Source organism: Hordeum vulgare, chromosome 3H, assembly GCF_904849725.1.
Source record: "Hordeum vulgare subsp. vulgare chromosome 3H, MorexV3_pseudomolecules_assembly, whole genome shotgun sequence".
NCBI classification, from domain to species: Eukaryota; Viridiplantae; Streptophyta; class Magnoliopsida; order Poales; family Poaceae; genus Hordeum; species Hordeum vulgare.
Genome location: NC_058520.1, coordinates 241,340,613 through 241,412,701, shown reverse-complemented (window position 1 = coordinate 241,412,701; position 72,089 = coordinate 241,340,613). Strand labels below are relative to the sequence as shown.

The 72,089-nt window shown below is 45.8% G+C and overlaps 1 protein-coding gene across 10 annotated transcripts; it reads left to right on the top strand.

Moving 5' to 3' along the window:
* Positions 1–27,871: 27,871 nt before the first annotated feature.
* Positions 27,872–65,551, top strand: LOC123443599 (protein LNK2-like). 10 transcript variants are annotated; one of them, XM_045120050.1, is made up of 10 exons: positions 27,873–28,120; positions 33,342–33,489; positions 47,499–47,868; positions 47,984–48,101; positions 48,196–48,301; positions 48,398–48,493; positions 49,546–50,253; positions 50,375–50,556; positions 64,990–65,152; positions 65,233–65,551. In XM_045120050.1, the coding sequence occupies exons 2-10, from the start codon at positions 33,460–33,462 to the stop codon at positions 65,359–65,361; spliced, it is 1,902 nt and encodes a 633-aa protein (XP_044975985.1). In that variant the 5' UTR covers positions 27,873–28,120; positions 33,342–33,459; the 3' UTR covers positions 65,362–65,551. The 10 variants fall into 10 exon arrangements, with proteins under 10 accessions (XP_044975992.1, XP_044975993.1, XP_044975985.1 ...); XM_045120052.1 differs by lacking the exon at positions 33,342–33,489 and having other exon boundaries at positions 48,241–48,301; XM_045120051.1 differs by lacking the exon at positions 33,342–33,489 and having other exon boundaries at positions 50,375–50,532.
* Positions 65,552–72,089: the final 6,538 nt, after the last annotated feature.

The following is a 72,089-nucleotide window of genomic DNA, read 5'->3' as shown; positions in this document are numbered from 1 at the left end:
ACCTTGGTCCTCAAACTGGGGGAAATACTTATTGCTCCTGTGCTGCATCACCCTTTCCTCTTCAAGGGAAAAACCAACGCAAGAAAGTCTCCGTCAACGTGTCAAATTCTGGCGCTGTTGTTTGAGAAGTTGCAGAAGGATTTCTCGCACCGTTGCCGGGGAGGATCAAGTCAAGAACTCATCCAAGTAAGTGTCGCAAACTCATTTCTGGCATTTACTTTTTTTGCCTCTCGTTTTCCTCTCCCCCACTTATGAAAAACAAAATTTTACAAAAAAATCTTTGCCTTTTTCGTTTGTCTTTTTCGTTCGCCCTTTTCTCTCGCTTGCTTTCTATTCGTTTGTGTGGGATAGTCTACCTGTCCTCATGGCTAGATCCACCACTTCGAACGATACTCCCGAGAACGAAGTTCTCAATTTCACACAAATTGAGGAAAAAAACTTAAAGGACGCTTGGTATAGGATTTGCAATGCTAAGAGTAGATCTACTCATAAGCAATCTACTACTGTCCTGCTTCGCAGTTTTTATGTGGGTGTTTCTCCTTGGAATAGGTATATTCTTGACACCATCGTAGGTGGAAATTCCTTGGGTAGCCATACCGTTGATTCTTACGGAGCTGTAATAAATTTGGTAGGCTCACCCCCATTCATGGTTAATGGAACTACCTTAACTCTGGAACGTATGATGTGTAGGCTAGACGTCATTGAAAATAAAGTTGCTATGATCGAAATCATTGAGAATTTGGATAAAAAGATCCACAACCAAATCTCTCAGTACGGATCCAAGGTGGGAATGGTTTTGAAAACTCTAAAGGAAAAGGAACCCACAATTAGCGAAAAACTAGGTCATGATTCCACTAGGATTGGCAAACTAGAGGATGTTATAACCAACTTGGGTTCCGCTTTTCCCGCTGTGCAGAATACTCCAAATTTTGCCCACAATAAAATCACCAAGTCTGTTTTTGTTCCCAAAAATAGTGGTGATTCATCTAGCAAGAAAGATGAAAACCTTAAGATGATAAGTGATCACGCTACTTATGGTTTGAGCACCAAAGACGGCGATACGTGATTCTATCGCCTTATGCCTAGCTAAGGGCGTTAAACAATAGCGCTTGTTGGGAGGCAACCCAATGAATTTATTTATTTTTCTTTTTTTTGTTGCGTCCACACCATCATAATTATGTTATGATTGTGTCTTTTGTGTTTCTTTTTGTGTTTGAGCCAAGCAAAATCTTAATGACTAGTCTTGGTGATGGTTGTTTGATCTTGCTGGAAAAAGACAGAAACTTTTCGCTCACAAGATGATTTTTCATTTTTATTCAGAAAGATATTTCGAGTTGATTCTTTTTTGCTGCTGGTTGATATGCCTTTTGCCCAGGCAGTCGTAATTGTTCAGAATTTTGGAGGTACCAGAAGTATACGAAGTATACAGATTGCTACAAACTGGTCTGTTTTTGACAGATTCTGTTTTTGTTGAGTTGGTTGCTTGTTTTGATGAAACTATGGATAGTATCGGGGGGTACTAGCCATGTAAAAGTGATAATACAGTATCCTAACACCAATATAAATAGAAATCAAGATTTCTACAGTACCTAAAGAAGTGGTAGTTTGTTTTCTTGTGCTAATGTTATCACGATTTTCTGTTCAAGTTTTGTGTTGTGACGTTTTCAAGTTTTGGGTGATGTTCTCATGGACAAAGAGATAAGGATTGGAAAGAGCTCAAGCTTGGGGATTCCCAAGGCATCCCAAGCCAAATTCAAGGACACCAAAAAGCCTAAGCTTGGGGATGCCCCAGGAAGGCATCCCCTCTTTCGTCTTCAATCCATCGGTAACATTACTTGGAGCTATATTTTTATTCACCACATGATATGTGTTTTGCTTGGAGCGTCTTGTATCATAGGAGTCTTTTCTTTTCGTTGTGTCACAATCACCCTTTCTGCATACCTTTTGAGAGAGAGACACACTCATCATGATTTTGCTAGAATGCTCATCGTGCTTCACTTATATCTTTTTGAGCTAGATAATTTTGCTCTATGTGCTTCACTTAGATCTTTTAGAGCATGGCGGTGCGTGACTTGGTAGTTGACTTATGCTATGAAAGTAGTCCCAAAGGTGATAGTTACCCAAAGAGGATACAAAAAACCCATCTTCATGTGCATTGAGTATAAAGAGAAGTTTTTATTCCTCTCAATTAGTTTTGAGACGTGGATTTGGTAATATTAAGAGTTATGTTAGTAGGGTGTTGTGAACCTAGAAATACTTGTGTTGAAGTTAGTGATTCCCGTAGCATGCACGTATGTTGAACCGCTATGTTAGGAAGTTGGAGCATAATTGATCTATTGATTGTCATCCTTTGTGTTGAGGTGGGGATCGCGCGATGGTTAACACCTACCAACCCTTCCCCTAGGAGTATGCGTTTAGCACTTTGTTTCGATTACTAATAAAAACTTTCGCAACAAGTATGTGAGTTCTTCATGACTAATGTGAGTCCATGGTATAGATGCACTTTCACCTTCCACCATTGCTAACCTCCCCAGTGTCGCGCAATTCTCGCCGATACACAAACCCACCATATGCCTTCCTCAAACACAGCCACCATACCTACCTACTATGGCATTTTCATAGCCATTCCGAGATATATTACCATGCAACTCCCATCGTTCCGTCTCATGACTTGTGTCGTCACTCTCATATTGCCATTGCATGATCATAAGATAGCTAGCGAGATGTTTTCAACGTCATATGCCAAGCTAGATCGTTGCACATCCCGGTACACTGCCGGAGGCATTTCCTATAGAGTCATCATCATTCTAAGCTTTGAGCTACGAGTAAATAAAAGTGTGATGATCATCATTATTAGAGCATTGTCCCATGTGAGGAAATAAAAAAAGAGGCCAAAGAGCCCATAAAAAAATAGAAACAAAAAAAGAGAGGAAAAAAGAGGCCAAAGAGCCCAAACAAAAAAAGGAGAGAAAAAAGAGAGAAGGGACAATGCTACTATCTTTTTCCACACTTGTGCATCATAATAGCACCATGTTCTTCATGATTGAGGGCCTCTCGTTTCGTCACCACCATATGCTAGTGGGAATCTTTATTATATGACTTGGCTTGTATATTCCAATTATGAGCTTCCTCAAAATTGCCCTAGGTCTTCGTGAGCAAGCAAGTTGCATGCACACCCACTAGTTCTCCTTTTGAGCTTTCGCATACTTATAGCTCTAGTGCATCCTTTGTATGGCAATCCCTACTCATTAACATTGATATCTATTAAAGGGCATCTCCATAGCCCTTTGATACGTCGAGTCAATGTGACCATCTCCTCCTTTTTGTCTCACAACCACCACCACACTCTCTTCCACCTATAGTGCTATATCAATGGCTCATGCTCATGTATTGCGTGATAGTTATAAAAAGTTTTGAGAAAGTAAGGGTGCGAAAACAATTACTTGGCCAATACCGGGGTTGTGCATGATTTGAATTAGTTGTGTGAGGATGATGGAGCATAGCCAGACTATATGATTTTGTAGGGATAACTTTCTTTGGCCTTGTTATTTTGAAAGTTCATGATTACCTTGCTAGTTTGCTTGAAGTATTATTGTTTTCATGTCAATAGCAAACTATTGTTTTGAATCTTACGGATCTGAACATTCATGTCACATGAAAGAAGTTACAAAGGACAACTATGCTAGGTAGACTTCCACATCAAAAATTCAGTCTTTATCACTTCCCTACTCGAGGACGAGCAGGAGTTAAGCTTGGGGATGCTTGATACGTCTCCAACGTATCTATAATTTTTTATGGTTTCATGCTATTATCTTGTCAAACTTTGGATGTTTTGTATGCCTTTTATATCTTTTTTGGGACTAACTTATTAACTCAGTGCCAAGTGCCAGTTCCTGTTTTTTCCATGTTTTTGACCCCTTTCAGAGGAGGATTTTAAACAGAGTCCAAACAGAATGAAACTTCCAAAAAGATTTTTTCCGAAACAGAAGAAGATCGGGAAGCCTAAGAATCAGGGCAGGGGGCCAGCAGGGACCCCACAAGCCCCCTAGTCACGGCCAGGGGGCGCGCCTCCTAGACTTGTGGGCTCCCTGGGCCACCTCTGTCCTAGGTCTTTCGCCTATATATTCCCTAAAATCCCAGAAAAAATTAGGAGATCATCAAAAGTACTTTTCCGCCGCCGCAAGCTTCTGTCTCCGCAAGATCCCATCTGGGGCACGTTCTGCTGCCCTCCCGGAGGGGGAATTCGGATAGGGAGGGCTTCTTCATCAACACCATGACCTCTCCGATGATGCATGAGTAGTTCACCATAGACCTATGGGTCCATAGCTAGTAGCTAGATGGCTTCTTCACTCTCTTGGTTCTTCAATACAAAGTTCTCCATGATCTTCATGGAGATCTATCCGATGTAATCTTCTTTTGTGGTGTGTTTGTCCAGATTCGATGAATATTGGATTTATGATCAGATTATCTATGAATCTTATTTGAGTTCCTTCTGATCTCTCTTATGCATGATTTCATATCCTCGTAATTCTCGTCGAGTTGTGGGTTTTGTTTGGCCAACTAGATCTATGATTCTTGCAATGGGAGAAGTGCTTGGTTTTGGGTTCATACCGTGCGGTGACCTCACCCAGTGACAGAAGGGGTAGCAAGGCACGCATCGTGTTGTTGCCATCAAGGGTAAAAAGATGGGGTTTTCATCATTGGTTTGAGATTATCCCTCTACATCATGTCATCTTGCTTAAGGCGTTACTCTATTCGTCATGAACTCAATACACTAGATGCATGCTGGATAGTGGTTGATGTGTGGAGTAATAATAGTAGATGCACAAAGTATCAGTCTACTTGTCTCGGACGTGATGCCTATATGTATGATCATTGCCTTAGATATCGTAATGACTTTGTGCGGTTCTATCAATTGCTCGACAGTAATTTGTTCACCCACCGTAATATTTGCTATTTTGAGAGAAGCCTCTAGTGAACACTATGGCCCCCGGGTCTACTCCACACCATATTTTTAGCCTTAGTCTTTTTCTTCGTTGCACTTTCCGCCTTCAGATCTCACTTTGCAATCAATCTTGAAGGGATTGACAACCCCTTTATAGCGTTGGGTGCAAGCTCTTTTGTGTTTGTGCAGGTACTGTGGACTTGACGAGATTCTCCTACTGGATTTATACCTTGGTTCTCGAACTGAGGGAAATACTTACTGCTCTTGTGCTGCATCACCCTTTCCTCTTCAAGGGAAAAAACAACGCAAGCAAGTCTCCGTCAACGTGTCAAATTCTGGCGCTGTTGTTTGAGAAGTAGCATCCACTTCCTCTGACGCCCTCCTTTGGCCTATATTTACCCCTTCCAGCATATCCAGAATCGCGAGTTTCTCCATCGTTCCGCCGCCGCAGCGCTTCCGAGATCGGGAGCGTCAGGAGACCTCTTCCCAGCACCCTACCGGAGGGAGGATTTACCTCCGGGAGCTTCTCCACCGCCATGGACGCTTTCCGGACGTGTCGTGAGTAGTCCTCCTTGGACCATGAGTCCATGACCAGTAGCTATGTGATGTCTTCTCTCCAATCTTTTGCTTCCATGATTAGCACTTGTGAGCTGCCCTACATGATCAAGGCATCTATGTAATTTTCCTGCTATTGCTATGCTCGGTTTGTTGGGATCCGATGGATTATGAGATTATGTTCAAATTGTTATGAGTTATATATTTGATTATCCTTTTATATTATGTTCTCTAGTGATTCATGCATGTTCTCCATTGCTCTTTATTGCTTTGGACGAGTACTAGATTGTAACTCCAAGAGGGAGCATTATGCATGATTGTGGGTTCATGTCCCCTGATGTCTAGCTTGAGTGACAGAAACATGAGACTAGGGGATGTGTTGTTGCCAGGAGGGAGAAAACAACGGTGTCTGTGACCATGGTTGCAAGGATTGTTTACCTTACACATAGTTCATTAATGCAGTTGTCTGTTGCTTTGAGTTTACACTTTGGGTGGGGCTCGCAACTTAATACCAGCGAGATGTTCTGGATAGATATCTCAAGGTGGATGATTAGTAAGTAGATGCCGATGAATAAATGGTCTACTTGTCTTGGCGTACTGCCCATTACTATTGAGCCTCTAGCTTTCAAGTAGCATAATTAGCATTGCGGTGCGTTTATAATTTTGTCAATTGCCCAGCTGTAATTTGTTTACCCAAGCATGTTTATCATCTTTTGGGAGAGAGGCATCACTAGTGAACATCATGTGACTCAAGTTCATATCACCACCATTGCGTACACCTCCACCATTTACTGCTTCCATTTACTTTTCCGTTGCAATCACTATCACTATTTCTGCTTGTGTTTTGATCCTTTGCAAACCACAAGGACAGAGAGATTGACAACCTCTCTGTACTTGATGGGAGCAAAGTTATTTGTTGTTGTGTGCAGGTCCACGTCTTCTGCTAGCGCCAAAGCAGCGGACACCTACTTGTTGATCCATGGAGTCCTCCTGGTTCGATAAACCTTACAGTCTCCGTGTAAGGGAAACTTTCTGCTTACTACATCTCCACCTTCCACTTGGGGTAACCAACGAGGGGCGAGAAGTATATTCATCAACTCGTCATCAAGCAAGTCTCTGGCGCCGTTTTGGGGACTCTAGTCTTCAAGATAGGGAAGTTGCACGCTGTCTTTTACCTTTGCTTGTTAGTCTTGTTAGTGTGCTTTCTAGTTTTTGCTTTAGAGTCTTATACCAAAAACCACAAAAAAATAGTTCCTTTGTTCTTGCTTGTTGCTGCTGCTATGGATTCCACTGAAAACACCAAGTTATGTGACTTCACTAGTCACAGCAACAATGACTATCTGCACTCCTATTTCTGCTCCCACCACTCGGGCTACTTCCTATGGGATTAAACCTGCTTTATTGAACCTTGTTATGAAAGATCAATTCTCCGGTGCTAGAGATGATGTTGCTTTGCACTTGAATAACTTTGTTGAGCTTTGTGATATGCAAAAATATAAAGAAGTAGATGGTGATATTGTTAAACTTAAGCTTTTTTCCTTTCTCCTTGAGAGGAGGAGCTAAAGTGTGGCTTCAATCTTTTCCTAGGAGTAACATAAATTCTTGGGATAAGTGCAAATATGCTTTTATTGGGAAGTATTACCCGCCTGCTAAGATTATCCAGTTAAGAAGTAACATTATGAATTTTAGGCAACTGGATAATGAACACGTTGCTCAAGCTTGGGAACGTATGAAATATCTTGTTAAGAATTGTCCTACACATGGTTTGACTACTTGGATGGCTATACAAACTTTCTATGCAGGATTGAACTTTACCTCGTGGAATCTGCTAGACTTGGCCGCGGGAGTAACCTTTATGTCAATTACACTTGGTGCTGCCACAAAGCTATTGGATGAGATGATGACAAATTATTCTCAATGGCACACCGAGAGAGCTCCAATAGGTATGAAGGTAAACTCTGTTGAGGAGATTACCTCCCTTAATGATAAGGTTGACATGATCATGACTTTAGTTACTAAGCAAGCTTCTATTGATCCTCGTGATGTTACTTTAAATTCTTTGGTTGCTCAAGAAAGAGAGCAAGTTGATATTAATTTTATCTCTAGGAACAAATTTAATAATAATGCTTATAGGAGTAATTTTGGTAGCAATCCTAGACCATTCCCATCCAACAACTATGGGAACAACAACACTTATCCTAGCACCAAAAACTCCACTTCTAAATTAGAGAGCATGCTTAAGGACTTTACCACTTCTCAAAAATCCTTCAACAAGAGTGTAGAAGATAAATTAGAAAATTTAGATAGTCTCTCTTTGAAGGTAGACAACATAGCTCATGATGTAGAGATGCTTAAAATTAGAACTTCCCCCCTTGAGGAAAGTAACACACACCCATGAATGATATCCAAGTCCAAATTAATGAGAACATAAGAATGCTAGCCAAACTTAAAGATAGATGGGCTAGATAAAAAGAAGAGGAAGATAGGATTAAGAGCCTTCCTACACATACTACCATTGCTACTATACAAGTTGTTGAGGATCTCAAAACTTTTAGCACCCATCACACCCCTTGTCCCAATGGACCTATTAATGGTGATGCTAATACCTCAACTATAGGACAAGAAGGTCCTTTGAATTTAGAAACTACCAAAATAATGAGCTTAGATGACATTACCACCACTTTAATTAATGGTAGTAATCTTGATTTTGATAATTGTAGTCTTTCCAAAGGTGTCACCTTTTTGTAAAGAATGGCTAAAGACCCCCACACTAGTGCACTTAATATTGCCTTCACCGAGCATATTACCAATGCTCTTATCAAAGCTAGGGAGGAGAAGCTCAAGCTAGATACTTCTATTCCTAGGAAACTATAAGATGGTTGGGATCCTATGATCAAGATTAAATTGAATAATATCTCTTGCTTTGCTTTATGTGATGTTGGAGCTAGTGCCTCCGTTATGCCCAAAAGAATGTATGATATGCTTGATTTGAAACCTTATGATCAATGTTCTTTTGGTGTTCGTCTTGTTGATTCTTCCATAAAGAAACCTTTAGGGAGATTTGATGATGTTCTTATTGTTGTCAATGATAATTATGTGCCCGTTGATTTTCTTATTATGGATATTGAGTGTGATCCCTCATGTCTAATTATTTTGGGACGTCCTTTTCTCCGCACCATTGGTGCTATCATTGACACGAAAGAAGGGACCATTAGATTCCAATTTCCCCTTAAAAGGGAATGGAACACTTCCTTGGAAAGAAGATTAAGTTACCTTATGAGTCCTTTGTTCGGGCAAGTTATTCTTATGGAGTTGATAATACATGATCTTTTTGCATCATGCCTAGCTCAAAGGCATAAAAGAAATCGCTTGTTGGGAGGCAACCCAATTTGTTTTTACTTTCAGTTTTAGTGGTCTTGATGTTTCTTACTACTGTATCAACATCATTGTATCTTAATTTTTAAGTTTTGTGCCAAGTTTTAGCCTCCGATTGCAAGAAAGTTCAAAAGTTGTGACATGCTGTCGAGAAAGAGATTTTGTCTGCTTGACGGAAAAATTCGCCAAAAATCACAAGATCATCTTTTTGATCTCAATTGTTTTGACAACATGCTCTATATAATTGTCTTTCTCGCATCTGTTCCTAGTTTTTTATTTGAGTTGCATAAGTGCCCCAAAAGAATTATTTACTAACTGTTGTTCTGTTTTTCACAAATTCTGCCATGTTTTGCGTTTTCATCATTTTGCAAACCTTAAGCTTGCTTTTCCTTTGCAAAAACCTTTTGGCAATCATGAGAAACAATATATTTTCATGAAAATCTTTATTTATAGTAGATAATAAATTATTTTATCATGGGTACTAACCACTCTAATCAGCTTATGATGAGTTTCGTATGAAGGGAGTTTTCAAGTATGCGATGGAAGATGATGAAAGAAGATCCAGGAGTGTCAAGTGCTCAAGCTTGGGTATGACCCACATGCACTCCCAAGAAGTATTCCAGGAGACTGAGTCTAAGCTTGGGGATGCCCCCGTGCATCCCCTTCTCTATCAACAATCAACAGTTCGTCCATCTCCATGCTATATTTTTATCACTTCATATGTTATGTGCTATGCTTGGAGCGTCCCGCTCTTTACTTTTTAGTTTGTTTTAGTTTTGCTTGTTGTTCATAACAATTCAGAACCTAGCCTTCCTTGTTTGGGAGAGAAACACGCTCCATTCCACCCTAGAACTCAACATAGGTTTTCATGCTTATCTTTTTGTGTGTGTTCTCTATCTTTACATAGCTGTTGTCATGCTTAGCTCTTAATTTTCTTGCTATATATTTTTAAGAGCTTTTATTTAGGTTGCTTTTGGAACTCTCTTGAGTTATCATGCTTATCTTGTTTAGAGAGTTGGCTCGTTGCACTGAGTTTTGTGTCTTGCATGAGTAGGTAATTGAGGTTGCTATTTAAGTATAGTAGTAACTTGCAATAGTTTTGAGGTATTGATTTGAGTAGTGTTTGGACTATTGGTGCCAAGATCTTGAGCCTATTAGTGATAGGTGTCGTATTTTGGGAAATTTGCGTGTTTTTCAAAAACTAAAAATTAGTTGAGAACTCTAGCTACTATATTGATCCCTAACCTCTCGAGGGGTTGGAATATATAGAGTACCCTCACGTTACCATGGGTCGAGGATCTGCAAGGATAACCAAACCCCCAAACACTCCTCCTCGGGGTACTTGTCTCTTTGTGAATCTCCTAACTAGATAGAGAGTTACCGGTAATAAGTGTATGAGTTCTTCGGACTAATGTGAGTGTTTGATTGTTGGCACTTCCACCATCCATATTTTGCCAGCCTCTTCGGTACCGTGCATTGCCCTTTCTCATCTTGAGAGTTGGTGCAAACTTCGTCGGTGCATCCAAACCCTTGGCATGATACGCTCTGTCATCATAAGCTTTATTATATCTTTCCTCAAAACAGCCACCATACCTACCTATTAAGGCATTTTCATAGCCTTTCCGAGATACGTTGCCATGCAACATCCACCATCTCATGACTTGATCTTCATGGCATACATGCTTTTGCTTGATCGAGGACCCGCATGTTAGTTGGGCCTTGCCCTTATTATTTCTACATGACGCTCTAGTATCATTGCATATCCTGCTACACTGGTAGAGGCATACATTTGCATACATCATGATAGCTTTCATTTGTCTTTATGTTGAGTACTTCTTATAAAGTGTGATGATCTTCTTTTTATTCTTGTAAAACATAGAGTGTTGCCCTTAAGTGAGGAAAATATCCCAAAGTGGACAAATGGAAAGATCCCAAAGAAGACAAATGAGAGATAAATAGAAAGAGCCAAAGGGGCCACACAAAAAAAGAAATAAAAAGAGAGAAGGGGGCAACACTGCTATTACTTTTGAAAGATCCACACTCGTACTCCATTGCTATATTTGTACTACATAGATATTATAATTCATGCATTACTATGTGGGGACCCTTACACTATAGAACTTGGCTTGTATATTCCAATGATGAGCCTCCTCAATGAGCTCTAGGTCTTCATGAGCAAGCAAGTTGGATGCACCCCCACTAGTTCCGTTGGAGAGCTTACCTTAGCTCGTATGTGCATCCGTTGCTTGGCAATCCCTACTCCTCACATCATATCTATCATTTGGCTTTCTCTTGCCTATGCTTGTCCTCATTGATGTGAGCCTTTCACACCTTTTTGTTTTCCTTCCCCATCGTTATTCTATTTTCCATCCTAAGTGCCAACATATCTTGCTTACGCTCATCCATTGCATGAGTGCTCAAAGTCAAAAGGGAGAGGATCATTTTGACTTGTGCCTCACTAGTGGTTTGGGGATGAGTCAAAATAAGATTCCGAAGGAGACCAAGTGTGAAGTTTACTAGATTGAGTTCCCAATTAAAAATATATTTTGTACTCTCAACCCATCTCCCATTTCTTGCACGCAAACACCATTTGGAGACATTTGAGTCATGGACATCGAGAGCTCTTGCACCTTTATGTTCTTACTTTGCTTATTTCAGTACTAGATATAGACTCTTGCTTGTTATTGTCTTGACTTGAATTGCATATCTTACTTGCTTTACTTTGAAGTTCTTATATGCGTGTTTGCATGTCACCACAGAAATTATTTGTGTTATCATTTACCTACTCGAGGACGAGAAGGAATTAAGCTTTGGGATGTTGATACGTCCCAAACGTATTTATAATTTCTGCTTGCTCCATGATCTTTTGGGTGACATTGTTATATGTTTTGCTACACTTTTATATATTTTTACACATATTTGGACTAACCTACTAACTCAGTGCACCCAGTGCCAGTTTTTGTCTGTTGATGTCTTGTTTGCAGGGGCTTTTACCGAAATTTCAAGAGCCCCAAAAATCCCGAGAAAAATATATAAAATTCAGCGTAACGGAAGCTTCCAGATCACCAAAGATGGACCAGAGGGGAGCCAGGGGCTGCCCAGGTGGACACCCTGCGTGGCCTGACCCTTGGCCGCGCTCATAGACCGCCTGGGGGGGCCACCTCCTCTGACGCCCTCCTTTGGCCTATATTTACCCCTCCGATCGGAAACCCTTCGAGCATATCCAGAATCGCGAGTATATCCGTCGTTCCGCCACCGCAGTGCTTCCGAGATCGGGAGCATTAAGACACCTCCTCCTCCTCCCGGCACCGTGCGGGAGGGAGGATTGACCTCCGGGAGCTTCTCCACTGCCATGGACGCTTCCCGGATGTGTCGTGAGTAGTCCTCCTTGGACAATGAGTCCATGACCAGTAGTTATGTGATGTCTTCTCTCCAATCTTGTGCTTCCATGATTAGCCCTTGTGAGTTGCCCTACATGATCAAGGCATCTATGTAATTTTCCTACTATTGCTATGCTCGATTTGTTGGGATCCGATGGATTATGAGATTATGTTCAGATTGTTATGAGTTATATATTTGATTATCCTTTTATATTATGTTCTTTAGTGATTCATGCATGTTCTTCGTTGCTCTTTATTACTTTGGCCGAGTAGTAGATTGTAACTCCAAGAGGGAGAGTTATGCATGATTGTGGGTTCATGCCCCGTGATGTCTACCTTGAGTGACAGAAACATGAGACTAGGGGATGTGTTGTTGCCACCAGAGAGAAAACAACGGTGCTTGTAACCACGGTTGCAAGGATTGTTTACCTTACGCATAGTTCATTAATGCAGTTTTCCGTTGCTTTGAGTTTACACTTTGGGTGGGGCTCGCAACTTAATACCAGCGAGATGTTCTGGATAGATATCTCAAGGTGGATGATTAGTAAGTAGATGCCAATGAATAAACGGTCTACTTGTCTTGGCGTACTGCCCATTACTATTGAGCCTCTAACTTTCAAGTAGCATAATTAGCATTGCGGTGCGTTTATAATTCTGTCAATTGCCCAGCTGTAATTTGTTTACCCAAGCATAGTAGTTTATCGTCTTTTGGGAGAGAGACGTCACTAGTGAACATCATGTGACTCAGGTCCATATCACCACCATTGCTTACACCTCCACCATTTACTGATGTCATTTACTTTTCGTTGCAATCACTATCACTATTCCCGCTTGTGTTTTGATCCTTTGCAAACTACAAGGCCTGAGAGATTGACAACCCCTTTGTACTCGTTGGGAGCAAAGTTATTTGTTGTGTGTGTAGGTCCACGTCTTTTGCTAGCGCCAAAGCAGCGGACACCTACTTGTTGATCCTGGGAGTCCTCCAGGTTCGATAAACCTTACAGTCTTCGTGTAAGGGAAACTTGTTGTTGACTACATCTCCACCTTCCACTTGGGGTAACCAATGAGGGGCGAGAAGTATATTCATCAACTCGTCATAACCTCTCCATCCGCTGGATGGCTCACCTCATTGTCCACAGGTTACCGCTTCAGCTTGTGCCACTGTACCTCGAGCGATGATTTCTTTGAGATAAACATCCGCTGAAGCCTTGCTATCAACGAAAAGTGCCTCAATACCTTCTCCGGTATTGACTTCTTCCCATCAGCATCTTTCCACCTAGAGGCATTGCATTTTGGACAGTTGCTATGCTTGGCATAATCCTTACGAAACAAGATACAGTTATTTGGGCACACATGTATTGAAACATAACCTAACCCCAGCCTGCGGATCATGCTCAATGCTTCATCATAAGACCTTAGACCACAACTATCAGAGAATTGCAAGGTCAAAAGGCGGAGTATTGCGTTGAATGCAGCATTTCTAATTTGGTAGAAAGACTTGATGGAAAGTAACTTCACGGTGAAGGTAAATCTTGAAAATTTACCCCCTTCATGAGTTGCGCGCTTTGCCTCCTCTAACACCTCAGCAAACATCGACTTGTGTCCATTAACACGATCTCGAGCATCGTAGATATCCTTCAATAGGTCGGGAATCCTATCATCTTCATGCCCATCGTTTTCCTCCAAACCAGCATTCTCTCGCAAAATCTTTTCCATAAAATCAGTGCCAGCATCACCACCACCCATCATATGAGGGGACTGTGTATCAGCTTCAATATGTTGAGGTTGTCCGTCTAAAGGTTCTCCATGATATATCCATCTATCATATGTGCTGGCCATCCCATTAAGAAGCAAATGATCTTCCACTCTTCCTTGAGTTGTCCTTGAACGTTTGAGGCATTCGCAGCATGGGCAAAGAATGACAACATCCTTGGAAAAATTTGCCCGAACAAATTGCATGAATTCATCAACTCCTTTCATATGTTCTTTCAAAAACCTTCTAACTCCTTTTCTAATCCAACTTCTCTCCATGTGCCAAAGACAAAAAATTGTTGCAACTTAGCAAATCAACCTAAGTGCATCAACATTAATCAATGAAAATGGATGGCACTAACGGCAGCTAAAAATCCAAAAAAAATTGTATGCTAATTGCCTAACCACAACATTGAAAAAAACCAAACTCTAAAGCAAACCAAGATTCAAATTGGCACGAATTGAAGTTGCAAAGAAGGATAAACCAAATTAAACCAAACCAAGCCAGCTGGCTCCTAACAATTACTATGAAGTTTCTATCAATTACAATTACTATGCTCCTAACAATCTGCACACAAACAATTAAAGAACAACTGAAGAATTCTTAACCAACAAGCTGAAGAACTCCTAACATTGCATCAACAAAATTCATCTATGCAGTACCTACCAAACAAGAAAGCTAGCTCCTAACTCATAACAGTGCATCAACAAAATTAATCTATGTTGAAGAACATCTGACTGAAATCCATCTCTGACTGAAATCCCCATGCTCGGCGATGAGGTGCAAATAGTGAGAGAGGGGAGGGGGAGGGGTGTATACCGGCAGCGGCGAGTCATGGTCCCCCATGCTCGGGGGCGGTGAGTCACGGTCGTCGAGCCGATCACTGAGGCCACCCCCGCAGGTCCACTACTGCATCAGTCGCCCACTCCACCATTGCCACCCATTGCCCCCGCAGGCCACCTCCGCCAGTCGCGAGCGCCCCCTGCAGGCCACCTCCGCCGGCCGCCACCGCCGTCGCCCCCGCAAGACCTAGATTTTTTTTCTAAGTGTTGGCTCTGTTCGATGCAACTAATAGGCCACACCAGTTTAGTGAGTTATGTTGGATACGAGACAACCATTTCTTCAACTATATGAAGCAATGTTTGACATAGAACCAACAGTCCCTCTCAAGCGCAGTGGTAGCAAACAAGTTAATTCACCACGAGGTTGTGGGTTCGAATCCCCTCTCGCGCATCTTTTTTAGCAAACTTAGGGCTCGGTCCCGCGTGTCAAGTGGGTCCCGCCTGTAAATGAGGTGTGTTGAATATACACATGTAAGTAAAAATGACTCCTAAACACTCCACATAGGCGAGACTGCTAAGGTGGTTGCCTAATCATAGAATTGCATTACAACTCAAGTGTAATGACCATTCATATTGGTCGTAATCGGCTAGAAATGAGGCACGGACCAGGGCTGCATGCTTTATGACCATTTCATGTAAGGAAATTGCGACCTTTCTTACCGAAATGGTCATTACGATTTAGGGTTTGGAGCCCCCCCTCACAATTTATGACCATTTATTCTAGGGTTACTGACAGAAGGTCACAAATTTACATATTTCTTGTAGTGTAGGATCATACTTATCCTTTTGGGGAACAAACTTCGGGTTGGGGTATTAACCTTCTTCCCATTCAACTCCATTGGTATTGAAGTAGCCAATGTCTTAATTCTTTCGATGTCCTCTGTGTTTGCGTATAATCTTCTCGAATTGCGTACTTTAGGTAAGACTCTTGAAGACACCTCTCTCTATAATTCCTTTCAATAAACTGTTTTCTTGCTCAAGTGTAACTTGGCTAAGAGAATCATTAGTGGAATCAAGAGAGCTACTAGCAACAACATCATTAGAATTAGCATTAGTGTTGTTGTTATTGGATGAAGAACCTTTCTTGCCTTTCTTACTAATTTGATTAGATTTAACTTGTGGAACAAAAGTAGACAAGACTAGTCATTTGGCTAGATAAGGAGAACTCTTCTTTAGAAGATCATCATTGATTGCTTTTAGAAACTCATGCTCTTGCTCTGAATTTAGCTTCTCGAAGCATAGCTTCTCATGAGTTCTTGCAAGCTCTCTATGATCTTCTATATCAGATTCATGGGCTAACTTAAGAGTGTTTAATTCTTTAGTTAACACTCAATCTCCTTCTTATCATCATCACACGACTTATCTTGACTAACATGATTATCATCAAGTTCATTTTCATTGATGTCACTAGTTTTATCAAAGAACAAGTCATCATCTCCTAGTAAGTCATTCTCATCACTATTAAAGTTAAAGTACTCGGGGTGCGATAACTTGGGGCCTTTATCCATGAAGTTGTTTCCGATTCCTTCATTTGGTGAATCAAATATGTTGCAGGAGTTGGAGGATACGAGTGCAAGACCGACAACACCTTCATCTTGACTATGGTCGGAGTTGGTGGTAGCTTCTCTCGGATTGGTTATCAGATTCGGAGCTAGATACACATTCACCAACATGATTTTGATGTCTTCTTCTTGAGTGGCTCTTGGTGTACTTGTCCTTCTCCGATTCCTTCCTTCTTCGGGAGGGTCTTCATTCATAACGATCTTCTCTACTCCCTTTCTCTCTTTGGGATGACTCATCTCTCGAGGTTCGTCTTCTAGGTGACTCCCTTCTTCTTATTTTGTGTGTGGGGGGGCACCCATTGGAGTAGTGCCTAGGCCTTCCACAATTGTAGGAGTTTCAGTCACGACTAGATGAACGCTTCTCTTCATATCTTGAGTTGGAGCTTCTCTCTTTGCCTTTACTCTTGTAGAACTTGTTGAATTTCCCAGCCATGAGGCTTATCTCTTCATTGGTGACAAGGTTGTCATTTGAAGTAGTGAGAGTATCACTTGAAGCTTCGTAAGCACCGCTTGACTTGTTTTGAAGCTCTTCTTTGTCCTTGAGTGAAATTTCATGAACAAAAATCCTTCCAATGACTTCCGTTGGCTTGAGATGTTTGTAGTTTGGCATCATTTGGATTAATGTGCACACGGTGTCGTACTTTTCATCCAAGGCTCTAAGGATCTCTTGATGATGAATTTATCGGTCATCTCTTTGCTTGCTAAGACACCAATCTCATTTGTTTTGAGAGCAAGCCTAGAGTACATATCAATGACTCATTCACCATCCTTCATCTTAAACTTGTCAAGCTAACTTTGTAGCACATCCAACTTAAATTCCCTGACGGATTCGGTACCTTCGTGCATATCAACCAAAGTGTCCCAAATTTCCTTGGCATTCTCAAGACGGCTAATCTTGTTGAACTCTTTGGGGCCTAGGCACATTAATAGAATGTCTCATGCTTGGGCGTTGTATTGCAACATCTTCAATTCTTGTGTGGACGCTTCACGATCTGGTTCCCTTCCATCACCAAAGAATTCACCTTGCAAATCAACACAAACAACAGCCCATACGACGGGGTTATGACCAAGAATATGCATTTTCTTCTTATGCTTCCAACTAGAAAAGTTTGTACCATCAAAGTGTGGACCTATACGGTGGTACTTTCCCTCACTAGACGCCATAGTGTCCTAGGTTGTGAAACCAATGCAATGGAGACCAAAGCTCTCTTACCACTTGCAGGATCCGAAGTATGTCTAGATGGGGGATGATTAAACTACTTGACCAAATAAAAACTTAGCCTTTTCCACTTTTAGTTGTGGGCAAGTTTTAGCAATTGTAGAAAGTCAAGAACACCCTACACATGCAAGTCTAAGAGTATAGCACTCGAAAGTAAAGACTTGCGCATGTAAATAGGAGGGTATGGATAGGAAGATCAAACACAAAGATTGACACGACAATTTTTGACGTGGTTCCGATAGGTGGAGGTATCATACGTCCACGTTGATGGGGACTTCAACCCACAGAGGGTAATGGCCGCGCGAGCCCACGGAGGGCTCAACCCACGAAGGGTCCACAGAGAAGCAACCTTCTCTATTCCGTCACGGCTTACGTCCACGAAGGACTAGCCTCACTCGGGGTAGATCTTCACGAAGTAGGCGATCTCCTTGCCCTTACAAACTTCTTGGTTCAACTCCACAACACGAAGCAGGAGGCTCCCAAGTGACACCTAACAAATCTAGGAGAGACCACTCTCCAAAAGGTAATAGATGCGATAGTACGATGAACTCATTGCTCTTGTGCTTCAAAAGATAGTCTCCTCAACACTCAATCGCTCTCTCACATATTTGTCTTGGGTAGAAGAGATTGATTGGGTGGAAAGCAACTTGGGGAGGCTAGAAATCAAGATTCAAATGGTAGGATTGGAATATCTTGATCTCCACACATGAGTAGGTGGCTCTCTCTCAGAAAAATAAATATGAAAAGTGTTGAGTCGTTCTGAGTGCTTTCTCTTTGAATAAGAGGTGGTCGAGGGGTATACCTAGGCATCTCCAAGAATCCAACTATTACAACATTTTTGCCCAAATCGATGACACCGAAGTGAAACTCAGTGGCACCGACTAGTGCAAAATGTGGCAATTTTTGTCTTTTCAGTGAGACCGATATATAAATCTCGATGGTACCGATTTTGGCTGGCCTAGTCGGTTTCCACAACTCGGTGGGACTGATTCTCAAAATTCAGAATTTCCAAATTTTAAGAAGTTGGTTACCTGAGCCGGAGGCACTAGTTTCGGTTGCACCATAATGGCACTTGGTGTCACCGAGATACTAGGGTTTGGCATGGGATCTCCATGAGGTAAAACTTGGTATGGCCGAATGGAAAAAGTTGGTGGCACCGAATTTTGGACTTTGTGAATTTTGACAGAATATTTGTGGGAGAATTTCATGAGTATTTTTTATGGCTAACTCTAAGCACTTGAGCAACCAGATCATCATAGTCACTTCATCCCCTTTTAATAATATTGGGTTTTTATGGATTCAATGTGATTTCTCACAAAGTATAAAATGCACTCTTCAAGCTTGTTGTCAATAGATGTTCCTTGCATCTAGGGGTTCTCGTGACAATCCTTAGCTAATGCATCATTAAAATTTTTCTGAAATATACTAGATGGAATCATTAGATCAATGACACATATGTTGTTATTACCAAAATCACCTTAGGGAGAAGTTGTGCTTTCACCTGGCCCGACACTAACGTTCGTCGACATCACCGACCGAGACAACGATGACAAGGATGCCCAGGGCAACACGCCTCCTAGTTTTCATCTTTATTAATGTTTCTCTACTATTAAAGGGGGATCCGCCGTGTGTAGTGATGGTTCGACCTCCTTCTATCTCCCCCTCCCAACTCTAACGTTGTTACTCTCCCACCCACGTTCCCCCATCGATTTTTATTCAACCCTTCAAAAACCAGTCAGTTTAATTAAAAAAATCTCTTTCTCCCCCTGCGACTGGAAAATCCGTTGGCACCTCCCCGTGCACGACTAAAAATCGGGATAACCATGCCACAGCTACGCACATCCATGATCGAAAACCCCACGAACACACGTCCAACTCCCAGGCCCCAACTTCCCCACTCTGTCGCTCCTGTCGCTCCCCTCCTCGCCAACCCTCATCTGAGTATGGCCAATCCATGCCTCTCGCCACCCTTCTCGTCCGCCTCATGGCCACGGTGGCCACGGTCCTTGCCGCGAACGGCGCTTCCCCGCCCCCATGATCTTCCCTCGTCTCTATAGAATTTTTGGTCTCTGCACCGCTTTTGTCTTCGCCTTCGGTTTCACCCTGTCCAGATTTGTTTCTCGACACCGCTCTGCCGGTCGACCTTCCTTTTCTCGTTGTGCAGTGATACGTCTCCAACTTATCTATAATTTTTTATGGTTCCATGCTATTATCTTCTCAAACTTTGGATGTTTTGTATGCCTTTTATATCTTTTTTGGGACTAACTTATTAACTCAGTGCCAAGTGCTAGTTCCTGTTTTTTCCGAGTTTTTGACCCTTTTCAGAGGAGAATATTAAACGGAGTCCAAACGGAATAAAACCTCCGAAAAGATTTTTTTTCCGCAACAGAAGATACACAGGGAGCGTGAGAACCAAGGGAGAGGCCACCAGGGGAGGCCACAAGCCCCCTAGGCGCGGCCAGGGGGCGCACCTAGCCGGCTGGTGGGCCCCCTGTGGCTCGTCTGCCCTACTTCTTCCGCCTATAAATCTCCGAAAAATCCAAAACCACGGGAGAGATCCACGAAAATACTTTTATCCCATCTAGGCCACGTTCTGGTGCCCTGCCGGAGGGGGATTCAGATACGGAGGGTTTCTTCATCAACACCATTGCCTCTCCGATGATGCGTGAGTAGTTCACCATAGACCTTCGGGTCCATAGCTAGTAGCTAGATGGCTTCTTCTCTCTCTTGGATCTTCAATACAAAGTTCTCCATGATCTTCATGGAGATCTATCCGATGTAATCTTCTTTTGCGGTGTGTTTGTCGAGATCCGATGAATTGTGGATTTATGATCAGATTATCTATGAATCTTATTTGAGTTTCTTCTGATCTCTTATATCCATGATTTCATATCCTTGTAATTCTCTTCGAGTTGTGGATTTTGTTTGGCCAACTTGATCTATGATTCTTGCAATGGGAGAAGTGCTTGGTTTTGGGTTCATACTGTGCGGTGACCTCACCCAGTGACAGAAGGGGTAGCAAGGCACGTATCGTGTTGTTGCCATCAAGGGTAAAAAGATGGGGTTTACATCATTGGTTTGAGTTTATCCCTCTACATCATGTCATCTTGCTTAAGGTGTTACTCTGTTCGTCATGAACTCAATACACTAGATGCATGCTCGATAGCGGTCAATGTGTGGAGTAATAGTAGTAGATGCAGAAAGTATCGGTCTACTTGTCTCAGACGTGACGCCTATATGTATGATCATTGCCTTAGATATCGTCATGACTTTGCGCGGTTCTATCAATTGCTCGACAGTAATTTGTTCACCCACCTTAATATTTGCTATCTTGAGAGAAGCCTCTAGTGAACACTATGGCCCCCTGGTCTACTTCACATCATATTTTCAGCCTTACACTTTTACTTCGTTGCACTTTCCACCTTCAGATATCTCTTTGCAATCAATCTTGAAGGGATTGACAACCCCTTTATAGCGTTGGGTGCAAGCTCGTTTGTGTTTGCGCAGGTACTCTGGACACTTGGCTTGATTCTCCTACTGGATTGATACCTTGGTTCTCAAACTGAGGGAAATACTTACTGCTACTGTGCTGCATCACCCTTTCCTCTTCAAGGAAAAAACCAACGCAAGCTCAAGAGGTAGCATGCAGCATCGCAAGGACCTTGGGCTCCCGCGCTCTCCACTATCCCCGCTCGCACTCCCGCTCCTGAACAACATGTGTGCTCTTATGGAGCCTGCTACCTTCGGCGAATTGGCTGAAGTGGGCACGACGACTCCTCAGCGATAGTCTATGAGGTCGTCTCTGCGGGCTTGTGCGAAGGCGAGTCGTCAATACACTAGATGCCTGATCCACTACGTCATCGTCGCCGCCGCTGACGCATGCGAATTGTCGCGCCTGGGGACTCGTGTGCCTCAATTACGGCCTCTTGCTACACCATGGATCCTTCGTCTTCAATGATTGTGCTGACAACTTCGAGTCCTCGTGCTGCCGCTGTCCTACAGGTTGCTTACTGGGTGCTTTCCCTCGCTGCAGACAAATCTAGGTACCAGATGATCCCTTGTCTGTTGCAACTTGCAAGATGTGAGCTTGCACTCCCCCTGAGGCTTGTGGCGACTGGCGATGAGATGTGGCTAGACGCCTGGACTATGATCCTTCGTCGGTAGACGGTCTGATGTCAAATTTCTAGGTTTGGTTGTCGATTTCTTCTCTACCTCTCCCTGTACGAGTTATGATGTTCTTGTTTTTAACGTCTGGAGCAGAGTTCGTATGTTTTCCGTCACCGTACTCTTATTTCCGCAACAAATTCTCTCTGCTACCGATGCTCCTATGTGTCTAGACCCGTTGTGGAGTGTGGATCATCTGAGGTTGCTTTATGTTCGTTATTTTTGTTTCAGCTTGATTTCTTTCTTGCCCCTTTTATCTGAACATTGTGATATTATTCCTTCCAGTTGATTTTTTAGCTAAATAGGGAGCGAGTCCCTGCCTCTTTATATCATAAAAACAAGATTGTGCATCGCTGGGGAGAGCATGAACACTTGAGTGCAAGAACAAATAAATAGCTCCAGAGGGAACACTTGATTCACCTATTTACTGAGCATGTGTCCTCATTTCTTAATCAATGAGCCCACAATTAATTTAACTACCTCCAGGCATTGATTTCGCAACTCAACTCAGGTGGTATGTCCATGTTGTCAAATACTCCCCTCTTTTGAGCCACACATATAGTCCAATGGCAAATGTCACCTTTCCCATGCTCTCATTTTTTGCTTACCAAACGGATTGTTGCAAGTTTCACATATGTCAAATGTTCTTAATTGTATACCCCCAAGATATTTGGGATCACTTTAGTTTGGTTGAACTGCAAAACAAAATGCGACACTATTTCCTGATCTGCATAGCCGAAGTGATATCATTGTCGGCCATGATTTGTTTTTCAGCAGAACTGAACAAACTTCAAGGCTTTGTCTGACCAACAACCAGCGAAATGATTCTCCTTTTCTTGGGGCTCCAGGTGATTTCCTTCGTGGATTCGTGTTCCCAATGGGCGGGCAAAAAAATTACTGGAGCAAATAGTACCATATATAAATCAGTTATTAGTTACACCACAATCCTTTCCTACTCCATTTCTAACTCTCTCACTTTACCTTTTGCTGGAAAAAATGAGATTATTGTCGTGCACTTTAGTCTATACCTACTATTAAAGGATGGAACATTTTTGCCCGTCCGTCGTGGTCATTTTGCAAAAAACATCCTGTCTTTTTCGTTAATTAACCCGTATTCCGTCTTTAAGTGTGTCGAAACCCTTTTTTTTGTATTTTACACAAAAAGCCCTCGCATTTACGCTAAATAACCCGCGGTCCATATTGTAGTCACAACGAATCATTTTTTATAATTTTGCGTATATCCCGTGACATATGTGTTAATAACCCCGGAGCCGATGAATAGTTCAAAATTTTGAAAACAGGATAATTCACTATAGTAGCTACGTGTTTTTATGATGATTCATTTTCACCAGAATTTAGCTGCACTTTGACCATAAGCTGCACTATACATTATTACTATAAGAAATTTTATGCGGCATCATGGAAGGAATTTGTGCGCGGCAAGTGCACACATATCTGGAGAAGGAATGATGCATTGCTACTGCAACAAAAGACCTTCCAACGGGCGCCAGAAATAGGAGTGTTGCTTGATACTCCTCAGCAACGGCACCAGGAATCCTTCTGCTACGGCTACGCCTTAAGGGACTTCCTAGGCAAATATGCAAAGGATTTCCCCCGTGGCCTTGGATCCTTGCGTTGGTGTTCCCTCGAAGCGGAAAGGGTGATGTAGCACAGCTGTGGTAAGTATTTCCCTCAGTTCGAGAACCAAGGTATCGATCCAGTGAAGGAGTATCACAAGTGCCTGCACAAACACAAAAAGCTTGCTCCCAACGCTATGAAGGGGTTGTCAATCCCTTATAGATTGTTTGCCAAGTGAGAACTGAAAGCAACAAAGTAACAAAGCAAAGTAAAAGAAGTGGAAACGATAGATGTGAATAGACCGGGGGGCCGTAGTGTTTACTAGTGGCTTCTCTCATGAAAGCAAGTAGACGGCGGGTGAACAAATTACTGTCGAGCAATTGATAGAACCGCGTAAAGTCGTGACGTCATCTATGGCAATGATTATATCTATAGGCATCACGTCCAAACAAGTAGACCGATACTTTCTGCATCTACTACTATTACTCCACACGTCGACCGCTATCCAGCATGCATCTAGTGTATTAAGTCCAAAAGAACAGAGTAACGCCTTAAGAAAGGTGACATGATGTAGATGGACAATCTCATATCTACGACAGAGCCCACCTTGTTACCCTTGATGGCAACTACACGATGTGTGCCTTGCTGCCCCTACTGTCACTGGGAAAGGTCACCACACAGTAAGAACCCAAAACCAAGCACTTCTCCCATTGCAAGAATCATAGATCTAGTTGGCCAGAAAAAACCCAAGACTCGGAGAGACTTACAAGGATATCAAATCATGCATAAAAGAAATCAACAAAGACTCAAATATATATCATAGATAATCTGATCACAAATCCACAATTCATCGGATCTCGACAAACACACCGCCAAAGAAGATTACATCGGATAGATCTCCATGAAGATCATGGAGAACTTTGTATTGAAGATCCAAGAGAGAGAAGAAGCCATCTGGCTACTAACTATGGACCCGTAGGTCTGAAGTGAACTACTCACGAGTCATTGGAGGGGCGATGATGATGATGAAGAAGCCCTCCAACTCCAAAGTCCCCTCCGGCAGAGCACCGGGAAGGGTCTCCAGATGAGATCTCGCGGAAACGGAAGCTTGCGGCGGCGGAAAAGTATTTTCGTGGATCCCTTGATTTTTTTCTGATTTTTAGGGAATATATAGGCGCAAGATCTAGGTCAGGGGGGAGCCACGGAGGCCACAAGCCTGCCCACCGCCGCCCCCTCGTGGCGGAGTGGGGGCTTGTGGGCTCCCTGTAGCCCTCCTGGCTTGGCCCACAAGCCCCCTGATCTTCTTTCGTTCGGGAAAAAAACATTTCGGGGATTTTATTCCGTTTGGACTCCGTTCCAAAATCAGATCTGAAAAGAGCCAAAAACACAGAAAAAACAGGAACTGACACTTGGCACTGAATTAATAAGTTAGTCCCAAAAAAGATATAAAAGGTACATAAAACATCCAAAGATGACAAGATAACAGCATGAAACCATCAAAAATTATAGATACGTTTGAGACGTATCATGCATCCATTAAGTAAAAAAAGGCTGTAGAGTCAACCTATAATGGCAGAGGCTAAAACTTTGAGATCGTTCCCTAGAAATTTATGGTGACAATGTTTCTGACATACTTATTCTTCTCTTTTACCGTAAACTATAATAGTATCTCGTTTTAATGTAGCTTATTTTGCTGTTGGTTATTTAAGGTGTTGGCAAATAAGCGATTATTCTCCACGATGAATCATTGATTGACTAATTAAGTTTACTCATTATCTAGGCTAGCCTTTTTGCAGGGAACTACGATCTTCTTCCTGCAATACACCTCATTCTAACATATTGTGCAATAGTTGTTTCTTATGCCATTTTTGTTGTTGTTATTGTTTCATTTTTTTATCTTGTTACTGATAGTTCTTTTTATGAATAGGTTGGGTCAAAGCAAATATCATCTATGATGTCATAGCAAAGGTTATCTGTCATGTAAGGCTCCTTGTGCCTTTTTTTGTTCTCGAGTAACTCGTTGTTATCCTAATTCCCACACAATCAAGGATACTAAATTTGGAGCAAAGTACTTAATGCGCAAAATAATTCAGATAACATTATGGTCAATGTACATAATTTACTTCGGATAGATTATATATTCTTGTAAGTACAAGGTGTAGGACCTAATAACGAAAACGGACCAAGGGCGAGGCGGGTTCCCTAGGGTTCCCCCTCCTCCCTCCCTCCGCCGGCCGGCCCCGCCCCCTCCCCCTCCTCCCCTCCCACTCCGCCGCCCGAGGGGCCCCGAATCCGCGCCCCCTCTCCCCCTCCTCCCCTCCCGCGACCCGCGCCGCCCCCGCGACGGTCGGGCCGCGCCCCCATCCTCCTGCCCGCTCGCCCCTCCCTTCCCTCCCTCCTCCTGTTGTTGCCGGTGCGCCGCGCCGGCCCTTGGTCGGGTGGCCCCAGTGGCGGCGGGACTCCGGCCTTTCCCCTCCTGGCTCGGGTGGCGCGGGGCAGCCCGGGGCCTGGTGGTGCGTCTCGGCGATAGCGGCCCGACGCGGCGGCGGGGCTCCCCCTGGTGCGGCGTGGATGGTCTCGGTGGCCGTGGTGCTGCCGTTGGTGGCTGGGTAGCGGTGGCAGCGATCCGGCCTTTCAGGCCCAGATCTGGACCCCCCGGGCCCGATCTGGGTCTGGTCGGGCCTGCCTCGTCGCCTCTGGTTGGTTTGGGGCGCGGCTCGTGGTGGGGATGACAGCGTTGACATCGCATCCCTGCAGCGTGATGATGGGAGCTTCACGAGCTTGTCCATGCCCGGCTGAGCTTTTGGGCTGCATGAGGGTAGCGGCGGTGGCGGCCTACGTGCAGCAGCACGTTAGCGGGGACTTTACGAGCCCCGGGACTTGGTCGGCGCTCGGCCGGACCTTCTTGGCCTGGTGTGTCCTGGCTACTGTGTCCGGTCGGCACCCGCTGATGGCAGTGGAGGACGCCCTTCGGGTGGCTGCGCTGCTGCTGCCCCTCGGTTCCAATGGTTTGGTGTGCTCTCGTCATCGTGTCCGGACGGCGACCGTCTTGGACGGTGGAGGTAGTCCCCTCCCGTGTGGTTGTCCCCCTGTCAGATCGTGTCTTCGGGTGGTTCGCCTCAGACTGACCGGCCTTGCTACGTTGACCACGGTGAGACGACGATGATGATTGCAAGACTGAGGTGGCGTTTGTTGGTGGATGGCATGCTTAGTGGTGCGTCTCTGATTGTCCGGGGGGTGGTGGCTTGGGGGTCGGGAGAAATCCTTGTCTTTTGACGTCGACATGGTGACGCTATAAAGAAAAAATATCCAAGGATTTCAAACAAAAGTGGAAATAGTCGAGGTGATCTAAGACTAGTCAATCAGTCTTGTTTTGCATACAAATTTGACTATGGTTTGGGTCTGGAATTCGAGATTGAGCATGAACCTATCAGATTTTGTTTCCGTTTTCAAGGGAGATGTTATATATGACATGATTGCTGGTATTGGCTCAATTTCTACTACAGTTATACAAAAAGGATATGTAAAGATGAGGAGAGTGAGTAATCACATGCTTTTTGTTACTCCGTTGTTCATATTTAGGACTAGATAGAGGGAAAGAGAGTTGCTAGCTCATACTACTTGAGAGTGAAGGTCATTAGGACTTCAATTTTTTGTATAGTACCTTATATGATGACATGTAGTTTTCGTATATACATATATTGAGATGTTTATGGGTAAATCTGGAGCTATGATGAGTTATCACAATAAATTTCGTATATAAATATGATGGCATGTAGTTTTCGTATATATATATATATATATATATATACTTCTCTTTTTATCATCTTCCCAACCGAATGTCCTTTTGCCTTACTCCCTTTGATGAGTTATCACAATAAATTCAGGTTTGAAAAATACATGAAGCATTGGTTTTAATTGTTTGGTTAATACAAATTACGAATTTTCAGAAAACAACTCACCATTCATGAATGTTATTAATCCATACAAAAAGCAAGAGACACAACGTAAACGTGGTAATATATCATGTCATCGTAAATGATAACATACCATATAAGAGAAACACACACCTACGCATGAGCGTTTATCTTGTTCATAGGGTATGACGTCCCGTGGCAACGCACGGACGATCAACTAATTTACTTAATGCAAAGATTGACTCGTGGATTCTCGTCGGCTTTTGTGGTTGATATTAATGTCTAATTAAATTTTTATTTTCAAAATATTTATGATGTATTTTTTCGCACCACATAATAAATGAGTCACGACAGCGTTGAGCACACACCGACCCAAACACAATAATGTCACTTTAAAAATGAGTCATGATAGCGCAAGCATCGATCTAAACATGTAAATGGATTAAAAAAGGGCAAAATCAGTGTACAGTTCGATGAGTTACTCTAAACCAGCGGTTTAGCCAATCGGAGAGCGGCATTTGATCGAGCTCTCTCCGCCACTACCTGGATGCGCTCCCTGCATACGTGGCGGTAGCCCCACCCCACACCCCCGCCAGGCCATTTCCCGGCCACCACGCGTCTGCAGCTCCCTGGACTCGGCTCCTCTCGTCTCGGTTGGGGGTGGGGATTGAGGATTTCTTCCTCGCTCCTTCTTTTGTTAGTAGCTGTCTGGATATATCGCTGGCACCCGGGAGACAGCACGAATCGTGCTCTCGTTCGGGCGCGGCCGCAGCTACCTGAGCTGGAGGCGGAGGAGGATGTTTGATTTCAACAGCGAATCCCAGCAGCAGGTGCGCCGCGGCCTCTCCCTTCTCCGCTCTGTTCTAATTTGCGTTCTCCTCACACGGTTAGATCTGGTATGGGTTCACAACGTGTCATGTATGTTGCGTTCTAGATTTAGGTGTGGTGGTTTGAGAAAGGGATTTTGCTATTCTTTGTCTCGTTTTTAGGTGCAAAATAATCCTAGACGTGCAGAGCTTTAGCGGATCTCCGAGACAGTTTGTGATTCGTTAATAATCTCTCCGCCCCCTGATTTTCGGGTGGGGGGCCATCTTCCAACTAATAGTATACCTTCAAATCAACTTCCCAGTAATATCTACATATACGGGCTTATTTTACATGAGATTACGGGGAAGTTGATTTGGAATCAGGGGGCGGAGAGATTATTAACAAACCACAAACTGTCTCGTCCGTAACAATCCTATAAGGCTGTCCGTAATGGAAGTATCATAGGTAGTATCATGTATGCTAACTAAGCAATTTCGATGAAGTGGCATAGAATTAAATGAAGAAAGAGAGAGTTGAGTATCATATTATGATACCGTATCATATTAAACGATGTGTTACAATGTGTCTTGCATGGCAATAAATGGACTACCTTATGATACTATGCATTACGGCTATGGTATCATACACTAGTATCATATGCATGATACTAGTATATGATACTACCATTACAACTAGCCTAAAGCTCTGTACGTCTAGGATCATTGGTCTGAGCGCAGCAGAGCAACTCGCTTTGACAATTTTTTTTGACGGGAGCAGTCATGGTTTACTACTAGTCCTAGTTACGGGTGTAGCCGGTAAGACTGCTAGTACTAGTTATGGGTGTAGCCAGTAAGACTGCCTATTGCTTCGAGGAGTACTGGAATACTGCGCGACGTGCTTGAGAGGGGAAAAACCACAATAAATATTTTGTATGTGTGTAGTGTTGCTGCAATCTGGCTCTCACATATTGCTGACACCAGTCGTCTTAAATGAGATGTATCTTGTGTGCAGTTGATTAGTTACCGAATGCTGCAAAGTGAACAAATAATGGTTTGACGTCCGGAATCTTTATTAGAGCATCTTCAATAGATGCTCCAAATTTTGGCGGTCCAAACAGGTGATGGTCCAAATTTGGAGCACCAAAAAGTGCTTTTTTACATCTTCGAAAAAGGCTTAACTCCAACAGATGGTCCAAAACGGAGATGTAAAAAAAAAGAGCATCTCCAATAGATGGTCCAAAACAAAGATGCAAAACCGGCCTGCGGTCGCGCGGCTGCTGTTCAGCCCTGTATAGCCGCGGTTTTGCGTTCAAATATCACTTCAAATTCGAAGTAAGTGCATCATCATCATAGTTCAAATCATAACAAAAGTGCATTATCATCATCATAGTTTGAAATCTCTCTACCAAAAGTGCAATGTCCCAATCAAAGTTTTTTGGCCTACAAACTAAAATACACATGAATATCATTCATGCGGATCATCAACACCACTGGCCTTGTGAACCGTGGTACGATCATCATCATCACCGACTTCTTTGTCGACGTTGTGAAGCGGTGAAGTACCGTTGTCGAGAGCATGACCGGAAGCACCTTCATTGCCTGGTATCATCGAAGCCCTCATCGTCCATGTCAAGATTGTCATTGTTGAAGGGGAATAGAGGGATTGGTGGAATTGTTGTTGTATTGCTTGAGCCTCATGGGCATATATATATAGGAGTACAATGATCAACTTGGAGTACAAGGCAAGCTAGGACAAATCCTAGTCTATCTCATATTTCCTAATAATCAGTATACTCAACACCCCCCCGCAGTCACAACGGTAGCGACGCAGATGGTGAGACTGGAGAAGAATCCGAAGGTAAGCCAACGGTCATCCCCCCACTGTCGTAACGGTCGATGCATCGCGGAAGTCGTGGCTGGAGTGAAAATCGACGAGATTGCTAAAGCAAGGCGGTAGCCCTTTGTGTCGATGTCGAGGTAACCGAGAGCGTAGGGTGGTGTAGCCGTGGTCGAGGTAGCCGTGCGAAGAACGCCGTGGTCGATGTCGAGTCGGGGTAGCCGGTGTCGAGGAAGTCGTCGTGGAGCCGTGGGCGCAAGGAGGCGCCGAGTTAGTCATGGGCGCAGAGGTGCGCTGGGAAGAAGACGTAGCTGACGACACGTAGCGCCGGGTTTGCCAAGTACGGGGACACATCGTGGACGAAGGCACGCATCGGTGTTGCCAGCACTGCGCATGCGTAGACGGACGAAGTCGATGTTGGCGATGCGCCGCGCCAGGCTTGCCAGGCCTAGGAGCACATCGGGGACGAAGGCACACGTCGGTGTTGCCAGCACCGGGCATGCGGAGACGGGGACTTGCACACAACCTATACGCCATGTCGAGGAGGCTAGCAGAGAAGGACTCGACGACGGTTGCGGCGCAAATCGGCGTGGGCCGATGTTGCCCGCAATGGTCGGAATAGATGAAGTGGTCGGGGAAGACGAAGGCGACGCTCGCAATGAGCTGGTGATGGACGAACATGAAGGAGGTGGATGGGCGGTGCGGCTCGAGTGAGCGAGCTGCAGCAGCGCCAAAGGAGAGCGGCGGCGGCGGCTGGTTAAGAGCGCGGCGGCGATGCTCGAAGTAGGCGAGGAAGAGCCCGACAGCATGACGAAGACCGGCGCGGACGATGGCGTTCCCGTGCCGAAGGAGACGGCGCGGCACATACCACCGGAAGTCAACGCGCGGGGATGGCCGAGTGGACCGTGCGCTGCGTTGCTACGACCCGAAGGGGCGATGAAGCGGCAACGCGTGGGTCGGGACGACGGCGGGAAGACCTCGGGGTGGCTGCGTAGACTGCGTGCCGCAACGCTACGGCCCGAAGGAGCAAAGCAGCGGCGGTCGGCGGGCCGTTGCAGCCACGGGGACGGCCTCGGGCGGCGGCGGGGACCGCGTGCCGCTGCACTACAACCCGAAGGGGCGGTGTAGCAGCGGCTTGCGGGTCGGGGCAACCATGGGGAAAACCACTGGGCAGCGGCGCCGCGCCCGACGGGGCAACGCAGCGGCAGCCCGTTGCTCGATCGGTGGAGGGGCGCTCTGTACTCGGGACAACCTTCACAGGACCTGCGGAGGCGCATGCAACCGACTGATCAGGTCAGTCGCATGGCGCGAATGTAGTCGATCGCGGCGGGCGGGTGATCAATCTGATCGCACACGAGGTCCGGGGCGCTGCTCGATGATGATGACAGCGTCGTGGACGATGATGCGAGGTGGCCGAGCAGACCTAGGCGACTTCGGCCAACGGGGAACGACATGCCAGAGGAGGCCGGTGATGGGCCGGGGAGCCCGAGGGAGCCGGCAGGCCCGAGGCAGCGGCAAGCTCGGCAACCGGCGAGGGGGCCGGCAGCTGAGGCAGCCGGCAGGCCCGGCGCAGCGGTAAGCCCGGCAACCGCCGAGGGGGCCGACATCCGGCAGGCCTAGGGCAACCGAAGTTCCCGAGGCGGCCGACGAGTGGCGACGAAAACGGAAGGTGGGTGATGCAGGTATCCTGTTCAGTGTGGGGCGGCGACGACGGCGTAAAGTGACAGGCGGGCAGATGTGCGGACGACGGCCATGATGGGCCGCCGCGTCGCGCAAGTCCGCCAGGTCGAAGTAGAGGCCGGCTGGTCGCGCCTAGGTCGGAGTAGAGGCGCGCAGGTGTCGACGGCGGCGGCGGGCGACGCAACCCGATCTTAGATCGAAAAACCAAAAAGGAAGAACGCCGACCAGGAGACCGGCAAAAGAGAGAAAATCCGGATCAAGAGATCGGGAAAAAGACTCTAGGGCAGCCGGTCCTAGGTACGGGCGGCACGGTCCCCGGTGGCGGTCATGAAAGCCGACCGCCCAGGGGGCGGCGCGCGAGGCGGAAGCGGTGGCGGCGGCTAGGTTAAGGAACTTGCGGCAGATACCATGTTGAAGGGAATAGAGGGATTGGTGGAATTATTGTTGTATTGCTTGAGCCTCATGGGCATATATATATATATATAGGAATACAATGATCAACTTGGACTACAAGGCAAGGTAGGACAAATCTTAGTCTATCTCATATTTCCTAATAATCAATATACTCAACAGTCATCACCATATTGGGTTTCATATTCTTGTGACAGATACTCGTGCGACACAAAATCATCATTTGCCACATTTGTCGCGTGCAAAAAAGCTTCGTCATCAAGACTACAATTGAACAACAAACATTCAACATCACTTCAATTTGAAACAACAAACGAGAGCACACATTTTTTTAACCTTTGTGGCATTTCATCGAACATGTTGGAGGGGGTGGCCGTCGGTGTGGCCAAATCTTCCTCCACGGCCGGCGGTGGTGGCGACGGAGGTGGAGGAAAGGCTCCTTGGCTGGTAGAGGACGTGGTCGGCCCTAGCTGCGAGTCGTCGGCCCGAGCCGCCGCGGCTGCCTTCGAGTTTTTGGCCGGCCGTGCCGCAGTTTCGGCTGGGTTTCGACAGCGATTAGCCGGCCGTTTTCGTGCCTTCGGCGCCTTCGCAGGAACCGCCGGTGCGGAGGCGACGCGAATCCGGGGTGGCGGGCGGGGGGCGGCGGCATGGACGCGACGGCGGAGGGCAAGTTTGCCGCGGCTGCAGCGGCGGGGTCATCGGCTTCGGGCATGGCGGCGGCGGAAGGCGCGCGCGGGGGGGGGGGGGGGGGGGGGACGGGCGGGTCGCGACGCGGAAGGCGAATGAACTGGCGGTTGGGCGTTGGCGCGCGGCCGCGGTTTTTACATCACTTGTATCTCGTGATGTAAATTTGCATCACGAAGTTTTCATTTTTTACATCACCGGGAGGCCGCGGTCCAATTTTTTTTACATATGGACCGACTGTTGGAGCAGCGTTTTAGCCCCAGACGGTCCAAAAGTTAGGTATTTTTACATTTAGACCATATTGAAGATGCTCTTAGGGGCACATTTCTGTTGGATCCTGGTGCACTAAAGATTTCCCACAATAGGTATCAAATAAACGGTCCACCCCATGTGTAACGCCCCCTACTCTCTCTTAGACTTCAGAGGAGGGATTGATACAGAAGTATCAAGTTTGAGACTGTCAGATCCCAAACCAAATCAACCGAAGATTAGCGACACTATTACTGTTTCCGTGCTCCTGAGGTCACGCTCGACATTCATCCTTGATCGGAGGGCTCAAGTCGCTTGATACCGGTTCACCCGTTTATGCTCATTATTAGCGATTGATCAGACTCTTCACTACCTCTGATGCAGGACCAAGTCCTATTATGCCCAATCTTCACAATCTGGAGGGAAATTGAGGAAATCTCAAGAACACAAGAGAATCACTTACGAACGAATCCACCACACAAGTTTACCGAAATCACCACCAATGAGAGACACACCTCAAGATCCGATAAAGGTAAATAGGTAGAGTTCTTCCCAAATAACTAGGAGAGATGGGTCTTGGGAGGTAGTTCTTCCGCAGTCTAAAGGGATATGGAGGTCTTGATAATCCACAAGGGGATTCTTCTCATACGAGGAGGTCTTGATCCTCTAGGAGGAGATAGATGAGCAGAGCTTTCCCAAGGTAAGTCTAAATGCTTTGCTAACTCTAGAAAATGGAGGAGGTATGAATTATATAGTGTCTGGAGGTAGGTGGAGATGTCGGGGGTGCATGGGTCAATCCCCAGTCATCCTCGCAGGCAGGCTTGTATCGGCTAATGTAGTGCGTCCAGAGCACATGTTTGGCCGCCATGACCAAATAAAAGAATGGGAAACATGGTCACCTGTACCTCAGGGCTTAAACAAGTGCCTGGGATGGTTGTAGGGCTGTGGGCTAGCTGAATAAGAAATGAAAGAGAGAAGAGGAGTTGCGAAGCTTAGAGCATAAGCTTCCATGGGGTTTTCACCCTGGTCTTGGATGCTCTCGGCCATGGGGAAGTTACTGGAGTAACAGGGATGTGAGGTGATGCTAGGGTAAAAGTTTGGGACAACGTAAGGTCAAAGCAGTAAACCCTAGTTTAGTCCAGAAAGTGTTTGATAGGTTTTTACACTATCCCCACCATGATCTGGTATGTGAAACATGGGATGTGAAGCTCTAGTAAATTTTGGTCTGAGTTTGCATATGATACAATTCCAAACCCTAGAAATGATCAGAAGGTTTTTTATCTGATTTTGGGGCAAGATGAAGCACATGATCATGTGGTGAAAAGTATGTGGGGTGCTGAAAATAGTCTAAAGAAGCTTGGGTAAATTTTTGGGGAATTTTGAAACAACATAAGTATATATTTTTATTTAAAAGCCATTTCTAGCCTTTACAAAAAGAATTTAAATATAACGTTTGTATAACTTCCCAACTAATATTTTTAAGGGAATGGTGGTTGCATATATAATAGACCACACAAATGATTTTTAATATTTTCTTGTTTTGTAAAAATAAATACTTTTAGTTCAAAGCTCTATTTTGGAGTTCTGGAAAAGAAGATGGGTTTAATTGCTTTTTGGCTAAAATAATTTGTAATAAAAATATTTTTAGAGTTTAACCACATGGCATGATCATTGGAAAGAGTTACTTCCATAGGATTGGAAGAGGATAGCTATAGAATTGTCTATGAATTAAATCAACAATGAAAATAAACACTTAAAATAAACAAGGCATTCATAACCGGAAGCAAATTTTTGATGGCTCAGTTAATGACCTTTATTATCTTAAGTGAGGTCATGGAAAACATAGGGTGTGACGGGTGCCTAACATGCATTTGCGAGAAAGAGCGTCTGCAACAATATTTTCTTTACCCTTTTTGTACAACATGTCATAAGGGAAAGATTCTGTGTGCTCACTCTACTTAGCATGCCATTTATTCAATTTGGCTTGATTCTTAGATGCTTAAGAGACTCATGATTGGAATGAATATGAAATTGCTTAGGCCATAAATATTGTGCCAAACTTGGAAGACTCTAACCAAAGCATATAGTTCCCTATCATATAGGTAACTCAATTGCGTGTTGGCTAGTTGCTCACTGAAGTATGCTACTGGATATTTCTCTTGTATCAACACTACACCTATGCCGGTTCCATTAGCATCACACTCAATTTTAGAAGTTTTATCGAAGTTGGGTAAAACAAGCTAAGGTGCATGTGTCAAATGGTGTTTAAGCCCATTGACACCTTATATTGTGAAGGACCGCAAGTGAACTGTGACATTCTTTCTGCTAAGTGCATGCAACAGTAAGGCTATACTGCTAAAGCCTTTGTCAAAACGATGGTAGAATCTGGCTAAACCAAGGAAACTTCATGCTTGATTTAAGTTGCCAGAACCATGAGTTGGTCGTGAGATCTTATGGGTTTCACCTCTAGCCTACCCCAACTTGTTTGGAAAACCAAGATACTTCTTTCTTGGATGCCTGAAGTTTGTGTTGGTTGTGACCAAGACTTGACAACATCAATTTTAGTTTCATCAAGCTTAATTCCATTGGAAAAACTATGTAGCCCAAGAAAATAAGTTCATCGGTGCAAAGTGTGCATTTGGCGAGACTAGCATAAAGTTTCTCATTTCTTAATACTTGTAGCACTTGTTTCACATGAAATGGGTGCTCATTAATAGATTTGCCATACATGAGAATATCGTAGAAGTTGACCACAATATATTTGCCAATGAAGTGTCTATGCACATGATTCATAAGGCCCATAAGGGTGTTATAGTATATGTGGATTGCACTAGCCCTTTCCATTAGTTTGGACTTTTGGTTGGGTTGGCTAGTGCATGAAGCTTAACATGGTATTCGAGCTAAGGTCTTGAGTTCAAGTGCTGGTTTTTGCAATTTATTTAAAAAATTGCTGGTAGCCCCCTTTGTGTCCACGTGGAGACTGTTAGAGTTATAATATAAGTCATGTACCCTTTTGTATTTATTCCAATATATAAGGGTGCATATAGTCCATCACCTGTACATGTATATATACTGGCCTATGGCCTCATGGGAATACAAGTTGCTTATTCCTAACATGGTATTAGAGCCTTAGGTTTTTTTTTTCTCGCACGCGCAACTCGTGCTCCGATCCAATCTCGTCTCCCCGCAGTCGCCTTACGTCTCGTCCGCATCTGGGGGCTGCTGGTTCCCGTCGCTCAAGTCAACGCCGGGCTCCTGGTCCCGCCGCGATCAAAGCGCCTGCTGGTCCCGTCATCTGGAGGCTGCTGGTTACGTCCCCGTCATCTGGAGGCTGCTGGTTCCCGTCATCTGGAGGCTGCTGGTTCCGTCCCCGTCATCTGGAGGCTGCTGGAGGCTGCTGGTTCCGTCCCTGTCATCTGTAGGCTGCTGGTTCCCGTCATCTGGAGGCTGCTGGTTCCCGTCCCCGTCATCTGGAGGCTGCTGGTTCCCGTCACCACCAGATCGAGGCGAGGCGCTCTGCTGGTTCCCGTCCTCCTGCTGGTTCCCGTCACCATCAGATCGAGGCGCGACCGTCTGCTGGTTCCAGTCGCCTCTGCTGGTTTCCGTTCCCCTGCTGGTTCCCATCACCACCAGATCGAGGCACGGGCCTGCTGGATCCTGTCCCCACCAGATCGAGGCGCCCTGCTGGTTCCCGTCACCACCAGCTTCCGATTTCGTCGGTTCTGACGTGATCTCTCTAAAAAAAAAGATGTCTGCTGCATCCGGCTACGTTGCTGTTCCTCGTTGTCCAGTGATCTTTGATGGCACTAACTACACCGAGTTCATTGGCTTCATGCGCATTCACATGCGTGGCATCCGTCTTTGGGGTGTTCTCTCTGGCGAGGTCTGCTGTCCGCCACTTCCGGTTCCTCCTGTGGCTCCCACTCCGCCGACCCCACCGTTTCTTCCTGCGGATGCTCCTCAGACCGCAAAGGATGAGGCTAAGCTTGCTGATGAGGTCGCCATCCGTGCTTATGATGAGAAGGTTTTGGCTTATGAGGAGGCTCTTCAGACGTATCATGGTGCTCTGTCTGCTTACACCCAGTGGCTTGATGATGATGCTTGTGTTGCAGCTGTTCTCACTGCTAGCGTTCTGCCTCAGTTTGCCTCTGAGTTTCTGGGCCTTCCTACCGTGTTTGAGATGTGGACTCGCCTTCGTCAGCGCTATGAGCCCTCTGGTGATGCCTTATACCTCTCTATGGTCCGTCAGGAGCATGCTCTTCAGCAGGGTGACTCTAATGTTGATGACTTCTATGCACAGAGTTCTGCTATCTGGCGCCAGCTTGATTCTCTCCGCAGTGCTGGTTGTCGCACTTGCCTCTGTTCCCAGGCTGTCCAGGCCGACCTGGAGTTTCATCGCGTCTACGAGTTCCTGTCTCGGCTCCGTAAGGAGTTTGAGCCCCGGCGTGCTCAGTTGTTTGCTCGTGGCCGTATTTCTCTCATGGAGGCGCTTTATGAGATTTGTGCTGAGGAGACTCGCTTACGTGCTGCTGGTTTGCTGGAGGTTCCCTCGGTGCTCGCTGCTCGGACTTTTTCTCAGCCACCTGCTGCATCGACCCCTTCTCGCTCGAGTGCCCCGCCGCTCTTGCCCACTCCTTTTGGAGGCTCCGGACGCCCACGTCCACATTGTGCCTACTGCAACAATGATGGTCATATTGAGTCCCACTGCTACACGAAGAAGAAACACTTGCGCAAGGCGCGATCATCATCTACAGCGACTTCGCCATCTACTTCGACAGCTTCCGCCATCGCTTTGACTGAGCAGGATATTGTGAGACTTAAGCGTCTGCTCGTTGCTTCAGGTTCTTCCTCGACGGGTACTGCTGGTTCTGTGACTGAGGCTTCCCGCACTGAGCAACCACCTTCTACACAGTCAGGTACATCCCCATGGGTTCTAGACTTTGGAGCTTCCTTTCATATGACTTCTAATTCTTCCACTCTGTCCTCTCTTTGATCGCTTGATTCTCCTATTCATGTCCTCACCGCTGATGGTACTCCCCTTTCTGTCGTTAGTAGAGGCAATCTTACAACTCCTTATTCTGTTCCTGATGTTGCTCATGTTCCTCGACTTACCATGAATCCGTTTTCTGCTGGTCAACTTGCTGATTCTGGTTGTCGTGTCATCCTTGACCTTGACTCTTGTTCTGTCCAGGACCGTCGCACGCACACTCTGGTTGGGGCTGGTCCTCGCCGCCGTGATTCTGAGGGTCTTTGGGAGTTGGACTGGCTTCATGTTCCTTCCGCTGCCCACTCTATCGCCAGTTCTTCCGCTTTGGTCGCCTCGGCTACTGGTTCCTTCCAGCAGTGGCATCATCGACTTGGTCATCTGTGTGGTTCTCGTTTGTCGTCGTTAGTTCGTCGAGGTCTTCTGGGGTCTGTCTCAGGAGATGCCTCTTTAGAGTGTCAGGGTTGTCGTCTTGGCAAGCAGATTCAGCTACCATATCCACATAGTGAGTCAGTGTCTAAGCGTCCTTTTGATTTAGTTCATTCCGATGTATGGGGTCCGGCTCCCTTCGCTTCGAAAGGGGGTCATAAATACTATATTATTTTCATAGATGACTTCTCTCGTTACACATGGCTTTATTTCATGACTTCTCATAGTGAGGTGTTATCCATTTATAAGCGTTTTGCTGCCATGGTTCATACTCAGTTCTCTTCTCCCATTCGTGTGTTCCGTGCTGACTCCGCTGGCGAATATATCTCTAAGATGTTGCGTGGTGTTCTTGCTGAGCAAGGGACTCTCTCTCAATTCTCTTGTCCTGGTGCTCACGCTCAGAATGGCGTTGCTGAGCGCAAGCATCGTCATCTTCTTGAGACGGCTCGTGCATTGATGATTGCTGCCTCTCTCCCACCTCATTTTTGGGCTGAGGCCATCTCCACCTCCACCTATCTCGTCAATTTTCAGCCTTCAGCTGCCCTCCAGGGTGGTGTTCCTTTCGAGCGTCTTTTTGATCGTTCTCCCGATTATTCGATGCTTCGCTTGTTTGGTTGTGTTTGCTATGTTCTTCTTGCTCCCCGCGAACGCACCAAACTGACAGCTCAGTCTGTTGAGTGTGTCTTCTTAGGCTATAGTGATGAGCATAAGGGCTATCGTTGTTGGGATCCTATCGGTCGTTGGATGCGTATCTCTCGGGATGTGACTTTTGATGAGTCTCGTCCCTTCTACCAACGCCCATCTTCCTCGACTTTTACAGTGGAGGATATCTCTTTTCTCACTTTTCCTGACACACCTATCACACCCGTCGAGCCTTTGCCTACTCGTCCCGCCCCCCTGCTTCTCCCCCTCCAGTCGATTTGTCGCCACCATCTTCCACGGTCTCTTCGTCTAGCATGTCATCGGATTCTACACCTTCATCTCCGGTGACTTCTTCGTCGCCACTCCCCGATTCTATTTTGGCGATTCCTCCTTCCATTGTTCCATCTTTTTCTCAGTGTTACACTCGTCGTTCACGTTCTGTGGATGCCTCTGTGGATCTGTCGTCATCCTCGTCTCAGCCTACTTATGGCTTGCGTTCTCGTCCTCGTCCGCCTGTTGATCGCTTTGGATTTTCCACCGCTGGCGCTGCTGTTCTTGAGCCAACTACTTATCATCAGGCTGTTGTTCATCCCGAATGGCAGTTTGCGATGGCCGAGGAGACTGCTGCTCTTGAACGCACTGGTACGTGGGATCTTGTTTCCCTTCCTCTCGGAGTCCGTCCCATCACTTGTAAGTGGGTCTACAAGGTTAAGACTCGCTCCGATGGTTCTCTTGAGCGTCACAAAGCTCGTCTTGTGGCTCGTGGTTTTCAGCAGGAGCTTGGTCGTGATTATGACGAGACTTTTGCTCCTGTGGCTCATATGACCACTGTTCGTACACTTCTTGCCGTGGCCTCTACACGCCACTGGTCTATCTCTCAGCTTGATCTTAAGAATGCTTTTCTTAATGGTGAGCTGCGTGAGGAGGTGTACATGCAGCCTCCACCTGGGTATTCTGTTCCTGATGGCATGGTATGTCGTCTTTGTCGCTCTCTCTATGGCCTTAAGCAAGCCCCCCGCGCCTGGTTTGAGCGTTTTGCCTCTGTGGTGACTGCCGCTGGTTTTTCACCCAGTGTTCATGATCCAGCATTGTTTATTCACCTTTCTCCTCGTGGTCGGACTCTTCTTCTTCTCTATGTTGTTGACATGGTCATCACTGGGGATGACCTCGAGTATATTGCCTTTGTCAAGGCCCGTCTTAGTGAGCAGTTCCTTATGTCTGATCTTGGACCTCTTCGCTACTTTCTTGGGATTGAAGTCTCTTCTACCTCTGATGGCTTCTTTATATCCCAGGAAAAGTATATCCAGGATCTTCTTGCTTGTGCTGCTCTTACTGATGAGCGCATTGTTGAGACTCCTATGGAGCTCAATGTTCACCTCTCTGCTACTGATGGTGATCCCCTCCCTGACCCGACGCGCTATCGTCATCTTGTTGGTAGTCTTGTTTATCTAGCTGTCACTCGTCCGGATATCTCTTATCCGGTTCATATTCTGAGTCACTTTGTCTCTACTCCCACATCGGTTCACTATAGTCATCTCCTTCGTGTTCTCCGATATCTTCGGGGCACGATCTTTCACCGTCTATTCTTTCCTCGCTCCAGTTCTTTACAGCTTCAGGCCTATTCGGATGCTACGTGGGCTAGTGATCCTTCAGATTGCCGTTCACTTTCTGCTTACTGTGTTTTTCTTGGTGGTTCTCTCATTGCCTGGAAGACGAAGAAACAGATTGCAGTTTCCCGTTCGAGTGCAGAGGCTGAGTTGCGAGCGATGGCTCTTTTGACGGCAGAGGTGACTTGGTTACGGCGGTTATTTTAGGATTTTGGTGTTTCTGTCACTACACCGACCCTGCTCTTATCTGACAGTACAGGTGCTGTTAGCATTGCGCGCGATCCCGTGAAGCATGAGCTCACCAAGCATATTGGTGTTGATGCTTTCTATGTGCGCGCTGCTGTGCAGGATCAGGTTGTTGCTCTTCAGTATGTGCCTTCTGAGTTACAGTTGGCGGATTTCCTGACGAAGGCCCAGACTAGAGCACAACATGGCTTTTATCTCTACAAACTCAGTGTTGTTCATCCACCATGAGTTTGAGGGGGGGGGTGTGTGTTAGAGTTATAATATAAGTCATGTACCCTTTTTGTATTTATCCCAATATATAAGGGGTTTCCTGCATATAGTCCATCACCTGTACATGTATATATACTGGCCTATGGCCTCATGGGAATACAAGTTGCTTATTCCTAACAGAGACCTCTTGAGTCATACGTGAGTTTTGCGCGCCGTCGCTCTCGTCCGGTTGTGCGTGTTGACTTGTCTTCCCCGTCACATGTGAGAGGGGGTGTTACAATATATATGGATTGCACTAGCCCTTTCCGCGAGTTCGAACTTTTGGTTGCGTTGGCTAGTGTATGAAGCTTAGCAAAAGATACTAGTAGCATTTGACAAACCAAAAGGCGTAAGAGCATCTACAGCTGGACATAGCAAATATGACCCCCTAAACACCCGCGGACGCGCTCGTTCAGTGACCAGGCGTGTCCCCTATTTATCCGTCCGCGCAGCCACACTCCTCATTTTCTTCCTCATATGTCCGGTCACTTGCACGTGATTGGTGGAGAAAAAGAGAGAGAAAGAAAAGAATGAATGAAAAAAAGGAAAATGTGGTCCGGGGTGGGGTCGTGTCCTACGTGGCAGACTGACCGGGCGTGCCCGGGCCCCTTCGCGAGCCCTCATATCCTCCTTATATTTGAGATGGATATGAGAGTTCTCGGACAGCTCGGGCATATAGGGATGATATGAGTGGTCCAGTTGGGTCACTTTTTTCCTTCTCTCTCCTGTCCTGTCACTGACCGGGCACGTCCGCGGGCATATGAGGGATCGTTTGAGGCGTCTGGCTGTAGATGCTCTAAGGAACCACTCATACAAGCCTTGGTTTTGAAAGCTGTTTTCCATTCATCTCCTACTTGCATGCGTATGGTGATAACCACCTTTTAATTCAATTGTTGTGAAGATGGTGGCGCCACTCAATTCATCTAGATGTCATCTAATCGTGAGATAGGATCCCTATAGTGAACCCTATAGGTCCTCGCGTGGTTTCGATTGCCAGTAGGATGCCCCAACCAGGAGGACTCGCTGCTGGACTGGTGGAACCGCGCGCGACACAACACCCCCCACCCACAGCGGAAAGGGATGGCATCCATCACCCTGCTCCTACCCTGGATGGTATGGAAGCACCGCAACGATTGCGTGTTTGACAGGGCACAACCCTCCATTGCTGCACTAATGTCAAAAATCAAGGAGGAGGCTACCTTATGGGCACGGGCTGGAGCCAAAGGGCTTCGGGTTATCCTACCGCAGACATGGGATGTACACTAAGTAGCATTAGAATGCTTGTATCCTGCCTCCTAGGAGGATTGTAACAAACTCTATCTTTTCAATATAATGAAACGCAAAGGTCCTTTGCGCTTTCTCGAAAAAAAAACAATGTTGTTTATGGCTCTACAATCACAATACATTCGCCAAGTTTTATCTTTCTTGGGCACTATGATGGCCTGAACCGCACAAGGGCTAAGGCTTTTGCGAACATAGCCTTTGTCAAGGAGCTCCTGTACTTGGCGTTGGACTCCTATATCTCCTCAGGTTTGACGGGGTATGGAGGTCTGTTTGGTAGCGGTGCGCCGGGTACGAGATCAATCCTATGCTCAATCCCGCGCAGTGAAGGAGAACCGGGTGGCGTCTCGGAGGGGAAAATACCCTCAAATTCCTGCAAAACAGGAAGCATGGAGCTAGGAAGAGGGGGTAAGTCGTTAGTTAATGCGACTCCCCCTTTGCACATGAGTACAAAGTGAAGCAGGTGAGCTGGGCTCTCACTCACTTCCTTCAAATCTTTTTGGTGTCTAAGAGGACAATGTCCTTGGTGGCACTCATTCCTTGCCGTTCCACTCGAAGCTATATTGGTTGGTGCACCAATTCTGAATCACTCCGCGATCAAATTGCGAAGGACTTCCTGCGGAAGATGACATATGGTAATTGGGACCTCATCACACTCATAGTATCTTCATATGCTCCAATTTTGAAACAGACTTCAATCGTGTGCTCAACTTTGTTAGTGCCGGAATCACTCAACCATTGCACCTTCTATGAGCGAGGACGTCGCTTCTTTCTGAGGTGTAACTTGGAGCTTAGTTCTTCACTTGCCATGTTGTGACAACTACTACCATCTATGATGACCTTGACGGATCGACCTTGAATGCCTGCTTTGATGGAAGAAATGGCACCTTTGATCATGGTCATTTTGTTGTCAAAGTGTAAAAATCTTGGAGACAATGAGGGTCTAGCTCGAATCATCTGTCACAAAAGACTTGACCATCTTTGGCATCATTGACTTGGCGGTGCATGGACACATTATCCAAAGCTTCCATTTCACCTTCACTTAAGAGAGTCATACTTGACATCTTCATTGATGATCATGGTCCTTGTAGGGCATTCAAAGATCTTGTGGCCTCGGCCTTTGCATGTGAAGCATTGGATTTGACTTGTTTTATCGGTGGCGTCCCTTGGAGTAGTGGAACTTATTGTAGCGCGAGGCTTGAAAGAGCTTGTTGTATAGTAGGTGGACGAGTTGATGTAGTTGCCGACAGTCTTGAGCTTGAAGGTCCAACACTAATGGGTGTAGCTCGAGTATATGGAGCCGCACTTGGAGAAGCTTGAGTGTTGGTGCCGAAGTTTCTCGATGAGTAGGCGGAGTACTTGGAGTACTTGGCATCATCTTGCACTTGTGGCTCCACCTTTGTTGCTTGGTGCACTATCTCAAGTAAGTTGTAGAGTTGGAAATCCGCTATCTTCTTGATGGGGTGATTGGGTCCATTGAGGAAGCTTGCCATAGTTTGCTCATTTGATTCCATCACATTAGCTCAGATCATGGCAATTTCCATTTCTTTGTAGTACTCTTCGACAGTCTTGGTTCCTTGCTTGAGCACTTGTAGCTTCTTGCAAAGATCATGAGTAGAGTGTGGGGGCACAAATCTTGCTCTCATTACTTCCTTCATAACTACCCAAGTAGCAATTGGAGCTTGTTTTTGCTCTTGGCGATTGTCTTGAATTTGTTCCCACAAAATATGGGCATAGTCGTCGAACTCGAGTGAAGCCATGGCAATCTTCTTGGGCTCATCATAGTCTACTAGGAGATCTTGTCCACCTTGAGTGCCCGAGATAGGTATTCTTCAGGATCTGTGCCTCCGGACTTTTTTGGCATTGTGAACTTGAGCTAGCCAAAGTGTTCTTCTCCGTCTTGATTGTGTTGAGGATGACGCTGCTGTTCTTTTCTTGGTGGATAATGAGGTGCATTTGCTCCCAACCTTGCTTCCTGGCGTTGCTCCATGCGAGCTTCTTGTCCTTTGGTTGCGCTCTTGGGTGTTGTATTTGGTGTCAATGCTCACTACAAGTTACTAGCATCTGCCCTTGTGATCACAACTGATCAAGAGAGCCCGAAGTACATCCAAGACCAGAAGCTCACGGAGCGAATTCAACATAAGTTACTGGTGAAATTATTGGGTTATAATTACACTGCAGAGTATAAGAGAGGCAAGGAAAACAAAGCTGCTGATGCACTTTCCAGAGTGAAATATTTGGTGTCAATGCTCACTACAAGTGCTAGTGTTCCTGTCTGGATTACCGAAGTGGTAAAAACTTATGCTGCAGACCCAATAATCAAAGAAATCACATGTGCCATCAGCAAAGATGAAAATTCACGTTACACATTTAAGAATGGAATTTTCAGATATGACAACAGTTATGGGCAACTCTACTAATCTCAGGCAAGACATTTTGTCTACTTTTCACATTTTGTCAAGATCTATCCTACATGACAGATAATAAAGCTGAAAATATACCAATAGACCATACCCTGGTCTGCTTCAACCTCTCCCTGTTCCTGATTTTGCTTGGGCACATATTAGCATGGATTTTGTGGAGGGTTTGCCCATATATGAAAAGAAGGACATGACATTAGTAGTGGTGGATAGATTCATAAAATATGCCCCCTTTATTGCTGTGAAACATCCAATATTTTTTTTTGAAACTCTGAAACATCCAATTACAGAGCAAACTGTTGCTAGAGCTTTTTTGAACAATATATATTCAGGTTAACATTGAATGCCTCATGTCATTGTCACTGACAGAGACAGGATTTTCACTAGTAATCTTTGGCAGAAACTGTTCAAGTCCCTCAACATCACCAGTTCAGTACTAGCTATCATCCACAGTTAGATGGTTAAACTGAAAGAGTGAACAAGTGCTTAGAGAATTATTTCAGATGCATGTATTTTCAGCAACCTAAGAAGTGGCACAACTGGCTAGCTTTAGCAAAGTGGTGGTACAACACCAGCTTTCATACCTCTCTGAAAATGACCCCATTTCAAGCTCTGTATGGTTCTCCACCTCCCATGTTAGCTCCGTCTACACTACCTGACTCCGTCTGTGAGGACAGTGAGAACTTATTAAAAAACAGAGAGCTAGCAATGGAAGTGATCAATAGGAATTTGCTGAAAGCTCAAGACAGAATGAAGTACTTTGCTGATAAGAGAACTGACAGGCAATTCCAAGTGGGTGACATGGCCTATCTCAAGCTTCAACCTTACAGGCACACCTCACTCAGTCCCCATAATCATCTGAAACTCCATTCCAAATTTTATGGGCCTTTCAGAGTGCTGCAATAAATTGGGAACACTTCATATAAATTGTTCCTTCCAGAAGAGTGCCTTCCATGTCAGGCAGTTCAAGAAGCATGTCAGCCCTCATGCCATGCCAACTCGTCACTTGCCTCTAGTGGATGAGAATGGATTGGTCAAAATGGAGCCAGAAAAGGTACTGGAAAGGAGATTGATTCCCAGACCACAGGGGAACATCAGTATTCCTGTAGTATGCTGGCTAGTGAAATGGGTGGACGTGTCGATCGAAGCAGCAACATGGGAGGACTCAACATTTATACAGAAGTTTTTTCCCTCGTTTCAGCCTTGAGGACAAGCATTGTCTCAATCGGGGGGTATTTTTTCGAGAAAGCGCAAATGACATTTGCGTTTTTATCATTGAAAAGGCAGAGTTTGGGTTACATGTCCTCCTAGGAGGCACCAGTTACAAAGCAAAAACGAGAGAACTTAGTGGACATCCCAGGTCTGTGGGAGAACTACTCTAAGTCCGCGGGCGCCCGCGTTGGCCCAGGCAGTGGCCTCCTCCTTGATGTTGTTGAGCAGCTGCAGCGAGGAAGGCTGGGCCCCTTCAAAGGCGCAAGCGTTGCGGTGTTTCCAGATCATCCATGGCACGAGGAGGGTGGTGGACGCGAGGCCCTTGTGCAGCGACTTCGGCGTATTCTGCCTGGCCTGCAGCCACCAGTCCATGAGTGAGGCCTCATGGTCTGGTGGGGTGGCTGTCATCCTGAGCCAGGCAAGGATCTCATGCCAAGTTTGGCGAGCAAATGGGCATTCTAGCATTAGGTGGCGCATCTTTTCTGGGGCTTGATCGCAGAGCAGACATCGGGGGTGGTGCTGCATTCCGTGGCGCGCGAGGCGCGAGCAATCGGGGGGTATTCTCAGGTTCCAAACCGAATCAACTGAAGAATAGTGACACTTTTACTGTTTCCGCATGACGCTCCTGAGGTCGCGCTCGACGTTCATCCTTGATCGTAGGAGTCACGTCGCTTGATACCGGCTCGCCGTTTATGTTCATTGTCAGCCGTTGATCAAAGATCAGACGCTACACCACCAATCCCGAATCGTTGTTCAGCATCCGGCAACGGTGAATGGTTACCTTTGCTTTCTGTTTTAGCTTTTCACCTGCTCCCGACTCTAATGGCTATAAAACCACCATTTCTTTGTGTTTGAGACCATCTTTATGTAATTGGGTTGTAACCCTAGCCGCCTGTGGCATGCTACAGTACCACACTTTCCTATTTCGCAATATAAACCCTAGCAACTCGAGCCAATTTGCTCTAAAATCTTCTAAGTTTCCTCTTTCGCAATATAATTCAGTCAGTATCTAGCCATGTCCTAACAGAGAGCGCGCGACAGAGGTAGTGGGAAGAATAGGAAGAACAGAAAGGGATTTGCTACAGTCTTCTTCGATGCTTCACTCCTTCTGTGCTATTGGCTTAACTACTGGTTACATTAGAGTCCTAATTGATTAAGCAACTTCGTTAGGAAAGAGTCCAGTCAGTTTAGAGATCATATTAGAGTTTGAATAGATTTACCGGCTTGTTTTGAACTAAATTACATGTTCTTTATTCACCTGGAATATTCATACTCTTTCGTGCATTTTGAGAATATTAATATTTCATCAAGTTACAAATTTAAATATAGGCAGATGATAGAGTTTGAGATTTGCTAAATTTATAATTTGAGATTCAAAAACAGTATGCTACTCGAATTAATTTTGATTAGCGATGCAGAGACACTGCTACTTTTTTATCCGGATGATTTAGTCTTTTGTTTTGAAATGCAGGTAGGGGATGGAATCTGGGCTGAACGTAGTGAGAATGAGGACCATATAGCACCTTGCCCCAAGGGTACGAAGGATAGTAGATCAATCTGTGTTGGAGACCAGAAGAAGAATGATGATGAAGCAGTTAGTGTTGTGGGCCTTACTGAATGTACTTCAGGGGGGCGAACTGAACATCCTGGTTTCAAAAAGCAGCCTGCCACTGAGGCCAGTGGACATTATTCAGCTACACATCTTGACATGGAATCCTGGCCTGACCTGCCTCTCCTGAGCACTGCATTTGATAGAAACTACAATGACAATAATATAGCATCAACATATTTGGATTTCAATTCTGCATCTAGTTTACAGAAAGCCACCAGAGGCGTGTCAGGTTTGTTTCATTATTTAACATTTCTACATTCAAACATGCCACACATGTATGAAAAAAAGGTAAAGATGCAATACTTGCAAAGGAAATTATACATCTTTCGTTAGCCCATATACAGTGCCGCTGGATGGTGAACCTGAAGTGTTTGACAACGAGCATGAAGAAAAGGGCAACAACTTTCTCGACTGCGACTGGGGTAATATTGGAGATTTTGATGATTTTGACTGCTTGTTTAGGTATGGTTGGAAATCAAATGAAACAATAAGTTTGGATAGTTCGTAGGATACTATTACTGGTTTAATAAACTTATGGCTTGATTTGGTTCTGTAGCAACACTGAAGCCTTATTTGGTAATGAGATGATTGTTAATGGCAGTGATTTCCTCGTTACGCCTTCAGATGTGGTTGATGGTACTGTACAATCAATCCTCTTTCCGGTATGTATATATAGTACTCAGATCTTGCATTGCTAATCTTAATTTCCCCTGTAGCACTGAGCTCTTTCTTATCAATGTGACTTGATTGTTTTACAGTGTATACCATTAAATAAGCAACCATCTTCTGATTGTGGATCTTCTTCGCTTCTGATTGATGGTACTCCCAGTAAAATAGCCAAACAAGAAATCAAGGTACATGGCTAAATGCATTGACATGCTTAGCAATCACCTCTTGGTTTCTCTCGTGTATATACTTTTGGGTAGCAGATACTAATGCTAATGCTTGCTGAGTGTAAAATTGTCTGGGTAGTGATTATTCTCGAAAATTAACAGACTACTAATTGTGTATGTGCAATGGATGTTAATATCAGGCAAGATATTAATTGTATTGCACATTAATATTAGGCAAGATATAAATTGCTTATTAATATTAGGTAGGATATAATTACCCGGTTAATGCCGACGTTGATATTAGGCATGCTGTTAATTAGTGGGTGGTCAAACATGTTTAATGTTAAACATGTTTAGCGCTAAACATCGGGGCAGCGTAGACCGTTGAATAGACGTGGTTGAACGGGTGAGATTTGTTGGATCTCCGCAACTCACTCTTATTATATTGGTATAGACATTGAAGGTGGTAGCTAGCCATGTGATGCATATGTTCATCTTTTATGAATGAATTTATATCCATCTTTCATCATGATCTGGAAAAAATGTTTACTTTGCATGGTTGCCATCCTTTGAAAACATATAAATTAACACATATAAGAGTGTCAATTGTCCAATATAGTGATTTTAAAAGACTTATTCACTTCATAGTTATCATTTATTTTTCACTTTCAATTTAGAGGTCTTTTTGAACTGACCTGAATGGAGCTGATGGTCATATCCTGATAAATTTGGCTATACTAATCTGATATCTGTTATCCAGCCTAAGGTTCCAATAGTCGATGTTCACCAGAAAAGTAAACGCTAAAGAAATCTTCATCTGAACAAGAGATGCCCTACTTGTAATGTATGCTGTTTTTCTGTACATGTATTCAGTTGATCTTCTCTGGATTCATCCTGTATGACATTTTTCTCCTTACTATTGGGGACTGTCTTCACTACTATAATTGTCATTTTGATAGCCTGGAATCTAGATGTAGTTTAAAATTGGTCAAAACAATAGGTACTTGGTTACATCTTGTTTCAGTCAGTGACCTGTCTCCTTTCAATCCAGTATAAATGTGGCACTTTTGTAGGGAGATGTGGAGAAGAGGCCAATGAAATCACAAATAAAACCAGATGAAGGAAGCAAAAGTAAAACATCCTACAATACAAGTGGTTTCTCCCAGAACCAAGGACACCAGCAACCAGACAGTTTGCACTCATTATCCGAACCTCCTGTCCAGCATTTTCAGACTTGTCAATATGCACTGCTCCATGATAGCAAGAATATGGAGCAATTTCAAGATGCTATTCAGCTTGCATTCCCTGGCTATGGATATCCTGCATATCCGTTTTCTAACATCCCGGTGGTGTCAAATATTCAGGCTGAAGACCATCAGACAAACCCAAAGGCTGCATGTTACCAAACTTCAGTAGATCCTCTGAAGCAATCAAGTTCCACCGAAAAGCCACAAGATATGCCATCAAGGGCACTGACGATGACACCCCAGGAAAAGATTGAAAAGCTTAGGCGCCGGCAACAACAGCAAGCCCTGAGAGCTATTCAACAACAGCAGCAGCAATTTCGTCAAGAGGGTTCGGGCAGGAACATGTTGGTACCTCAAGCGTACTCCCGAAGGAAAAAGAACTCAGATTCATTAGGGAGTTCAGGTATCATAGGCGAAAATGCACCAGAGCAGACTTCAGCTTGTCATAAAGAGATACATAAGATTTTTGGAATTCCTGATGATCCCTTTTTAGAGGAAAAAATATATTATGAGCTTAAAGATGCCCTTGGGAAGGTCATTTCTTTATTCTTTCTATAAAACGTTATTGATGTTCATGTGTCGAGTGAAACACTTTTCAGTTGCAGCATTGGTCTTGTGAAAATGAAATTGACTACATATTTTATTCCTTGTGCAGCTGGATGCCAGAACTCGACTCTGCATTCGAGACAGTTTGCTTCGATTGGCTCATAGTTCCTCACAGAGACAAATTGCTAGTGACAGAACTAGCAGTAACAAGACTAAAAGAGATGAAGATGAAGTTCCAGAAAATGACGTGTCCAACAGGAGAAAACGGTATATTGCTTCATGCCAAAGTGGGTTAGTACTCCCTCCATTCCAGGAAAAATAGTGTATATAACCCCCACAAGTACCATGTTTTAGACAGATAGCCCCCTCACATCCAAGATCTTAATCGCCTCAACTATCCAAAACCAGGCAAATCACCCCCCTCAAAGATCTCCAATCTGTTCCGGCAGGTGGTTTTGCCCACATGTCATGCTGACCAGATTTTTTTGTTTGACTTGCACTGCCACCTCATCTCGTGACTCATATGCCAATGTAATCAATTGTTTCTTTAAAAAAACCTGTTTTTCTTTCCTCAAGACACATCAATGGTGTTAGGAAGTATTAGTATTAGTCTAGGAGTCCTTATTAGTCTATGTTTACTTTCCTTGCGCCTCAAGTCATGTGTAATATATATATGCCCCTTGGGCCTTCAATAAAGATAAGTTGCTTTCCTGACATGGTATTAGAGCTTAGGTTATTTTTTTCGGGCACCGCAATTCGCCCTCCCGATCGATCTCCAACCGGGCCTCCCCGCTCGATCTCCTCTCGTCCTGCTCGATCGAAGCAGGGGGCTCATCCCGCAGGCCACCGATCTCCCGCCGGCTCCCGATCTTCAGCCGGTCCCGCTGGCCCTGGATCCCGCCGTAGGCCCGCTCTCTCCTAGATCCAGCAGCTCCAGGTCGCGCCGCCTCCACTCCCGTGGAGCCATCTGCCCACATCTCTTCTCTGCGCCATCCCATCTAACCCACTCCCGCGGAGGCCCGAGATGGTGGCGGCGGCGGCGGCGCTATCTGTTGCCCTTGCACGCATCGTCCTCTCCGCGCAGGCGGAGGCTCCCTACAGGTTCTTCAACTGGGAGGTCACCTACGGCGACGTCAATCCGTCCGGCACCAACTGCCCGATCCCTCCGGGCCAGAACTACATGTACCACAGGCAGGCCAAGGACCAGATCAGCAGTTTTTTCTACTTCCATCGCTTGGCCTGCTGCTACTCTGTTTTGGTCTCTGAATTTATTTATTTTTGTGCTGCTATTGCATCTAGTCTTCAGTTTAGTCTATGCTTCTAGCTTTCTATATTTTTCCGCTGCGTCCACCAAATCCGTTGATGTTTTGTGTTATCACGTCATGCGAGTCCACCATACCTTTGTCTGCCGGCCTTTTCTCCGGTCCTGATCCTTTCTATGCAACTTTTGTGGCCTATTTGCCCTTGTAGTTTTCTATAGGATTTTCTGGACTTCTTTTGCATTGTCGATCTACGTCCATCGTGCCTTATCCGCCGAGCTTCTTTCCCCGACGGTTGTCGTGGACTATGATTTTGTGCACAATGTTCTATTCTCTTGATGTGCCATCTTCTTTTGACAACCCATCTTCTCTTGATACTTATGTTGTATCTTCAAGTGATGCGGTGTCTTCCTCTGATGTGCCATCTCTTCGGTGTCTTCCTCTGATGTGCCATCTTCTTTTGACAACCCATCTTCTCTTGATACTTATCTTGTATCTTCAAGTAATGCGGTGTCTACCTCTGATGTGCCATCTCTTCGTTATCTCCTTTGGCGACTCGACAAGTTTTGAAGACTCTTCATGCTACGACGACACTCTCAAGACGCGGATTTGGATTATCATTTTTTTAGTATTACACTTCTTCAAATGCAATGCTATTGCATACGCTTTGCATTTGAGGGGGGGTGTTAGGAAGTATTAGTGTTAGTCTAGGAGTCCTTATTAGTCTATGTTTACTTTCCTTGCACCTCAAGTCATGTGTAATATATATATGCCCCTTGGGCCTTCAATAAAGATAAGTTGCTTTCCTAACAAATGGAACCACACATGTCCGCATCTCCGGCGACTCCGTCGCGTGCTCCTTCGACGAGACCGTGGCATATGACGGCAAGGAAAACTAGCAGCAAGGTACACGACCATCCATCTCCTCAAGAGTCCTTGTTGCTGGTATGGCCTCTAGTCTCTGAGGGCCAGCGTGGGGGTCCGTCTGAGACCGCCGTTGGCATATTCCTATTACGTGCACCTCCACACAACGCTATGGTGGAAGTGTTGTGCTGCCACCTTCCCCTGTAGTCAGCATGCGCGATGGCCCTGATGTTCGTGGGAATGCGGAGGCGCACGAGCGCTTGCTGCGTGCGTCAGGATGACAAGTGTCGATGACTATGGGCGCAGCTATATCCTATCAAGCAGGTTGCTAGTGCATACATATGTACAATCTGTTAGGAATAAGCAACTTGTATTCCCATGAGGCCATATGCCGGTATATATACGTGTACAGGTGGTGGACTATATGCAGGAAACCCCTTATATATTGAGATAAATACAAAAGGGTACATGACTTATATTATAACTCTAACACCCCCCCTCAAACTCATGGTGGATGAACAACACTGAGTTTGGAGAGATAAAAGTCATGTTGTGCTCTAGTCTGGGCCTTCGTCAGGAAATCCGCCAACTGTAACTCAGAAGGCACATACTGAAGAGCAATAACCTGATCCTGCACAACAACGCACACATAGAAAGCATCAACGCCAATGAACTCGGTGTAGTTAGTGTCATCAAAGATCACCGGCAACGAGGAACAACAAAGTAGCCGGATGCAACAAATTTTCTTTCTTTTTGGAACTTAGGCAGCAAACCGCGTCCGCGTATGTCAGCAGGATTGGAGCGGACTCGATCTGGTGAGATGGGGCGTCAGATCTGGCGAGATGGGATGGAGCCGCCTCGATCTGGCTGTTCCTGCGGACTTGAAGCGGAACCGGGCGGGGCGTCTGCGTCAGGTGAAATCGAGCCGCCTCGATCTGGTTGTTCCCGCGGACTTGAAGCGGAAAACGGGCGAGGCGTCTGCGGCAGGTGAAATCGAGTTGCCTCGATCTCTGGCGAGATGGGATGGAGCTGCCTCGATCTCTGGCGAGTGGGATCGAGCCGCCTCGATCTGCCAGATACGAGCTGGAGCGACGCGTTCACCTCGAAACGAACCGGGCGAAGCGGCAGGTGAAATCGATCTGGAGCAATGCCGCGACCTCGATCTGGCTGTAGCGGACTCGAAGCAGAACCACGGCAGGAAACGCGGCAGGATGTGGACTCGAAGCAGAGCCACGACAGGAACGCGGCAGGAACTCCTCCACGAGTGGGGCGAGGCGAGCGGGACGAGGGCCGGTACCAGAGGTGGGGAAGGTTAGATCGGGAAAAGCACGAGTTGCGCGTGCAAAAAGAACCTAGGCTCTAATACCATGTTGGGAATAAGCAACTTGTATTCCCATGAGGCCATAGGCCGGTATATATACATGTACAGGTGGTGGACTATATGCAGGAAACCCCTTATATATTGGGATAAATACAAAAGGGTACATGACTTATATTATAACTCAACACAATCGTCATGGAGTTTTTCGCAAAGAAGCGTGGTGTAGGGTAGGAACCATAGATGACCTAATGTTTCATAACTTGGAGATGGGGTTCAAGAGGAATACAAATCAGAAGAGAGAATACTCAGAGACAAGTCCAAATCACACATTCACAAGATCCACAATCACACAAATCCACAAGAATACAAGGACAACAAGAGGAAAAGAGTAGCAAGGTAGTTCTTCCCAAAATCCTATGGAGATGGGGGCTTGATTATCTCAAGAGATCATTCTCCCTTGGGAGGTCTTGTTGATCCTATGATGGGGATCCTTCTCCCTTAGGAGGCATTGGTAATCTTGGGAGACCCTCCCTTTCTTGGTAGGGCTTGATCCTCTAGGAGGAGTTGAGGTTTAAACCCCCGGCCTTTGCATCAATTGATGCATACAACCATCTTTATTAACTTTTCAACAAAGATCTGATAAGAACCATACTTTTTAAGGCGTTTTAAGGCGTTGGGGGGGGGGGGGGGCTCAACGCCTAGGCTCTTAAAGCGTGAGGCGAGGCGACGCTTACTTCATTTTCTGAACAGATGATGATGAATAAAATGACTAGAGTAGTAGACATAAATAGTCAAAATACCTTGAATTTTCTGGTTGTTGAGCCCACACAGCATCCATTTTTTCCATCTTTCTTCCCATTTCTTTCTTCCACAATAGAAATCTGCATAAAGATGGAACATACATGGTTAAAACTTGACTTAAGTACTTAACAGACCACCATTGGTAAGGAAAACAGAGAGTAAATAAGATGAGTGCAAAAGCAAATAGGTCTAGCTCTCCACAACCACAAGTCCACAACACAAAATAAATTAGGTTCACAAATTACAACATAAAATAGGTTCCAAACAGGCATACACAATGAACTCATAAGCAAGGCTGTCCACTCTCAATGCTCAATAGCCATCATCGAACTCATCCATGGTAGCATTTGTGTTGTCTTCACCATCTTGTTTAGCACTAGTTGGATCTTCTTCATCATCGGTCACATCAACATCATCTTGAGGAAAGTCTGAATCATCATCCTCTCCATTGGGGATACTTGAGTGTTGTTCTTGGTCACTGTCTTCACCATCTTCATTATGAAATGGTTGTGATGGAGCAGACCTTTTGCGCTGCCTCTCGTACTGGATATTGTCATTTGAGTGCCTCCTTTCCATGGTTGCAACTCTAGGAAAATTGCGACCTCGCAGCGACGAACTTGCACCAACAGCCTCATCAACAAGCTCCCATGAAATGTCATTGGGACACCCTCGAGCACATTGAGCTGGACGTATTGTTGGGTCAACCCACTCATTGCCCCAATCAAAATCCTCAATGATAAGAGGATCATAGCTTTTGTCACCCATCTTCTCACGCCTCTTTTTAAACCTATCCATGTTCTTCCGGTTGTATGAAACAAAGACATTGTCATTCAATCTTTGAACTTGTAAACGATTCCTTTTCTTTGTGTGGATCTACAAATAGCAAATAGAGTGACTAAAGAGAAAGAAGTTAACTTGCTGAAATTTGTTAGGAATATGCAACTTGTATTCCTATGAGGCCATAGGCCGATATATATACATGTACAGTTGTGGAACATATGCAGGAAACCCCTTATACAACGGGATAAATACAAAGGGGTACATGACATATTATAACTCTAACACGCCCACTCAAACTCATGGTGGATGAACAACACTGAGTTTGGAGAGATAAAAGCCATGTTGTGCTCTAGTCTGGGCCTTCGTTAGGAAATCCGCCAAATATAACTCGGAAGGCACATACTGAAGAGCAATAACCTGATCCTGCACACCAACGCGCACATAGAAAGCATCAACACCAATATGCTTGGTGAGCTCATGCTTCACAGGATCGCGTGCAATGCTAATAGCACCTGTACTGTCAGACAAGAGCAGAGTCGGTGTAGTGACAGAAACACCAAAATCCTGAAGTAACCACCGTAACCAAGTCACCTCTGCCGTCAAAAGAGCCATCGCTCGCAACTCAGCCTCTGCACTCGAACGGGAAACTGCAATCTGTTTCTTCGTCTTCCAGGCAATGAGAGAACCACTAAGAAAAACACAGTAAGCAGAAAGTGAACGGCGATCTGAAGGATCACTAGCCCACGTAGCATCTGAATAGGCCTGAAGCTGTAAAGAACTGGATCGAGGAAAGAATAGACGGTGAGAGATCGTACCCCGAAGATATCGGAGAACACGAAGGAGATGACTAGTGAACCGATGTGGGAGCGGAGACGAACTGACTCAGAATATGAACCGGATAAGAGATATCCGGACGAGTGATAGCTAGATAGACAAGACTGCCAACAAGATGACGATAACGCGTCGGTTCAGGCAGGGGATCACCATCAGTAGCAGAGAGGTGAACATTGAGCTCCATAGGAGTCTCAACAATGCGCAAGTATGGGCTGAGCACGTCGTTCATCTGGGCCTGGAAGGTCGCTGACGCGTTGGAGAGGCCGAACGGCATCACCAGGAACTCGAAGTGGCCATGGTGAGTGCGGAACGCCGTCTTCTCGATGTCATCAGGGTGCATCCGCACCTGATGGTAGCCCGAGCGAAGGTCGAGCTTGGTGAAGAAGCGCGCTCCGTGTAGCTCGTCCAAGAGCTCATCCACGACGGGGATGGGGAACTTGTCCTTGGACGTCAGGGCGTTGAGGGCGCGGTAGTCGATGCAGAAGCGCCATGTGCCGTCGGGCTTGCGCACAAGGAGCACCGGGGCGGAGAACGGCGATGTCGAAATGCAGATGATGCCCTGCGCGAGCATGACCGCCACCTAACGCTCGAGCTCGTCTTTCGGCAGCTGAGGGTACCGGTACGGGCGCACGGCGACAGGTTCCATGTCCGGCAGCAGGTGGTGCGGTGGTCACAGGGCCGCGCGGGAGGGAGGCTCTGTGGCTCGTCGAAGATGTCACTGTGCTGCTGCAGGAGGTCGGCCAGGAGAGGATTCGCCTCGTCCAGTGCGGCCGCCATCAACCGGAGCTGCGGAGTCGCGGCGCCGGAGCCGCCGATGCCTGTCCACTGAAGGCCGCCCTCGCGCCAGAAGATGAGGGACAACACATCGAGGTCCCAAAGGATGGGGCCGAGAGTGGACATGAAGTCAATGCCGAGGATGAAGTCGTAGCAGCCCAGGTCGATGCCGACGCAGTCGACGGAGAACGGCTCGTTGCCGATGAGGACGGGAACCTGCCGCGCCACCCCCTGGCAAGCAAGGCGGTCCCCGTTGGCGACGGTGACGCTGAACTTCTCCGAGCCCGCCGGTTGGAGTGCGAAGCGGCGCATGGTGTCCCCGGACAGGAAGTTGTGCGTCGAACCCGTGCCCACGAGCGCGGTGAGACGCTCCCCATTGATTGTCACCGGAAGCAGCATTGTCTTTGCCATCTTGATGCCAGCCATGGCATGAAGGGAGACGACGAAGGCGGTCGCATCGACCGGCCCGTAGGTCGTGACGCCGGCCTCGGAGAGTGTGGTGGCGTCAAGCTCCGCGGTGAGGGCCTCCACCTCTGCGTCGTCGACGGTCTTCAAGTAGAATAGGCGGGCGCACGTATGACCCCACGTATACGGCTCGTCGTAGTTGAAGCACAGGCCCTTGCCGCGCCGCTCGAGCTGCTCGGCCGACGTCAAGCGCCGGAAGGTGCGTGTCGGCGCGGGGGCAGCCGCAGTAGTGGCCGGCGGGGCGTGTCGGGGCGGCGGCCGCCGGGGCGGGGCGGGTCGGGGGACGCGTGCCGCGGCCCGGGAGCTGCTCGTACGCGCGTGCGTAATACATGGCCGTCTGCAGGTCCTGGGGGTCGCGCATCTCGACGTCGATGCAGATGTGGTCGGGAAGGCCGCCGACGAAGAGCTCGGCGCGTTGGCGAGCCGTGAGTCAGGCGCATGGCAGGCCAACGTCTGGAAGCGGCCAGCGAAGTCCTGCACCGAGGTGGTGAAGGGAAGGCGACCGAGCTCGGCCAGGCGGCTCCCACGTATGGGGGGGGGGGGGGGCGAACCGGAGGAGACACAGGTCACGAAAGCACTCCCACGGAGGCATCCCGCCCTCGTCCTGCTCGAGGGCGTAGTACCACGTGTGGGCGGCGCCACGGAAGTGGTAGGAGGCGATCCACGTGTGGTCGGACGCCATGGTCCGCTGCCCCCTGAAAAACTGGTCGCACTGATTGAGCCAGTTCAGGGGGTCGACGGTGCCATCGTAGGTGGCGAACTCCAGCTTGGTGAAGCGGGGCGGCTGCTGCACGTGTGGCGAGGCCGCGTAGGCGCCCTCGTGACGACCCAGCGCGATGGAAGGAGAGTGCTGCGGCACCACGGAGCTCCCGGCGTACGGGTCAGTGTACCCGCCGAACCCCCCGAAGGTAGGGGCGGGTGGCTGCAACACCGTCGGCTGTAGCGGCGCTGTCGTGTCCGTCGGCGTGTCGATCCACGTCGGTAGCGGGGACGGCGATGGCGGCCACCGGACCTGGGTGATCGGCAGGCCCTGGGGCGCTACGGTGGCTGGGGGCGGTGGCCCGAAGGGCGCCGCCGGCGGAGGCGGTGGTGGCGGGGTTGTGTACAGAGCCTGGAGGAAAGTCCGGAGGTTCGAGACCGCCAGGGTGAGGTCGTGGATCGCCGAGGACATCTCCGTCGGGGAGAGGACGGGGGCGGCTTCGGCCGCCAGGGCCGCGGTACCGGAGGTGGCCGGCGGCGGTGACTGGTGCGGCGGCGGCGGCTGCTGCGAGGTGGCGGGGATGGCGGTGGTGGCGGCAGCGGTGGTGGTGGGAAGGTCCGACAAACTCATCGAACCCAAGCTACCTGATACCAAATTGGTAGAGGCTAGGGTTCTACCAGGTCTCGGACGTAGGTTGTAGGGGTGGAAGTGCGGGCTGCGAGGTTGGGGACGCCGGCGCCGGCGGTTGGGCGCCGTCGCGGCGTGAGAGGGAGAGAGACAGAGGCGGCTAGGGTTTGGGGCTCCCGTCTCCCTCCTGAGGGAGACGACAACAAAATACTGTTTATTGTCTGCTTAATATCGAAGGGGTACATGTGTTTATATAGGAGGACAACCTTCACTAAACCCTAGATAACTTGGACTCTAATATAACTTGGACTCTAAGATAGCTAAGATAACTTGGGCTAAGCCCGTAACTAACCCTGCCCATTGGGCCTCCTCCGTTGGTACGTTGTACCGGTCGTAACACATGCCCTAAACGATCATGCCACCTTGTTGAAGACAATTTGGTGACACCAAATGCACGCTTATTGAACCTTCTAAACTCGGAAATCAACGGGTAGAGCCCTCGGACGCATCTACCTCGATATGGGATTTTCTTTGTGGCCTGATCCTTGATCAAAAAGAAAAACGGGTGAAACTCAAGAAAGACATGATTGTCAAGTGCAATGCGATGAACAGAGAGAAGGTTCATTGAAGCTTTAGGGACGTGCAAGATTTTTCTGAGATGAATTTTTTGATGGGGTTTTTTAATAATTGAGTGACCAATGTGACGAATCCTCATACCTTCTCCATTTGCGGCATGAATTTGGTCTTGGCCACGATACTTCTCCCGCATGGTTACTTTCTCCAGCTCACCGGTGATGTGGTTAGTTGCACCACTATCCACATACTAGTTTCTATCGACCCCATATGAGGCCTCAGCTCCGTCGGCGACCTTGTCGTCCTGAGATGAATCACCGTCATCTTCGAAGCGGTACCAACAGTCCTTGGCCGAGTGGCCCGGTTTGCCGCAGATCTAGCACCGGATGGCATCTTGGTGAGACTTGTTGTTGGAATTACGGCGACCCTTTGTGTTAGTGTAGGAGGGCCTGCCGTTGCTGCTGTTGGTGTTGCGGGAGTTTCCGCCGTCACGGTTGTTGTCGCTGGCGTTTTTCCCTTTGCGTGGCGGCCCGCGGTAGCGGGAATTGCCACCACCTCCTCCTCGACCGCGTGAAGCAGCCTTGGCAGAGGATTTGAATCCACTGCCGGAGCCTGTTCCTTGGAAGAGCGCGACACGCTGGTCGAAGTTGCTCATGTGGGCATAGAGCTCTTCGAAGGAGACCGGCGTTGTGCGTGCGTCGAGGGCAGAGACAAGCGGCTGGTACTCCATGTCGAGTCCAGCGAGGATGTACGAGATCATGTCGTCATCAGGAAGAGGTTTCCCCGCCGCGGCAAGTTCGTCGGCGAGTGAGCGCATGTGCGCTAAGTAGGCGGCCACTGTTTGCGTCCCTTTATGTGCATTAGCCAGAGAGATGCGGATGTTGTTTACCTTGGACAGCGACTGGGAGGAGAACATGTTTGCCAGTGCTGTCCAAAGTTCATGCGCATGGGAGATGGACGTGACCCTGCACTAGAACTTCTTTAGACAGATTGTTCAGCAGGTAACCTAGTACCTGTTGATCCTCTCGAACCCAGACGGAGTGGAGAGGGTTGACGATGGAGGTATCCTTCCCCTCCTTGTCCTTGGTGACGACCTCCTTAGCTGGCTCCGGTGTGGCTCCATCCACATACCCGAAGTAGCCAACGCCTCTGAGCTGCGGCACGATCTGAGCTCGCCATAGGATATAGTTTGCTCGGGTAAGCCGCTCGGTAACTTGGCCAGAGAGGCCAGAGTTTGCGGCGGCAGAGGTGGCCATGGTAGCTAGTTTGGGAAGGATGAATAAACTCTAGATGTGATGGAAGAGATTGGCTCTGATTACCATATAGGAATTGCTAGAAGCGTCGTACCTGTTAGGGGCGACGGTTGCATGTTTATATAGGCAGGAGCAACCCTGAGATATGCATACAAGCAGTTTAGATTACAAGAGATAGAGGTAGATTCGGTTTAAGCTAGAGATAAGTCCTAACCGAATATCTATAGCTATCCTAACTTGATACTCAAGTATCCTATGTATACACGATATCTCAGGTATCTCCTCGTTTGTTCCTTCATAAACTCTTGGTTCCATGGGATGACCCTTGTACTTTAGCACACATAGTCCCATTTTGAGGTAGCGGCCATGTCTCATTCAAATGGAGAGCTCAAGTAGGAGGGATGTCACCTCGGTTTGAATAGCACGTGCATGGGCTCTTGTCATAGGTCCACTTGGTACTTGGGGTGATGGTGAAGTATCCATAGGGATGACCGTGGGGTGCTCCACACCGAAGCAGCAGGGTCCCCAACGCGCTGCTCGTCCGGAGATGTTGTGGCGACGGCTACGCGCCGCTACACTACCTCCACGTCGCCATGCACATGTACTGCATGGGCATTCCAGCAGGCACCTCTGAAGACTCTTGCATAGTGGAGCAGTGGCTATCCTACGCCCTCGGGCATGGCATTCAAGAACCCTACCTCTGAACGAGCACATGCTATGATGACATGATCTGCACGCTGTCACAATGGTTGGTGGCCCTGATCGCGCCTCCTTGTCTAGACATGGTGTCCCCTATTTGCTTCGCTATGCCTCTGGCAAGCTCTCGACACGCTCCCAGCTCAGTGCATGGCCTCGCCCAGTGTGGCAGAGCTTTTTTGTGTATCCTCGCTGCCAGGTTTGCTAAACCACTTGCTAGGCATGAGGGGGTGATTTGCCTGGTTTTGGATAGTTGAGGGGATTAAAATCCCGGTTTTGGACATGAGGGGTAGTTCAAAACGTGATTCTTGTGGGGGTGAATAAAGTGCACATGCATTTCAATCAAGTTCAACCATCAGTTTAACCAACAAAATGTGCGTAACGTGCGACAAAATTATATTTTCATTAGTATAATTTTGAAGTCACATAACTTATATATTGTTGGTCTAATTGATGGTCAAACTTAAATCTCAAAATGCGCGCATGCCTTAATTCACTGGAATGGTGACTCTACTGTCATTCTAGATCTAAATCTAGCTCAAGCAGACTTGCCCTGACAGATTGTATAGCTAGGCAGACTTGCTGTACTGTCTTTTATAAAATTTGAGTCCTGTTTATTATTTTATGTAGTTCATAGACAATGTGTTATTACGAAACAACAACAAAGCCTTTAGTCCCAAACAAGATGGGGTAGGCTGGAGTTGAAATCAAGGAGGTATTTGGTTCGTCAAATTTTGCCTGTAACCTGATTACAGTGTAACCTAAAAACATTGCTTGTGTTTGGTTTATATGGGCTGTAATCCCTTTCCATGTAATCCAATTACATCGCTACTCACGGTCGATACCGCTCAACCCCCACCGGAAACAGTTAACAATACCAGGGTTATCCCTCCCGTTCTTTCCCGTCTCCTCAAATCTGATCTCCGGCAAGGGGGCGAGGGAGGGACGGAGGGGCCGGGGTTTGCGTGGGATGCGAGAGCCGAGAGCATCCGACCCGGCCAGGCGGCTCTAACTGGCGGCGTCGCTCAACCTATCCGCCGCCGCCGGCGAGACGTTCATGGCGACAACGCAACAGCTATGGGGTGGCAGTACGTTGCGAAGAGCAGCGAGCCGCCGTCGACAGTGGCGCAAGAGCACCAGCAACTGCATGGCCTTTTGGATTTGGATTCGCTGCTTGCAGTGTTCTTGCTGACCCATGGCTATTGTTCAAATAAAATCTTCCCCAAGTCATGAATCAGAACGAAATATTGTATGTGCATACCGTTACAGTGACCAGACAAACAAAGTTGAGAGTTTTTCTCATTCCATTTCCATTACCAGCGCTGATTTTGTTATCATTTGTGTTGCCGATGATCTAAACCAAACGCCTCCTAAGTTCTTGCAATCAACTCTTGGTTTTGGCACATGGATAGCTAGCTTCCACGTCCATGGCTGGTTCTTTGGTGATTTTCTAGTTCTTTAGATCTCTCTTTGATATTCTAGTCCTTAAGATCTCCCTTTACGAACTCCTCCCATATGAAGTTCGGTCTACCTCGACCTCTCTTAACATTATTAGCACACTTTAGCCGTCCAATATGCACTGGAGATTTTGGAGGTCTGCGCTGAATATTCCCAAACCATCTCAGACGATGTTGGACAAGCTTCTCTTCAATCGGTGCTACTTCAACTTCATCCCGTATATCATCATTCTGGACCCGGTCCTTCCTTGTATGGCCACACGTCCATCTCAATATGCATATCTCCACTACAGCTAACCGTTGAACATGTCGCCTTTTAGTCGACCAACATTCAGTGCCATACAACATTGCGGGTCGAATCGCCGTCTGATAGACTCTTGTCACTGAGAATGCCAGAAGCTTGGCGCCACTTCATCCATCCGGTTTTAATTCAATGGCTTACATCTTCTTCGGTATCATCATTCTTCTGCAGCATTGACCCCAAATATCGAAAGGTGTCCTTTTGAGGTACCACCTGCCATCAAGCTAACCTCCCACTTCTCGTGCCTAGTAGTACTGAAATAGCACCTATGTATTCGCTTTTAGTTCTACTGAGCCTAAAACCTTCCGATTTCAAGGTTTGTCTCCATAGCTCCAACTTTCTATTAATCTCCGTCAACTATCATCGACTAGCACCACATCATCCGTAAAGAGCGTACACCACGGGATATTTTTGTGTATACCCCCTTGTGACCTCATCCATCATCAAAACAAAAAGCAAAGGGCTCAAAGCTGACCCTTGGTGCAGTCCAATTTTGATCGGGAAGTCATCAGTGTCGCCATCACTTGTTCGAACACTTGTCACAACCTTAACGTACATATCCTTGATGTACTTTGTGAGACTTTGTGTTTCTTCAAGGCCCATCACATACATTCTGCGGTATCTTATCGTAGGCCTTCTCCGAGTGAATGAACACCTTATGTATGTCCTTCTTTTGCTCCTTGTATCTCTCCATACACTATATGTGTTATTGTGCTGAAGAGAAAGGGGAAATAAAAGAAAACAAGGGGAAAGAAGGCTGGAAACATGCCATGATAGTTGCTGCTTCAATTAATTTCAACTTCAACTATAATGATTTTAGTTTTGTTTGAAATACCATATTTGACCAACATATCAGAGTTGCTTAGCTTGAGAAAATGTAACGAAAAGAAATCTAAAGTACTCCCTCCCATCCATATTACTTGTCGCTGCTTTAGTACAAATTTATACTAGCTCAAGCAGTTGACAGATTGTATAGCTAGGCATGTATATATGCCCTGATTGATTGTATAGCTAGGCAGACTTGGTGTACTGTCTTTATAAAATACGAGTCCTATTTATTATTTTATGTAGTTTATACACAATACCTGTTATTGTGCTGAAGAAAAGGGGGAAAGAAAAGAAAATGAGGGGAAAGAAGGTTGAAACATGCCATGATAGTTGCTGCTTCAATTAAGTTTGTTTGGAATACCAAATTTGACCAACATATCAGAATTGCTTAGCTTGAAAAAATGCAAAGAAAATAAAACTGAAGTACTCCCTCCTATCCATATTACTTCTGGCTGCTTTAGTACAACTTTAGTAAAAAATTGTACTAAAGCAGCGACATGTAATATGGACCGGAGAGAGTAGGTAAATTAGAAAGTGGGAAATTGTATATCAGTGGCCAAAAATATCAAAATTGTTGGGGCTTGAGTAAAAAAACCAAACTAGTTAAATAGGAAGTCTTATCATGTTTCCTGAAGTAACATATATTTTGTAAAAAATATACCTTTCTAGTTAGCTCTAGGAAATTCGTTGGTTACTTTGGTGTTCCTTTGGCATGGACATCTTCGACGATAGGGGCACTTTGGTGTGCTTGAGGCAATAGGCAAATATTCCCGTGAAATTTGGAAGCTCTAGGTATTTACTGGTGTAGCTGGAACATGCATCCTTGTAGGCTGATACAAGAGAAGATTCAGAAAAGGGACTGCCACGTAAATAAGTACAACCATGTCCACATGTAAGATGCTCTGAAATTCCTTTACAACCCTAGCAAGTAATTGAAAGGACCTGAACTTCAGATGCTCCTAGGTCAAGCCTAAGGTCATGTCGTGTGTGTCTTCTTTTGTGGCATGTAAACAGCAAGCTACCTTTTGTGCATTTTTTGTACTCCCTCGGTCCCAAAATAAGTATCTTAACTTTGTATTAGCTCTAGTATAAAGTTGTATTAAGCTTGAGACATTTGGGACAGAGGGAGTAGCTAATAGTACTTCTTTCTGTGACTATTCACAATGGCTCATCCTTGTATCTGGATATCAGATCTCTGGTAAAGGAAGCAGAAACAGACACAAATCCAATAGATCGAATTGTAGCCCATTTGCTGTTCCATAGACTATGTCCGATGGTTCCAACACACGCAAAGGAAGAAATCGCATCCTCGACTCTGATGTCACCTGAAGCTGGTGAATATGTTATTTTCTACGTATATCTCTAGACTACTAGCACGAGATCCACGTGTAGAACAAACAAACATGATGGCTTCAATATTGCAATATTGTGCAGATTCCAAGATGCCTGGAACCACGCCCGGGGCACCATCAGGAGATCAATAGATTGCGCAGGAAGTGGCAATTCAGCCTTCAGTGTAACGAATATGCGTTCAAAGTTTACCGAAATGGTAGTAAAATATGATTCTGTATTTGCATTTTGATTTTCGCCTGGATGGTTCGTCTTTCTCCATAGAGTACGTAGCTGGAGACCAACGTGACATCAGAATGGTACCTACTTCTATACTTTCTCGGTTCCTAAATACAAGTCTTTTTAGAGATTACACTACGGACTACGTACATAGTAAAATAGTAAAATGAGTGATGTCTATTTATATTCGTATGTAATTTTTATTGGAATCTCTGAAAAGCTTATACTCCCTCCGCCTGAATATATTTGTCCAAGTAATGGATGCATCTAGGTATATTTTAGTTTTAGATACCTCCATTTTTGTAAATTTATTGAAATAGGTTTTCGCTCCGCTTTATAAATAAAGCAAACCGTTATACAAATACAAACAACATAGGTTTAATACACCCAAGTTCAATAGATGCGCATAAGTAGCACATGACACCATCAAAGGGTTCCATTGAGGGCACAACTTGACAAGCTCTAAGAAACATAAACACCCACACCCAATCGGAGTTATGTGATGTGAAGCGAAAGCCGCATCAGGCTAATCTGGCTCTGGAGGCGGAGGAGGGAGCGGGGGTGCCATGCGGAGAGTCATCAGACGAAGGTTGACGATGATGTTGGTGATGTCGTCTCGGTCGGCGGCTAAGCGGCCGCCAGAACTGCAGGAAATCACATATTTTAAAGTGGCACGCCGAAGGGGCACAGGCTGGATCACAAGCTTGTTGCGAATAGTTCAAAGGATCCACGTGAGCACCCTGATGGTCAACCACCTAATGTGGCCCTAATGTGGCGGGCTGACGAGGGGGCGGACATATTCTTCGCGTACATGTTGGGTACACTGATATGTCACCATTGACAGCCGACTGTTTCGCGAAAGCAACTCCATAGGAATTAAGCAGTGACGCAAGAGAAGAAGATGTGGTTGGAGTCCTCCAGCACGTCGCACAGAGGGCAGATCCTGTTGCCCGGGCCATTGCGTTTGAGCACCTCCACCCTAGAGGGAACCCGACCTTGGATCCATTGCCACATGAATATCCTGCTTTTCAGGGGGAGCCTAATGCCCCATACGCTGGTGAGGGCCGCTGGGGCAGAGGATGGGACGATGGCCCATAGAGGGACCGGGCGGAGAAGCGACCCGAGGGCTCTAGGCAACAAGACATGTGGTCCGCGGTAGTATCGACGTTGGGTGAGCTGAGGGCGATGCACTGCACATTTCATCCCAGGCCGCGAGCTCGGGCGGCCCGAAAGGGCGGCGGAACGCGAGGCGCCCAAGATCCCGTAGCGCGATCTCAACCGAGGTCATGGACTCCATCGCGATGGCAAATAAAATCGGGAAACGGGTGGCGGATGGCGATTTACCACCCGAGCGATCTAGCCAAAACAGTGTAGCGGACCCGGATCCAGTCGCAATGAAAGAGCCAATGCGAAGGATAGGGAGCAACTGGATGACCGATTGCCAGAACTGAGAGCCTCCGGAGCGCTGACAGAATGCGAGCGGCTGGCCCCGAAGGTACTTATTCCTAATGATGTCGAGCCACAAGCCACCGTCACCGTTGGCGATCCTTCAAAGCCACATAGTCAGCAAGGCGATGTTCATGCACTTGGACTACATGAATCCCCAGACCACCCTGCTCATTGGGCTTGCAGATGTCGGGCCAGCTCACTGCTACAGCGATAGAAATCTTCTGTCGTCTCTTGAGCTTGCGTTAGTTTTTCCCTTGAAGAGGAAAGGGCGATGAAGCACATGAGCAGTAAGTATTTTCCTCAGTTTGAGAAACAATGTATCAATCCAGTAGGAGAATCTCGTCAAGTCTAGAGTACCTGCACAAACACAAAAGAGCTTGCACACAACGCTATAAAGGGGTTGTCAATCCCTTCAAGATTGATTGCAAAGTGAGATCTGAAGGCGGAAAATGCAACGAAGAAAAAGTCTAAGGCTGAAAATATGGTGTGAAGTAGACCCGGGGGCCATAGTGTTCACTAGAGGCTTCTCTCAAAATAGCAAATATTACAGTGGGTGAACAAATTACTGTCGAGCAATTGATAGAACCGCGCAAAGTCATGACGATATCTAAGGCAATGATCATACATATAGGCATCACGTCCGAAACAAGTAGACCGATACTTTCTGCATCTACTACTATTACTCCACACATCGATCGCTATCCAGCATGCATCTAGTGTATTGAGTTCATGACGAACGGAGTAACGCCTTAAGCAATATGACATGATGTAGAGGGATAAACTCAAACCAATGATGAAAACCCCATCTTTTTACCCTTGATGGCAACAATTCACCGGATCTCGACAAACACACCGCAAAAGAAGATTACATCGTATAGATCTCCATGAAGATCATGGAGAACTTTGTATTGAAGATCCAAGAGAGAGAAGAAGCCATCTAGCTACTAGCTATGGACCCGTAGGTCTATGGTGAACTACTCACGCATCATCGGAGAGGTCATGGTGTTGATGAAGAAGCCCTTCATATCCGAATCCCCCTCCGGTAGGGCACCAGAACGTGTCCCAGATGGGATCTTGCGGAGACAGAAGCTTGCGGCGGCGGAAAAGTACTTTCGATGATCTCTTGATTTTTTCTGGAATTATTGGGAATATATAGGCAAAAGACCTAGGGAGAGGTGGCCCAGGGAGTCCACAAGCCTGGGAGGCGTGGCCCCCCCGGCCGCGGATAGGGGGCTTGTGGGGTCCCTGGTGGCCCCTGCCTTGGTTCTCAAGTTTCCCGATCTTCTTCTGTTTTGAAAAAAATCTTTTTGGAAGTTTCGTTCCGTTTGGACTCCGTTTAAAATCCTCCTCTGAAAGGGGTCAAAAACATGGAAAAAACAGGAACTGGCACTTGACACTGAGTTAATAAGTTAGTCCTAAAAAGATATAAAAGACATATAAAACATCCAAAGTTTGACAGGATCATAGCATGAAACCATAAAAAATTATAGATACGTTGGAGACGTATCAAACATCCCCAAGCTTAACTCCTGCTCGTCCTCGAGTAAGGAAGTGATAACGACTAAATTTTTGATGTGGAATGCTACCTAACATAGTTGTCCTTTGTAACTTCTTTCGCGTGACATGAATGTTCAGATCCGTAAGATTCAAAACAATAGTTTGCTATTGACATGAAAACAATAATACTTCAAGCAAACTAGCAAGGTAATCATGAACTTTCGAAATAACAAGGCCAAAGAAAGTTATCCCTAAAAAATCATATAGTCTGGCTATGCTCCATCATCCCCACATAACTAATTTAAATCATGCACAATCCCGGTATTGGCCAAGTAATTGTTTTCGCACTCTTACTTTCTCATACCTTTTATAAGTATCACGCAATACATGAGCGTGAGTCATGGATATAACACTATAAGTGGAATAGAGTGTGGTGGTGGTTGTGAGACAAAAAGGGAGGAGATGGTCACATTGACTCGGCGTATCAAAGGGCTATGGAGATGCCCATTAATAGATATCAATGTGAATGAGTAGGGATTGCCATACAAAGGATGCACTAGAGCTATAAGTATGTGAAAGCTCAAAAGGAGAACTAGTGGGTGTGCATCCAACTTGCTTCCTCACGAAGACCTAGGGTAATTTTGAGGAAGCCCATCATTGGAATGTACAAGCCAAGTTATATAATGAAGATTTCCACTAGCATATGGTGGTGATGAAACGAGAGGCTCTCAATCATGAAGAACATGGTGCTATTATGAAGCACAAGTGTGGAAAAAGATAGTAGCATTGTCCCTTCTCTTTTTTTTATTTTTTTTATTTGGGCTCCTGGGCCTCTTTTTTTTTATTTGGGCTATTTGGCCTCTTTTTTTTATTTCCTCACATGAGACAATGCTCTAATAATGATGATCATCACACTTTTATTTACTCACAGCTCATAGCTCAGAACGATGATGACTCTATTGGAAATGCCTCCACAGTGTACCGGGATGTGCAACGATCTAGCTTGGCGTATGACGTTGAAACATCTCGCTAGCTATCTTACGATCATGCAATGGCAATATGAGAGTGACGGCACAAGTCATGAGACGGAATGGTGGGAGTTGCATGGCAATATATCTCGAAATGGCTATGAAAATGCCATAATAGGTAGGTATGGTGGCTGTTTTGAGGAAGGCATATGGTGGGTTTGTGCACCGGCGAGAATTGCGCGGCACTAGAGAGGCTAGCAATGGTGGAAGGTGAAAGTGCATCTATACCATGGACTCACATTAGTCATGAAGAACTCACATACTTGTTGCGAAAGTTTTTATTACTAATCGACACAAAGTGCTAAACACATATTCCTAGGGGAAGGGTTGGTAGGTGTTAACCATCGCGCGATCCCGACCGCAACACAAAGGATGACAATCAATAGATCAATTATGCTTCGACTTTCTAACATAGCAGTTCACCATACGTGCATGCTACAGGAATCACTAACTTCAACACAAGTATTTCTAGATTCACAACATCCTAATATAACTCTTAATATTACCAAATCCATGTCTCAAAACTAATTGAGAGGAATCAAAACTTCTCTTTCTACTCAATGCACATGAAGAGGGAGGGTTTTGTATCCTCTTTGGGTACCTATCACCTTTGGGGACTACTTTCATAGCACAAGCCAACTACCAAGTCACGCACCGCCGTGCTCTAAAAGATCTAAGTGAAGCACAAAGAGCAAAATTATCTAGCTCAAAAGATATAAGTGAAGCATTATGAGCATTGTAGGAAAATCACGATGAGTGCATGTCTCTCTCAAAAGGTGTGCATCAAGTATGATTGTGACACAACAAAAAGAAAAGACTCCTTTGATACAAGACGCTCCAAGCAAAACACATATCATGTGGTGAATAAAAATATAGCTCCAAGTTACCGATGGATTGAAGACGAAAGAGGGGATGCCTTCCCGGGGCATCCCCAAGCTTAGGCTTTTTGGTGTCCTTGAATTTGGCTTGGGATGCCTTGGGCATCCCCAAGCTTAGATCTTTCCACTCCTTATCTCTTTGTCTATGAGAACATCATCCAAAACTTGAAAACTTTACAACACAAAACTTAAACAGAAACTCGTGATAACATTAGCACAAGAAAAAAAACTACCACCTCTTTAGGTACTGTAGCAATCTTGATTTCTATTTATATTGGTTTTAGATTACTGTATTCTCACTTTTCCATGGCTAGTACCCCCGATACTATCCATAGTTTCATCAAAACAAGCAACCAACTCAACAAAAGCAGAATCTGTCAAAAACAGACCAGTCTGTAGCAATCTGTATACTTCGTATACTTCTGGTACCTCACAAATTCTGCAAAATTACGATTGCCTGGGCAAAAGGCATATCAACCAGCAACAAAAAGAATCAACTCAAAAGCTTTTTCTGAATAAAAATGAAAAATAATCTCGTGAGCGAAAAGTTTCTGTCTTTTTCCAGCAGGGTCAAACAACCATCACCAAGACTGGTATAAAGGTTTTGCATGGCTCAGACACAAAAAGAAACACAAAAGACACAATCACAACAGAATTATGATGGTGTGGACGCAACAAAACAGAAAGAAAAGGATAAATTCGTTAGGTTGCCTCCCAACAAGCGTTATTGTTTAACGCCCTTAGCTAGGCATAAGGTGATGGAATCACGTATCGTCGTCTTTGGTGCTCAAACCATAAGTAGCCCTCATCATGGATTCATAAGGCAATCTTATTTTCTTTCTAGGAAAGTGCTCCATGCCCTTCTTTAAAGGAAATTGAACTCTGATATTTCCTTCCTTAATATCGATGATAGCACCGATAGTCCTTAGGAAAGGTCTACCAAGAATAATAGGGCATGTAGGATTGCAATCAATGTCAATCACAATGAAATCCACGGGTACATGGTTCCTATTTGCAATAATAAGAACATCATTGATCCTTCCCATGGGTTTCTTGACAATAGAATCCGCAAGATGCAAATTAAGAGAACACTCCTCAATCTCATTAAAACCCAGAACATCACATAAAGACTTTGGAATCGCGGAAACACTAGCACCCAAATCACACAAAGCATTGCATTCATAGTTTTTGATTTTGATAGTAGGTTCCCACTCATCATGAAGCTTTCTAGGGATAGAGACTTCCAATTCAAGTTTCTCTTCAAGAGATTTTATCATAGCTTCGACGATATGATCGGTAAAGGCTTTGTTTTGGCTATAAGCGTGTGGAGAGTTTAGCATGGATTGCATCAAGGAAATGCATTCAATCAAGGAGCAACTATCATAATTGAATTCCTTGAAATCCAAAGTAGTAATTTCATAACTACTCAAAGTTTTAATATCTTCTACTCCACTTTCAATGCTTTTAGCATCAAGATAGATGGACTCCGAATCATTGGTGCGTTTTTCAACCAAGGTGGATTCATATCCAGCCCCATCATCATTAGGTTTGACACAAGTAAACAAAGATTCAATGGGAGTCACACCAAGCACTTTACGATCTTCGTGATTCTTATCACGAGAACGCGCCTTTTTAAGCCATTCATGTCTATCACGAATTTGGGTGGTTCTTTCTTTGCTCTCACTCGTGGAAACACATATAGCTTTCAAAGTTTCATCCATATTGATCTTGGAGGAGCACATCTAACTTTCAAAGCATCAATATCACTAGACATTCTATCAACGCTCCTAGCCAAATCGTCAATTTTGAGTAGTTTTTCCTCTATGAACGCATTGAAAATCTTTTGTTAGTTAATGAACTCTTTGATATT

Bases quoted from the DNA above. Each gene is read 5' to 3' on its own strand.
- LOC123443599 (XM_045120049.1), top strand. From the start codon at position 28,088: ATGTTTGATTTCAACAGCGAATCCCAGCAGCAG. The intron at 28,121-47,498 runs GTGCGCCGCGGC...TTTGAAATGCAG, and splicing joins ACAGCGAATCCCAGCAGCAG to GTAGGGGATGGAATCTGGGC. The intron at 48,102-48,195 runs GTATGGTTGGAA...TTGGTTCTGTAG, and splicing joins GATTTTGACTGCTTGTTTAG to CAACACTGAAGCCTTATTTG.